We start from the raw sequence: 71194 nt of genomic DNA, 5'->3' as shown, positions 1-71194 counted from the left end.
GAAGCAGCATTTTAATGTATTTGTCAGCTGGTAACAACAACATGTTGGTAACCAAGGGATCAGTTCACCATGTTACTCTTTTCTAAAACTAAAACTTGTTTACATTTGGTCTTTTTCAAATGTCAAAGAAACCTTCACATTTATAACCAAGTAAAATTTGTGCTAATTTTGAACAATGTTGTGTGCAATGTTCACGTTTTATAGATCTAACATTAGACATGATCTCATTTCATCCAGATTGTTTTGAATAAACTTTTGAATGGAGCTTCTAGTTTTTGCCTCCTTGCACAGTGAGTCATATCAAAAAGTCCCACTATGTGAAATTTATACAAGGATGCTGACACTTATTTTTTTCAATGATCAGTTTCGTCCTTGGCGTAAAACAAGTTTCACTAATGTAATCTGATTTTGCATGTTTGCAGTCTAAAGTCATTTATACTAGAAAAAAAAGGCTCACTTCAAAGTCTTTTAGGTTCTTAGCTTGCAATAATAAATTAATAAAGTGAAGGAGAACCATAAAATTTCTGTGTATTTTTTTTTTTACCATCAGTGCACAAGTAACAAATTAGTGCAATAAATAAGGATTTTGGATTTCTTAAATCTGATCAATGTATTTATTTACCATATTTATGATTTTACTGCATGGAAAATTTCCTCAAAGATTTTTTTGTGGGCTTTTTGAAAAAATATACGGAATTTGTTTTTCCTCCATTATGCTTTTAAATTACTTCAATATTAACAACTTGTTAATATTGAAATAATATTAGATTGAATTGAATCTTTTGTGATGTAATTCTCTGACTTTGACTGGACCAACTTCTTTCTGCCCCGCAGCTGAAATGCCATCTCCCTACAGCTCTCTGTTGTCTCACTCTATTGGTCACTTTCGGTTATGTAAACAGAGAAATGTGAGCCCTCCCTCCTCATAGGAGGCGTGGTGAAATAGCAAAACTGTGGTAGTGTGGCAAAGGTGACTGAGCTTGTGTGCATGAATTTTTGTTACCAGGCAGACTTTGCAGTCTTTGCTGCTGCTGTCAGCTCTCCTCTTCCCCCTTCCTCACCATTTCTCTCTGCTGACCCTCCCCCACACACAGCAATGTGGGTTGAAGAGTGAAGTCATGTGATCCTTTTACATCCCATCCTCCCTGTACACATGTGAATGATAATCCAAGGGTCTTGGGAGTATACACATATTAACTCTCTCTAATTCTAAGATTGTTTGTGTTCCTCTGTTTTATTCCTTTATATGTGATTTCTTCCACCTTTTCCTGTCTTGCATTTTGTCATTAATCCTCCTTTTAAAACTTCTTAACTGTCACCAGGACACCGGTGTCCTAATGGAGTCATTACGTAACAGGTAGGGGTTTTAGGGGTAAGGGGTTAATCTCTGCATGCGCAGGAAAAACCAAGAGCCAAAGGGTTCAATGTCCCACCCTGTAAGTTTGCTGCTCACCCTGCAGGGTAATTCTTTTATGCATAATATATTTTAGGAATAAATAGGTCTTTATTTCCAGTAATAAAATAGTCCACAGCATAAAAAAAAATAAGGCAAAAAATAAATCATCAAGTGAAAAGGACAAACGCACCCATCACAAAGCAGACAGTTATTGCAATGTTGAGAAAAGTTGAGGTATGTATTGTGTCGCTATATGTCTCACTATTGTTTGACACATTCACACGGCACATACATTTATAAATGTAGTTCCTCGGTAAAGCATGAACAGTTGGGATGATCCGCATAACAAACATTTAATTTGCAGATGTGATTCTTGGAAGTTGAAAATGGGATAAATATGTTGTGATGCTACGTCCGTTACTTATTCACTCATAGGCTATGTTTACATGACACTGCTGTCTGGAAACTATTGGTATTTTCAGATGCTGATTAGGGAAAAGTTCCATGTTTAGATGAAACCACCAAGACATCTTGAATCTGCTGTAGTTGTCATGCCAGGCCACTACATGGTGCTGTGAGATTAGCATGTTGTTAAAATGTGCATACGCTTTTGGCCCTTAAGACTCCCTAATGTTAAGACTCCATGAATACTGTGTGTATTTAGTGAGCTGTGCAGACACCTCACACACTGGCTGGTTGAGACTTCATAGTCTAGCATACCGATATCTTCCTTCATTTCTGACAATCAGAAGTGATACCAGCAATTTTTATGAGCTAGTTGGGTGCAAAGTCTTGCTTCTTTTCCACCAGGCCACCTGTTAGTGTTGCACAGTTGCAGCCTGGGTGATTCTCAGCCTTATCAACTCAGTGTCATATATGTGTCTGCATTTAGTCCACATGGACCCTTTGCAGGGTGAGGTATGTTGGATCTTTAGTCTGCACCTCACCAACTTCAACCTCATTTAGAAAACTGTTACCTGACTCCAGTGAACCAAGGTCTCATGTAAAACACACACATGCATTCCTTATCAGAGGAAGTTAAGTAGCACATCCAGTACGAAGTTGTCTGCCATTGTTTTTGTTGTTATCTACCACTGCAGATAATAACAAACCCTGCAACCTTGCATTCTGTGCATTTGTGCTTTCACACCAGTGAAGTACTTCACATCTCCCCGGGGTGGATCAGTCTGAGGCCTGGCTTCAAAAAGTGCCAGTGTCAAAGAATCTTCTGAGATACTTTCCTGTAGTTGGTCCCATAAGACTTTCGATGTAAAAGTGTTCTGGAGTCGCTCATGCCAACATAAGACAGTCTCTTCCTACAACAAAGTCAAATAGTAGTGTTTTTTTTTTTTTTTTAAAGCTGTCCACTTTTTCTCACGTTGATCAAGGCTTTTTTATGAATAGGGTTTTGACATTTACGTGGTACATAAGTTTGCAGTAAATGTGGTGTTTATGATGTGTTTATTACGGTTTATGATGTGTTATACTGTCTTCTGAAGCCAAAAGCTAATTTTCCAATAGCTGGGCTGACCACAAAAGTGGTGTGCTCCTGTTGCTCAATCTTCCTTTGTGTCTTTTCTCTGTGTTACTCTTTACTGATTCCTTCTTGCTATGTACTTGTTGTTTTGTGTTTGCCTAGTGAGAACAGTTCTAAACTCCAGTGTCTGTATTAGTATTGTTGCTGGCCTTCATGACCACATTGCACTCATTTTCTGATGACTTTAACTTCCAGCTCAAATAAATCTTCTCTAACTGATTTTTTTTAAAACAACAAGTTCCCTGTATGGTAATGACCTCCAGAGTCACCAGATCTCAATCCAACAGAGCACATATTGGATTTACTGAATTGGGAAGTAGAGATTTGCACTGTAGATATTCATCCAACAAACCTGCAGGACCTGTGACATGCTGTCTTATTTCAGTATAGACCAGCAGTCTCAAACTGCCTTTCTTTAGGGTCAGTTGTGCGAATTTGTGATGTGTCTCTTGCCCTACCTGCTTGAAATAAATGGTGAAACTGCCTCACTAGGATGCAGTCAGGCTCTACAGAGCTCTGCTAATGAGTTAAAAATGGAGCCAGGTGTGCTGAAGCAGAGAAACATGTAAAGGTCACTTGAGGACTAGAGTTTGAGACCACTGGTAAAGACCCACATCAGACTCTGACGAATGTTTCCAACACCTCAGCCACAGGATTATGTGTTCCAACTTGGCATTATACTTAAGAAAGTGGCCATTAAATGTTTGTTTCTTGACTGCAGATGTTTTCTCCTCCTCCACTTTAAAGTCTTTTCTTCTGAACCCATCGTACATCTGTAAAACATTTCATATATGATTGGCCTCTTAAAGGTTTCAAGTTAAATTGGCTCCAGGAGACCTTCATGGTTGTTGTTTTGCATTCATCTGCTCCTCCTCTTGTGTCCTTGTCAGTCCTCTCACCCTCCATCCTCCTCTTCATCTGTCCATCTCGTTCTGATTGAACCCGTTACCTCTGTTACCTAAGGCAGACTCTCTGGGGTGGGCGTGGCTTGCTGGCGTCACGTCGGCTTCTGTGTCAGTTGGAAATGCGGGGGGAGGGGAAGAAGAGGAGGCGGACAGAAAAGGCAGCGCCACTGGAGGCGTGGGGGGAGCTGCTACACTCGCCCGGCTGAGGCCCTTTTCAGCGACTCATTGTTTTGTAATTGTCCCATTGACACTACGTCCTCGCCGGAGAGCCGGTTAAACTGCGAAACGAGGCTAGAAGTTTGGACGCTCACAAACTCTGACACACTTGCCCAGTGAGGGAATGTGTTAGCTGTCAAAAGATGGAGCACACACCGACTGGAGTTAGTTTTTAAAGTGGAACGTGTATCTCTCAGCACAGTAGGAGACCACAACAAAAAAGTTTCAGCCACATGACATGGGTGAGTAGCTGGAGTTTCTTTTGAGTGATTGAGTGCATGACAGCTCTTATAGTTGGCTGACAGTTGTTTCCACACAGCAGTCAGCTTTTTACTCACCCCCGACATCTTTAAGTTCATATTTCTGCCATGTATATTTTTATCAGACACAAGGCAGGGGGAGATCTATCATACTGACCTACATGTGGTGCAGTGCAATTCTGGCAGAGCACAGCTCTCTTGTTTCATAAGGCATATTATGAAATAGAAGCAGAAGTTGTCCTTGTTATCCAAATAAAATCCTGGTTTACAAAAAAGTCTAAAAAACTCATTTGACTGGATGCAAATTGTCATTGTTTTCATCATAACCTGTTGTAAACCATCATTTTTTTAAGTAGTTTTTGGATTACAAACAGCTGTGATGAAGCATTTAATCACAGATTGCACATTTTCTGAAAAGATATACAACAGCATTCACTTCCCTCTGTGTGTTATTGTTACAAATCTGATTGAATAAGCCTACAAATTGAATAAAATGGCTTCTAGTCTCTCAGTAGTTCCTAGAAATTAAGGTCAAATTGTTACTTGGCAGTACTGACTTGATATTATTCTTTACACAAAAAAAAGTTAATTCATTTTGTGAGTCATGCCCTCATTGATCCACGAGTTAAGAGGGATTTATTTTGCTGATCAGGTTTCAGTTTATTTAGTCATTAAAGCTACTACCAACTTTTGTGTAAAGAAAATGAAACTCAATTAAAATATGCACATTACAGTTTGTTATCTTCAACACACGTCATGGTCTGCTTTATTATTTGTTGTCCTATTTATGTCTAAAACATAAATTATTTAAGATAAAATTTACTATCGGAAAAACAAGCTTTCATGTGGACCTACTTACATTGACATTAAATGCTACAGAATCCTGTGTGAAACTTGTTGCTAGTCTAACATAAATCTTATCAATGCTAGCTTATTAGCTTGATTTTTGTGCCTCTTTGACGTCATCATCACATATACTCTTTAAGGAGAATCCACATTTTCTTATTCAGGATGATTTTTTAAAAACTTTCCAATCCCCTTATCCTTTAAAGAAAATTCATGTATCATCCCTCAGTTGTACTTTTAAAAGGCAGAATTGTTACTGAAGAAAACATACACAACTGGACAGCATGTTTAATAATGTTGATGAGTGTTTCAAGTGTCTTAAATTAAGGGTTTTCCACTATTTCCCATATTTTTGTTTCTACAGTTTTTTTGGGGGGGTGGGATTTTCCTATGCGTTAGACAACTTGACCTTTAAATGATGTTAGCTTGACTAAATGCTTTGTCACTGTCTTATTACCTTCCATTTTCCAGTGTACGTACGAGCTGCACATACCGTATCGTGAGTTTTGCAAAGTATTTGTTTGTTGGTATTTCCAGAAACCTTGACCCAGATTTTTGCGACCATATTTCTTCTCATTCGTATTACACAACACAGCTGACAAAGAAGTTGACTCTCATAAGTTTGTGTGCGCAACCACTATATCGCTTACTTCAAAGAAATGTAATTGTTACCAGCATGTTTTCATATGCAAAATATTAAAGCTTTGTTTTATGTCTTTAAGAAACCTTAATAACATGTACATTAACAAGATGACTGTAAAGTGACTGCTTCCGCACATGCTCTGCTATCCTACGTATGCTCATAGGGGCGTGTATTTTATTTTTCCTTTCATTTGGGATAGGGGGAAGGTAGAAAGTGACACTCAGACCCTCCCATAGACATACCCCCTGAATGGGGCCCCAGCTCCAACATGCAGGGTTATGTAAGCTTTCATCTGCCATCCCTCCTGCTTTCCTCTGCCTTACATTGGTGTTATTGAGTGGAGAGGAACACACGGAGCGGTCAGCTAGAGCAGTCAGTCACTCACCGAAGCTGCCGATTTAAAAACCAGCTGCATATTAAATTTAGGCTGAGAGGAGGGTGATAAACCTCCTCCTTTAATTTCCAGTTCACAAAACAGAGGTTGATTCCAGTGTGACAGAAAGGCAGAGAAGTCGATCTCTTATCTTTCCGCAGTAACCATGCTGCTTCTGGATGAATCCGAGTCTTTTTCAGGTAGGTGACATTACTTACTTCACGTTTTAGGAGAACTGGGGCTGCAATGAGTGTAAAAACCCGGAGGGAAATCTGTAGAAAGTTTTGGATGCATATAAGTGAAAAGATCTTGCACAAAACACCAGAAACAGGATTTGAGGTTAGATTATGAGAAGCGCAAGAAAAAGGATTCGGAGATGATTCACAGCCAGTGGCTTATTTGAAAGATAATGATCGGTGCTGGTGTGGTGCAGTGCTACTTCTATGCGACATCCTGTTTGCAGAATAACATCATGGACTGAAGGCAGCACAGGGCAAAGAATTTATAGGAAGACCTTCAAAAGTGAAAAGGACTCAAAACAGGGATATTTCTATGAGTTTTGAAGAAAACAGAAACTCCTTCACAGATGGACTGTTAAGTTACTTAACCTTGTTGCGTAACAGCAGATCGTACCGACCAAAGCAAGCATGGTCTGTCTTCTCATGTGTTTGCCAAACCTCTTTACTTTCAACTTGTCTTTAGACCCGTCCGTCCCTCTTGGATGTCATTCCTTGTTTTCTCTCGTTTCTTCACTTTTTGTGGGGGATTTTTTGCCGGTCTCTTCAACTCACGTACGCAGCCCGTTCCTCCTGTTGTCATCCAGGTCCCGCCTTCCCATTGGCTGCTCGTATCATTACCTAAACCCCGGCTTGTGTCTGATTGGTGGAGCCGTGCGGGCTTGAGCCATGCTCGAAGTGTGAACATGTGGAAGCAGGAAAACATATGGTTCAGCAGAGCACTGGGTTATGGGGGTAAACGTGACAGGCATAAAGAAAGGACGGCTCAGCATGAGAGGATGCTGTTCAGCTGAATAAATGTTGAATACCAAAAGAGCTTGTCAGTTCTGAAAATATTGTTTGATTAGTTTAACAAGTTGAGTTTAATTTTTCCTTCTTTGATTAAAAAAAATGCATCACTACAGTTACCTCGAGGTAAATCATAAATTTGTTTTCTTGTTTTGCAATGCATTTCAGAAATGCCTGAACTTTTAATATCAACTTCAACATAAACCGTGTCTTGTTTTTACTAGCAACTTAACAAATATGGAATATTGTTTTCAAGTTGGCTTAAATCAACCTGTTTTCCTTTTCCCAAATGTAAATATTGTTGTTGTAGTCTTTCTGGTTTTAATCTTTTCATTTATACATGTTATTTAGATTTACATTGATCAGAAATGTTTTGAGCATTACAGCATTATTTGTACTGTAGCTGACTGGTTTCTCTATAATAAAATATTTTTTCTAGTCTCCCTGCCCTAATTGTAGAGTAAACATTGTATTCAGAGAACAGATGCTGTAAAACTCGATTTGACGTTTATTATGGATTTGCACAGTTAGTTTAGATAGCATTACAGGGGCTGTGCAGATCCTTACCTTAACTCACATTTCCAAAAGGCTGTCAACATTACAAAACCCAGTCTGCTCAGTGAAAGAGGCTGAAAAGCTCAAAAGGATGAAACGGAGCAATATTTCTGTATTCTGCTCAAGGTTCCTGTTGAAAGTCTTGCTCTCTGTTGTTTTCTCACAGCCTAAAGGCCATGGAGGAGAAAAAAAATGCTTTTCATCCCTTTTTTTAATGTAACGCAACACTTGCCTGCAACACACATCTCAGAAAGAAAGGCTAAGTTTCTGTCAGTACTTTTGTGAGCAGTATATTAGAAACTTGGCTGAAAGTAAGAGTATACGTTTGTCCCTTGGCTAGATTTATAAAACGTTATGTTGACAGATTCCTCTTTGTTTGAATACATTTTATTCAGGATGTTCTTTAAAACATTGCCATAACTTGAAAAGAGGATGTACGTTGATCGTCTATGGAGAAATTACAAATGTCCATATGTCCTTACTTGTTCAGTTTTCATTTGGGAGTTTTTGGGTGAGCTGGAGCATTTGATGATTCATTATTACTGAAATGAGTCATGACGAGCAGCGATAAGGACTAAAGAACACACTCAGTTCTCCTAATCCATTGTGCTGAGTGTGTGTGTGTGTGTGTGTGTGTGTGTGTGTGTGTGCGTGTGCGTGTGTGTGTGTGTGTGTGTGTGTGTGTGTGTGTGTGTTTCCTACCCCTGTGTGAGTACAGTCTGTCCTTTAGTGAGGAGATGCTTAGTGAAGGAAATAGAAAAGTAGACCTCTGTGGTACAAAAACAGGAGAGGGGGTTGACAAACTAGATTGCTTGTTCTGTTCTGACAACCTGAAAGTCCAAAGTTACACACAAGACTTTTTAAAATTGTCTTTATAAGTGAAGGGTGTTTTTGTCACAGTGACCTTTTGTAATATTAAATGTTTTTTCCAACTTGTATCTTAACTGCTGTGCTTTGGGTGGAGTTTTTCCCTGACAATATTCCAGCTCCAGTCTTTGTAAGTAGCTTTAGTTAGTTTAATATCTCAACCATTGCTTGTTATAAAAATTAATAATCTGAGTCATCCTGCTGAGTCATCAGTTATGGGAGCCCTAATGTGCTGAGTCATCCTTTGCTGTTACTCAGCAAACCGTGTTGAATCTGACTGGACGGTTTGTCTTCCTGAGCATGTCCAGAAGGTTCTAGATGCTGACCGCCACTCAGGAAAATTAGGGGGAGAAAAAGCATCTTAGAAAGAGCTTCTGTTGGTAATTCTGTCGGTTTTTCTGTACCTTAATTTGAGTTGATACGCATATAGAAAATCTTTTTCTTAGCATATAATGAACTCAGACAAATGTGGAATTCTTTGATCTAAAATAGCCGTCATGTGCTCTGACACAATTTTCCACAAAATGTTTAAGAGATCTGTTTCTTAGTAGGTGGGATTTCGCAGAAGTATTTTACAGGGGCTGAAGGTAGACGCCGTCTGCCAAAGAACATTACGCAACAGGCTATAGTTTGTCCAGCACACCGACAGCCAGCTCCAGCTTCCAGCATGCGTCCTCTCTGCCTCTATCCTCCTCCTCCTCCTTCTTGGCAGCTTTGACACACTGGCCTACAAACTATCCTGTTCTACCTCACCTCACCCCTCTGCTGCCGTTGCTTATTGCATTATCTCCTTTTTATCTCTCTTTATACTTTGTCATGTTTTCCTCCTATATATGGTCCTTCACGGTTTCTTTGACTCACATGTTTCCAGCCGGAGCGTTTCATAACTCACCTGTCTCACTCTAATAAAGCAGCCCTAATAACTAATTCAGGGCAGTCTCTTATGTAACAGGTATGTGTATGTCTGTGCATTTGGGTGTCAGTTTGGGTGTACGTGTGTCTTATTTGCTTTGCAAAATTTTTACTTTTCATCCAGTCAAGTTGAATCTTCTGCTGAATCTGCATTTTAAATTTTAAAATATGCAAAGAGTAGTTTTTTTCAGTTGAAACCAGATACTGATATTAAATCAGGATAAACGTTTCTTGTTCCAAGAGTACTAAGATTATTTCTTTTAGCCAAATGGAAAAATAATTAGATTTTTTTAAAGACAGATTTTCATTTTCTTCAAATTTAGATGTTTTCACACATTTCTGATGCATTTGGTAGAATTGGCTTTTTAACTATTTGACTTTTGTCTTGCATACCTGCAGAAACACCCATTAAATCAGTAATTTTTATGTCTGAGAGAGTCATCGGGACGGTTTAAAGATAAACATCCTCTGTCTCTTTCTCTATCAACTCAATTTACTATTGATCAGTTTATCTGTTGTTTTGCATTTGCTCTCCCGTCATCCATACATCGTATCGGTCTTCACCGTTACTCTTAAGCCTTTGTGAGGCTTCAGAGCGGTCTCTAAAGTATGAGAACAGCTTTCCAAACAGCCGGATTGAGGCGTAAAAATCCCCGAAATCGTCAGGGTGTGCAGAGAAAACACTCGTAATTGCGTTTGCACGTTTGTTCTTGAAACATGACGCCGTTCGTCTTGTAAGTGCGTCCTGGATGTTTGTGACGTGGTGCATCTTTATGAGCGTGTGTGCGCGCTCAGGACGTGAGGTTTGTGTGAACATGCAGGTTGTGTAACAGCCAGAGGCAGCAGTTATATAAGTGTCCGCTCTTGCCCGACCGGCCTTAGCAGTGGTGGCCTGTCTTTTTAGGAAGCAGCTCTCTTCTTAGTGAGACTGAGGCCTTATGCCTGCCGGTGTGACAGCGACAGTAATTGGGGTTTTAATAAATCAGGCTGTAGTGCACGGAGGCGTGTCAGGACACCTCAGGCTGGAAGTTTTGTACACTGCATACCTTTCATCATATGCCTACCTACTGACCTGATTTAACTCAATCGGTTTTTAATATCTGCGCTCTTTCATCCATGTGCTGCTGGTTGGTGTCAAATCAGATAAAGCTTCCTGTTATCTGGGATTTCTTTCCACCACGGCGCACTTTGTCGAGGAAATGAGATGAGTTGTTGCTGCATCTCTTTGGAGGAAGCAAACCTTTTCCAAGTTTGGGCGAAAGCTGAGGTGGCTTACCAGAGTAAAAAACTTGACAACAAATGTTACCTTTTTTTATTGCGTTTTCTTTTAGACGTCTTGCCATCGTTTGTTTTTAACAGGATAAAATTTGCCATCACTTGTACACTCAACATTAGTTAATGAGAATTATGAACTCACTGGCAGATTAAGGATTTTTTTTTTCCCAAATCAAAAGTCACACGGTGCCACATTAAAAAAATCTTATTTCACTTCAAGGTAATATGAAGTTTTTTATCACCTGTGCAAATTGAGAGCAACCTGCTGAGTTGCTTCATGGAGTTTTAAGTTTATTTGAATTTGCTACATTTAGTTTTGTCTCTGAAACACAAGCTTCTTTCTTGTATATTTTAGTTGCTCTTCTCAATAGTTAGTTTCTTTTCTTTTTCCCTTTATGATGCTCCACAAGATCCCAGTAAAAATGAACACATGGGGCCAATATGCCTAACAACAACATACGTCTTTGGACTCCAGATGGGATTGTCCTTAATGACCTCCTGTTGATTTCCTGTTAGATGTATGAAAATGCAGAGTAAAACGTGAACTTGTATGGATCCTCACTGGGTTGTGCAATTAGAACTGATTTTCATAATATTTATTTGAGATCAAGCTGAGACCTAGATGGGGTTCCCAGCTGCTTTTGCCTATACGGGTTGCATTTAGCCGACACAAGTGGGTGCCATAAAAGACGCCCCTCTGTGACACTAGTTCTGAGTTTAGCCAGAGCAAACTTTTTAATTTGCCCACATACACGTTGTCTGCGACGTGTAAAATCCTGCGATTAAACCCACCTGAGTTGGGTCACTTGATCAACTCTGGTTTACGAGTCCAAATCCCTTTGACCCCGATGAGTATTACCCTATAAGCACACAATGCAAGGCGATGAGGAGGATGAAGCTAGCTTCTCACTGGCTTCATCAAATTCAGCGTCCTCCAAGTCTATGTAAAAATGTATAATAGAAACTTGTGTACATATTAGGAATTTAGTTATTTTTTACTGATAATCTCATGCCTACTTAAGATTGCATTCTTGCAAAAAGATATACAGTACTCGGTGTGCTACAGATAGACCTCTGATATACTTTCAGCTTCAAATGAAGCAGATGTGGTGTTGGGACTGTTCATCTCAGCTCCTGTCTGTCTTAACAGAAGGACCTCATGCAGAGGTTGAAGCTGGGTCAGATTTTGGGCCTTCATTGAATCAGTTGTCAGAAGAGAAAAAAAGGATGTGAATGAGATTTTTGAAAGCTGAATGTGATAGTTCAATGCAAACTTCTGCTTAAACCTAGATTTCCTCTTATGTATATTCCTCTTAATAAATATAAATCTTCCAGTGTGAATGTTGTACTGTATTAAAATCAGCTGAATTCAGTCACTATAAAAAAAGTAGAGAGTTAAATAATTTTAATTTCTTCCCATATTTTGGTCATCTCAAAACGACTTTGTGCACATTTTTTTCAAAAAGTTTTTGGAGATGGACGTTATTTATTTTAATGTAACCTTACAAACTGGTTAAAGTAGTCTATAAAGGTATCAGATGTGCAGTTTTCTCTTTCTGATTTATTATTACATTTTGCCTCTTATTCTTTGTCAAACAAGCTGCCCTCCCTCTGCTGCATTTCATCATCCTGAAGTTTCACAATTCCCACCCATGTTTTCCAAAACATGGAAAACATGGGTGCTACCACTGTGTCTTTACATGACACAGTGGTAGCAGAAGTGTTAGAGATTTTTTGGTATTATCATTTTGTTGTTACTTTAGTTCATATTCAGTCTAATGTTAGAGCAGATTAAAATGTTCTCTTCTTTAGTGTGTGTATTAACTGACCTGGGGGGTCACAGCTGCCTGTTCATCTTCAGGTGAAACAGTTTGACCRAGATTTGAACCGGGCTCAGGCCGTAAATCAGATATCGCATCTGGAACTGGGTTGCTAGTTGTTTAGGTAAATTGTTTTACGACCTTTGCTGTGTTTAGGTAAAATGTTTTACGACCTTTGCTGTGTTTAGGTAAAATGTTTTACGACCTTTGCTGTGTTTAGGTAAAATGTTTTACGACCTTTGCTGTGTTTAGGTAAATTGTTTTACGACATTTGCTGTGTTTAGGTAAAATGTTTTACGACCTTTGCTGTGTTTAGGTAAAATGTTTTACGACCTTTGCTGTGTTTAGGTAAAATGTTTTACGACCTTTGCTGTGTTTAGGTAAATTGTTTTACGACCTTTGCTGTGTTTAGGTAAAATGTTTTACGACCTTTGCTGTTTTTTCTCTGCTGTCTATCTTGCCTATCCTCCCTCTTTGAAGTTTGAAAATAAAAGACAAGCTTTACCCAAAGATTTTCAGAACGCTCTATGAACAGCTCGGAGGAGCAATTGATAGAGTTTGTTCTCCTTTGCAAAGTTTGTCATAAAATTCATATACGTTGTCTGTGGTTCTTTTATGTAGGTTCTAGGAAAATACCTATCAAGAAGGGCACAGAATGTACTGTATGTGTTTATCTTCTTAAGTCTATCAAGCTGAGAGTCAGAGTCTCTATAATGTCTCAACCCTTACTTTGATTACAGAATTAGACAAACTATTTCAGTACTTTATTCATTTCATTGACGTCTCCATCCCTCTCATTTCTGCATGTTTCCCAGAATCTTCCATCGGCGCTGAATAACTAGTTTGTTCTCAGTGTGTGTGACGTGAAGGATTCTCCACAGTTGTAGTAGGAAATATCTGCCGTCATCTGTAATCTGCTTACGTGGACGACAGCCGGAGAGCATCGGGGCGCGACACAGACAGAATGCCCATTTCAACTCCTCTCCGTTTTCTTTTTTTCCCCCTTCTTTGTTATTTAATGACATTTGATGTTGGTGAATAAAAAAAGAGATTGCAGAGGGAGGAAAGTGTAGACGACACACACACACAGGATTTGCCAGTGAAGCGAGACAGATGAGATGTCTAAAACTGAGAAAAAAAGTGGGACCTTAGGTAAATGATTTGCACTCTTTGTCTCACCACTGTTGAGTCTGCAGAAAGTTAAATTAGGTCAAGTGCTCAGGGTCTCAGTCTAGACGTCAGTACTCAGCTGCCTGACTTCATGTTTTATAGATGCAAACTCAGAAATGTTCAAGCAACTTACGCTAGAATGTCCTGAACCTTCACGAAGATAACAGCTTCCAGAAAAACAGCTGGGAGACGGGAGATTATCTTTTTTGTCCTGTCTGCATTTAATGAGCCAGCTCCAGAAAAGGTTATGATGTCACTTCATGGATTTTTACAGCTCATTTGAGCTTAAGAACAAGACATGTCGTCTTCTACTTATTGGAAATTCAGTCTGAATGAGCCATGAATGACAAAAAATGTACATTTGAACAAAGTTTCAGGAGGCGCCATTTATTTAATTTCCCCTTTAGGGTTAATAAAATATTTTTGAATTAAAATTTAATTTACAGGGTAACCAAGACTTTTTCACTGGTTAAGCATTAAATTATGTGTTCATTAGTGTAGCAAGAGACATTTGATTCTCAATGTCTCAATGCAGCAGTTTAAATCTAAATGTTTGTCCCATCTGAAAGTAAGAAGTATGCGAGGCAACCGGGTGTTTTTTTTGTTGCCATTTTTCTTTTTTGAACAAGCCAAACTCTAAAGCACTGTTATATAAACTCTCAACATATACCACAGATGGAGTTGCATAACTTTGTGGTTGCAGAAGATGTTTACAGCTGCAGCTGCCCTCAGAGACGCTATAGCATACTCATGACAAACAAGGGTTTGTCGAATTGTTTTTCTCCATTCATTGCTTCCCCCGGTGCCGTTTGTTCGTGGAGCACAAAGTTTTTCTTCCCACACTCGACTAAACAAATTAATGGTTTGGAAAAGCTGCTGTGGGTTCTGAGTTACTGAGTGACACTTCAGACTTCTGATGAGACAGCCAGTTATCAGGATGCTTGCTCACGTGTTGTTTTTTTTTGCAGCTCACCTTGAACTCCTTTTGAGGTTGAAGCTGCTTTCTTTGTTTGTTAGTTTCATCCTCCGATTTCTACCTTACTTGTTGCACGTTGATCATTTGATTCAGTCACCTAGCAACTGTCAGCAATTACGCTTGAATTTTCTCAAAGTAAGCCCTCCTAATGAGCAGGGTAGGTCTCGCATGTTGAAATTACATAAAGATTGGAACCAGTGGGCAGTTTTCTCTTGCTCCTTCATTACAGCTACTTCTGAGCTCTTCAGTTTGTCCCCAGTGCTGGAAAAGACAAAGGGTTCGTAACTTTATCGTTTTGAGTTCGCAGAGATCATAATAAGAGGATTACTGTTACTGTAACAAAGACTCAGTGTGTCACAAATGTTGAAAGCATTGCCAAAATGCCTAAGTTCATTAAATTCTCTGGTCATACAATGAAGGAACTGACCGCTGTACTAAGCTTAAAACTGACCGTCAGAAAGTTAAGTACTAGAGCCCACATAAACATATCTACATCAAAAAGATTGGGATTTTTACTCAACTTAGAGATTATGTCCAGCTCTTCTGTTATACAATATACAGTATTTATTTTTTACAAGAATTGTAGAAAATATGGAATTTGTTACTGACTGAGCATGGCCCATTAACCAATATAAAGGTAAAGTTATATTACTTTAAAAGGAGACACTGCTGAAGTAGGTAACTTTTTTAAACAATTTGTTTTACATGTTTCATTGTCACCATGTCAGTCATGCGTGTGTATGTGCTGCTAAATGTGCTAACTGTGGAGAAACAACTTAACAGGACAGGAAAATTGTTTGGTTGTTTCTGACCGGGAGTTGTGTATTTCTGCAGATGGCGGCAGGACCACCAGGTGGAAGCAGGGGAGCGTTTTTTGGGGGGGGGGTTTACAGATTATCTGTCTCATATTATACAGTCAGAACACTGTGACAGTTTTAACAGATATGTAAAAAACATATTGGTTCATAAAAGTTACTAACTGCAACTTTAAAATTCAAAGAAAGTGACAGGAGTTTTCTTCAGCCGAGAATCTCCCCCACCTGTTGATGTGCACTGCTGGTCAGCAAGCTTAGCCTCAATGGACAGCTAATATCAGCTTGTTGAAATGTATTATTCTACAAAAGTGCAGTGATAAAAAGATGTATTATAGCAATGAGCATGTGAAAATCTGCTAAATTTAGCAGTAGTTTATTCCATTTTCTTGTTTCCTTTGTCATAGCAAAAAAATCTAAATAATGAAAACTGTTCATGTTAAGATTGGTGTAAATAATATTCAGTGAGACAATAAAAGATTTATGTCATTTTACCTATGATCAACATTTTATATTATTTTGCTAAAATGCTTTAAGAGCTTAAACAGAAGCAGCTGGATGACATCGAACATTTTGTGTAGAGTTATCATACTGTTCTCGCAATTCATAAACTTGTTAGATTTATAGTTGACATGTTCTTCTTCTAGCAAGTTCTTCATATGACTAACTCATGGTTTCTTTCAATACTATAACGTCTAAAGAAAAAAGATTTTGGTTTTAAAGTGAAAGGAGGTTTCAGAAGTTTACCCAAAATGTTCAGTAAGCAGCAGGATGCTCTGGTGTAACAGTGGTGATGCTTTGAAGGCTGGCCTGTGTGGGCTGCGGGTTGCAGTAGGAGCTGATTAACCGAAAGTTAATAAATGACAAGCTGAGTTATCTGGATGTTTTTTTCTTTTTTTCCCCACAATGTCATGTGGGTTTGTGTCTTTACATGATCAATTACGTTCATCTAAATACTGATTTTGATCGCGGATTCCTTGAGTCTCAGTGAGGGAGCATTGATTAACCTTTTTAGTTACATAACTTATTTAGTGCCTTTATGTGGGTGGGTTGTATAACCTACCAGGTCCTACTGAGCCAAGATTAATAAATGCACTTCCATTAAAGTTAAATATGATGTCTTTTTTTTTTAATTACCTTAGTTCAAACATTTAACGGCCACTCTAATTATTTCACTTGATAAGTTTGATTGTTTTAGATGAGATAAAGATGTGTGTCAGTCATAAAATGTTTGGAGTCCGCTTGCAGCTGCTGCCAACCTGTTAATTGCCTACACATGAGCATCCCACTCTTCTATTATTGGTAACTTCAAACAGAAATCTGTTGAGCAAACATGTCTCTGCTGCACTTATTCTTTCAGTTTTATCGCCACTCTTTTAGTTTGATTGGCTCACAATGTACAATTTTAAATGCTAATAAAAACCCACAGCTAATGGGATTTTTAAATGAAACCTCCAATTTATTGTGGCAAGCAAGCATTTTGCTCTTTGGGTCAAGTAAACATGTTAAACTTTAACTGGACGGTATCTTGTGAAGCAGGTATGACTGCAGTAGGTGTGTCTAAGAGCTTTTTAGAGCACATTTCGTAACCAACTTGACAAAATGTCTGCTTTCTTACGTTGGTGAATGAATCTTTGACTTGTCGTCCTCTTGACCCTCAGTAGGAAAGTGTCCCGTTTCCCAGAATCTGCATCTGTGTTTCGTTTGCTTGTGTGTGGGTGTGTGCGTGTGTGTCTGTCTGTTTGCTGTCCAGCCCGCTTTGATGTCTCTCTCCCCTTTTCCTCTTTCCTTTGGTTTTCCTGCCTCTTCGGACTGTTTGTGTGTTTGCGCTGATGTCGAGGCTCTTCACATTTCAGGAACAGTTATGTAACTGTTGTGTAAGGTTGTGCCGGACAAATGGAAAATGGGGTACACGGTGTTTTCAAGTGAATTTCTAAATCTGCGTCTGGCGACGAAGGTTGTTTTCTTTCTCTCGTCCTTCATCTGACGATAAGGTTAATTAGACTCATTTTATGAAACCTCCATTTTAATTACAAGGACCACAGTTTTTATTTATTATTATATATGTTGCTGTGTCTACCCCGTTACAGATTTATTCTGTTTGCTGTTTTTGTCATACTTATACGCCCTAGATCAGAGGGGGCCAAGTCGAGTCCTGGAGGTGTACTACTCTGCAAGTTTTAGATGTAGACCTTCTCCCAAACTGAGTCAAAGGAACAGCTTATTACTAGGTCTCTGAAGAGCTAAATGACATGTTAGTCATCTGGCAAACAGCAATAAGTCCACTTGTTGTCTTAAATACCAGTCTGGAACATAAAACCAAACAAACTCGAAGCCTTCCAGATTTTCACTTCTTTAATTAGTGTTTGCTCTTTGTTTTCCTTTGGGACTTTGTTCACTAGTTTTCTGACCCTCAGTCAATGTTTAGCCCAGTCTATTAAGTGTTAGTGCCACGGCAGAAAAAAACAACTGCCTGGTATGTTTTTCCAATGGTTTGTTGTTTGAAAATAAATTTGCATTAGGTGCCATGGCTAAAACAACCCCGATCTTTTCAATCCATGGAGATACACTGTAATTATTTAGAAACGTCAACGTTATTATAGCATTTGGGGAAAGCCGGAGGGGGTCGCAGTAACACAGCTCCTGCAGTTGTTCAGATATTTCTACTGAGGTTGAACAGTTGGACTGAAAAGATCTGCTGGAAATTGGATACTTATTGCCATACATTTATAGGAACAAAGTCATTTTTCACTTTTGTTTTTTTTTTACTGACTCTTAAGCCAGCAACTTTTTCTCATCGTTGTTTGATCAATTTTTTTAAACATTTAATGTCAACACGTCAATCGCTCAGACCCACGGCAGAGCTGGTGTCATCGGCAGCCTGGTTGAGAAGTTTGTTGCCACGGACTTTAGGAGCGTTTTATGTAAGCTGTTTTTCACTTCACACTGAGCTCATCATCATCACCGGCCTCCGTGCCCCATTATGGCAAGGATGTTTGTGTGAGTGCATGCGAGCTTATGTACATTCTCATGCCAGGTATCACGCTGAGAGCATGTTTTCTGTGCTGGGTTTTTGTGTGTGTGTTTGCATTGAAATGGAGTGTGTGCGCGTTTGAGTGTGTGTGGCATTGTTGCATCCTTGTTGGTCCAGTCTTTCCAGGCAGAATCTTGACTGGACTGAAGGATAAATTTGATTGGTGTGTTTTCATGTCATGGTGAGGGATCCAAAACCTGACAGAACATCATGTTATTTTCTGAACCAAACTGGAGTCTTGCTATGTACAAAATGATTTTTAGGAGGGATGAATCTTGGTTTTATTGCTACTTCATTTATTTTTAGATGGAGAGCAACGGGCTGAGAAATCTGTTCCGTCTCTAAAATGTTCCCCACAGAAACATAAACTCAAGCGATTTTACATGTGTGTTGGATATTTAATCATTGATTAATGTTGTTTTATGAGTGCTCGTCCCCTGAAATATGTCTGTCTGTGCGTCAGTGTTTGTGCCCCGTCTTGTGTTTCATAAGCTGTCCATTTTTTTGATGCAGCTCTTACATAAGCTCCAGATCTGGTTCAGTGTGCTTCTGACTGAACAAGCGAGAGAAAGAAAGCAAGAAAAAGAGAAGGTTAAATAAATAAAGTTACGTTCAAGGAGATTGAGGGAAAATTGATACAAAATTTTTTTTAAAAAGTAGAAAAAGCAACACAGGTTTTCACTTTTCAGAGGGATTTTAGGGCAGAGAGAAGAACTTTACCTGCACTGGTTAGTAAATGACACCTTGAGCCTCATTCTACAAGATTGAACAAGAAAAATATAATGTTTTTCATTAATTATTATTATTAAGCCCTGCAAGGTTAAACTCAAAACTCAGAAAATAAATCCTGACAATTACAAGAAGTTACTCTAATATTTTGCTACCAAAAGATATCAGCATTTTTATTAAAATTGATCAATGGCTGGCTAAAGTTTTACAATTATTGATGCACCTGAATTTTGGTTTATCCAAACATTTGACCTACAGGTTGTATTATAAAAAATATAGCAACTGTTTTTTTTTGTACTACTCTTACTCTGCCCTTATTCTGCCTTATTTTAAGCTTATTGTTGAATCAATTTTACATCGACAGCAATTCTCTTGGCTTGTGAAAACTGTTACAAAGCAATAGCAACGATGGTTGAGGTGAGATCACTAAGACAGGACTCAAAATCTTCCTTACTGGTCACCAGCTGGTTTCCTGATGCATCTCTATACGACGCCATCAAATATTTTGAAATATGATCCTATACTTTGGTTGGGAGTTGTTTCAATCTAACCTCTGTCAGATAACAGTCATCAACTTTACCTCTTTGAAAAAAATAAAAACTCATGTTCGTCTATGATACATTACTGTGCTGTGCTTTATTTTACATGTTTTCATTCAGATTTATACTTCAGTTCTTTGTGAATATTTCAAATCAGAGATAAGAAACATAAAAGGGAATTGGTAACAAATATGCGCCAAGTAGGGGAAGTTATACTTACCGTGTCTAAACGGTGGCGCTTCCTGTTTTAAGTGGGTTGCCTGAGTGTTTAAAGTTGCTTCGCTGTAACAGTGAAACACCAGTCCATGCCACTTCCCCTGAGTCATCAGCTATTATAAAACATTGTTATGCAAGCCTTCCTGCTGTTGAGAGCTGGCAGACGCCATATTTTTTCATTCCAAATACCTCTCTAACCTCTCTGTCCTTATCAAAACGTAGCCTGTCATTGTTTCTGATCCAACATACAAAACCCATCGAGGTTTTGATGAAAACCAAAGAGAAATATACAAAATACATATAAATATATGATAAACACATGGAATTTTGCAAAAGTGTGTCTTAAATTTGGTAAAGGTGTAAAACAACAGCAAAAGGGTGTGATTGGCTGTGAGGGAAAGTTGCATGTAAAATTCATAAAATAATTTCAAGTTGTATTTATTCCTGGTTTGGCTGAGACGTTGCAGTTTGTGTGCGTGCTACTATGAGTTTTTCCATCATTACTTTCAAAGACGGCCTCAATATTTGTTCTCACATCTTGAGTGAATAAAAATACACAGTAAATTGCTGCCGATCCTTTTAAACCCTGAGCTCAGGCTCGGCTAAAACAGTTCATGTAACATGAATACAGACGCTTTCATTTAGAACTGCAGCAATTTTGTTCGTCACGTTGAAGTAACCTTATATTTTTTTTGTTAATATTAATTCTTATGATGAATGATAACAATTGAAGCTAATCTCTCCTTTATTTGTTTTTATTGATCATCATCTGTGTTCCTGTTTTCCTCCTACAGACCAGTCCCACAGCGCCCCCTTCAGCTCGGAGAATGAGGCTCAGGGTGGCGATCCGGCTGTGTGGCAGTGCACCCCTCCCCCATCTACCTCGCCTTCGGCGGAGGCGCCGCACCACCCACCCACCTCGCAGTCCTTGTCCAGACCCCACTCGAGGCCGGCAAGCCAAAGCCACGCCCCTCCCTCCGCCCTGACGGGAACCAAGAAGAGGAGCTCCAAGCCAGCTCACATGAGACGAAACATCAGGTACCGGAGTCGGCGCCTCGGGCCAAGCTTCAAACACGGTCTGAGTCAGAGAGCTAGAAGGACGCCCACCTAGTTACTCTGTAGGGATCCTTGAAGAAACAACACAAAGTGCAACAATTAACCCCTCTATTAAAGCAAACTCAACGCCTTATAGAAGTTTTTTTTTTTTATTGATGCTAGACATTGGGGGCAGACAAAAAAAACCCCAGCTAAAAATACTTTATCTGATTCTATAATGTTTTTATCTTAGTAACACTTAGTTGTAGTTGCATTAAAATTTGTTTACTAGCAGTTCTATTATACTGTGCAGCTTTTTTTCCATTAGAAAACCAACAGCAGCCCAGTTGCCCATAAAATCTGTTAGTGATTTCAGACACTGTATGCTGAGTCTACAGCCTCATTCCTCCCGACTGCCAGTAACCGTGTAAAAGCTGAACCCCAACTATGCTGCTTCACTGCAACACAGCGCATTTAGATAAATATCAAACATATGTCAATAATGACAGATCTGGAGCCTATTTACAGCTTCTAGAGCCCTTTCCAACTGGGACACATAAATATTTACATTAGGAGGATTACGACTCAGGCTTAAGGATTCTTTTAAAAGAGTTCATCTCACAGGTAAAGAAGACATACAGTACACCCCAAAGTATTCAGCTAGCTGGAGGATGTATTAGCTTCAATGTTTCTTGTAGTAGGCTTATTTGCATTAGAAAAATTATTTAAAAAACAATGAGTCCTCATCAAATATTGGTTACAGTCTTGAGTAAAGTTAATGAACCGATCATAGATTTGTGATCGATTTCAAAACCCTTATTTTTTTGTAAATCTTTGATGTGTCAGTGACTTTTTTTCAGTTTCTCTTTAAAAGCAGTAATAATAGTCCAACAGAATAAAGGTTGTTTTAAATCTGAGCTTTCCAAAAGCCCGACTCCAACTCCAAAACAGAGGATTCAAATGGAAATAACTGAGCAACGTTGTTATAAGTTTCCGCCTTTCTGCTGTCTACTGATAAATCAGCTCCATGGACTGTTTGATAAAATAACTCCTGTGGTAGTAATTGTGGGAGATAGTTTGCTTGCAAAACTGCAAAAAAAAGAGAAAAAAGTAGAAAATGGTAAAATAGCAAAATAACTAGCAGCCTCCAAATCTTAGTTTTCTGTTGCAGCCAACATGAAACTATTGAAAACACTCCTTATGAGTTATATCCCCCCAGAAACAAATAAAATCCACTGATTCTGGTCAGCAGCAGAATTTTTTGGTTCATAGTCAACATCCTGTAGCAAAAGCTATTAAGACTATACCAGACAGAGAGCAACGTAAACATTCATTTTTCTACTTGTCTAATTTTCTTAATTCAGCACTTTGGTTATTTATGTTTAGTTTTAGTTGCTACATTTAGGAAACAGCAGCTAAAGTTCTGTGTCATTATGTGTTGAGAGGTCACTGGCAATGGGCGAGTTTGAACTTTAGAGTGAATGAGCTTCCCTGCTGCGCTATGAAGCAAAACAAGTGAGCACAGTGGTTGCACTAAATGCTGAATCCCTCTGTAAACTGAAGGATTTCAAAGTGTGAGTTCAGTGTTTACTGGGGGCTCAAAACAATTTCAGAGGAAGTTCTGTGTAATTTTTATTCAATGTTTTATTAGCTATGAAAAGAAAATCTCAAATATCAATGCTGCAGGTTGATGGGCTCAGACTGAGTAACTGCAGAGAAATTTCACTGATTTTGATTAAATAAAAAAAATTGCTGTGTTTTGAGTCATCTGGATATGCGAGGTATTATTTGTAAAGTTCGGGTTTTATACTCTTACAATCTTTCAGACATCCAGGGATTTTGCTGAAGAGTTAAAATGGAGCAAGTGTTCTACTTTTTTGCAAACTTTTTGTCAAAAGTTACACTTCTGACAAAAAATAACTTTTTGTCAAAATAACTTTTTGTCAGAAGTTACACTTCTGACAAAAAATAACTTTTTGTCAGAAGTTACACTTTTGACAAAAAATAACTTTTTGTCAGAAGTTATTTTTATTTTTATTTTTTATTTTTTTTATCTCTCTCTTTCTCACTGATTATTTCTGTTTTTATTTTAATTATGTAAAGCACTTTGAAATGCCTTGCTGCTGAAATGTGCTATACAAATAAAATTTGATTGATTGATTGATTAAAAAAATTTTAAATTTGCAATTTAGAACTGTTTCGCAATCTTATGTGCAGCTGCCAAAGCTACAGAAGACAAATATTTCACAGAATATAGTTCAGGTTTTATTACATTCAAAACGGAAGTTCAGCTTTGTTGGTTATTACAAATATTCCAAGAAAATCCCTGAAAAATCAAAAAATTGACATTTCATGTAATAGAATTTGATTGTTTGTCAAAATACACAATTACAATTAAGTTAAAAGTATGTTTATCTGGCTACATTTTAGGAAATTGTTGAGGGAACATCAGTTAGATGCAGTGACCAAAGTCGCCCAGCAGGAGGAGCTAGAGCGAAGGCAACGTCTGGAAGAGCAAAGGAAGCAGGATTTTCCTCTACCTCTACTGCCTGAATACACAACCGGTAAGAAGATCTGCACAAAGATGATTAATCCTTCAGTTTCTGAATCTTACATCTCTACTTGAATAATCTGTAATCAACATTCTTTATCATGCATAATAAGAATGATTGCTAATCACACACATACCTGCCTAAACTTTTCTCCTTCATTGTCCATTCATTAACTCCATGTGTGCTTCCATATCTTTTCTATTTCTTCCATCTCATAGTTTCTGACTTACATGTTGCATTCTTCCTGTCCCCGTCCTCAGGCGATGTTACTCAGCATGTGCCCTCATCGTCTGCATCAGTGTCATTCCAGCAAAAAGTAAAGTCCACCAGACAGGATGCGATGTTCTTGGAGTCCAGCAGCACGAGTATCAGTGCAGATAAATGCAAGACTGACACACTCACCTCTGCAGCAACAGCGCAAACACAAAAAACAGGTGAGGTACACAATCCTCAAACAAGGGCTTTATTTTAAAACCAGCCAGCAGGTACTTTAAGTGTTTTGAAGACTATTATAGTTGAAAATAACAGTTTTAATCAGAAACACTAAGAGGATTTCTAATAGTGTTCATTTTAAGACCCATTATCAATGGCGTAAGCACTTCTGTGCTACAGTTGTTGCTGCAAATTGGGCTTTAAAACACAAAGTTGATGACATATAAATGAGCTGTATTTGATCAGGGTTCATAAGTGTGCAGAACCACACACCCCAGATTTTGAAACCAAAATGGAAAAGAATGTCAAAAAATTTTATGCACCTCTAAATCCCAAAATGTAAATATGGTGTACTTTTTTGACTAAATACAAAACTGTAGTTTTGAATGTAACTGAACTATTCAGTTCATTTTAGAGGGATGTTTTCATTTTTCCAATCAATGCGCAAAGTTAAAAAAATTAAAAAAGACAAAGAGCACAGAGGTATGTATATTTCTGGATTTAAACTGAGAAAATAATATTTTTTTTTGTTTAATTTTGCCTTGTAACAATTCAATATTTTTATATTCTGTTTGACTGTAGTTCGAGTAATGATGTGGTGCTGGTTACGTTTGTCACTCAAAAAACCCTCAAACTCTATCATACCATAAAGCTTGGATGTCGTAGAAACCAGATAGCTTCAAACCACTCAAACATGAAAAAAATTACAATATGAATTACAAGCAAAGGTGAGGTTCAGCAAAGCTGTTATTATACTCAGCTGCATTTGTGCCATCCACATTGTAACCATGTTAAATGAATGTGATAAAGCTTCTAGTTCTACTTCTGTTTCAGTCAGGTATCCGCACAGGCATTGTCGTAAGCATGGACGATGTCATCTTCTCAGTTTCTGGTGTTTTAACATGGCAGCTTTACGGCGCCATTGTATTATTATTGTAATTGCATGCAACTTTTTAAGGAAGTCATTTGCCATCCTGCTGCTGTGTGGGATCTTTTCACACCAAGGCCTTTACTGCCTTGAGCAGTTTATGAAGATGCTTTCCAACAAATGGTGTAAACAAATAATGAGAAATGAAAACTTAAACAGGCCAACAATGGCCTTGAATAGATTTTCACCATAGTGTTTTTGAAAATGACTAGAATAAATCTCACTCCCTTATCCAAAGCTTTTGAGCTTTGCTATATGTTATCGCATGTTTCTCATCCTGTAAGCCTGCCGGCATTCAGTGCTACATTAAATATGATGGTTAAGTCAGAGCCTTCCCGAGTGGCTCATCTGGGTAGAGAAGTTACTGAGATTGTATGACTTTCCCATTGTCTCACAAAGCCTCATACAGTATCTACTATTTGCTTCTCAACAGTTGTATAACAAGCATCCGTTTATTACATTACACAGCCTGTTTGAAATTGACTTTTGACCTCCAGGGTTTGGAGGAGCAGCACATCAGAGACTTTATCGCTGGGAATTTCCAGGAGAGACAAAAAAAAGTTTTTACTCGAAAACCACAGGAGAGATGTGTACTAGTATTTCTTTTTAAAGTTTTATCAGATGGGTTGTTTAATGACGAAGATTATTTTTAACATCCACAAAGAGATCTCAGTGTCACATCAACTTGCCTACTTTTCTGTCTTTTTCTTCAGTTCTCTTCTCCTTTTCTTGTTTAGATAGCAGAGACAACATAAACAAAGTCAATTTCCAACAGAAATAGGCGAGATCCTGATAATGATTCATATTTTTCAAAAATATTTCAAGTTGACTGACTGTAAAACTTATTTGGAGCCATTTAAAACTCAGGTGTAACACAGTTAAACAAATGCAGTTAACATGACCGTGAGACTTATGTAAAAGAAGAATCAGTTGAGTAATTCTTCTTTTACCATCCATGTGCTCAGATACACACACCACACACATCCAGCAAGTCAATCAAATAGTCAAAATAAAGACACACACACCCTGGGATAAATAAATGCATATTTTAGACTCCAGATCAAAACAAATTGCAGACACACACCTGCAGTGTAAGGACGGACCTGGAGACGGATGAACAGGTAAACACAGATAAATAATGAGAGGCCGAGGGATGAAAAGTGAGAAAACTGCCGAATGGAGGGAAGAGGGATTAAATGAGAGGGGTAATAAACCCAGCAGATCGTAGGGAGGAAGCAGAACACACACACACACACACACACACACACACACACTCATAATAAACACACACTCGCGCCACACACCACAGTGGCACAGTGACATTTCCAGTTGGGGTTGCATAACCAGTCGCCCCCTCCACTCTAATCCTACTTGTATAACCAGCCATTCACTGCAGTTATATAAGCTCACTATGATTTTTTTTTTTTTAACACACACTCCTCCTCTTCACAGCGTGCCGTCTCAGGCTGCTAGCTTGTATAACTTTGATACTCCTTTCTGTTCTCGCTTATGAGGCAGATTTTGCCCAACAAACACAGACGGACTCGATTTCTCTTATCGCTGAACAACTGATACCCCCAACTAGCAGAGATGAGAGCGGCAAGGCTTATGGGAATTTGATGGGAACTTATTGTAGCAGAAAAACTGCAGCAGATGTTTTTTTGTTTTTGTTTTTTTTTTAACACTGAAAGGCTTTTTTTTCTTCAATTAAAGTATCCTGATGTCTTTGCTTCTCTTTTACATTCATACATTTAATTATTAGTGTCCTGTCATTAGAGATACCAGCATTTAAAGGTGTGAGGGCTTGTTTTGTTGACAAGCTAATCTAACTTTAATATTTTCTACAATGTATATAGAAGTGCTGATTAGACATGAGTCAAATACCTTCTATGAAAATTTTAAAACTCCTCAAATGTTTCTTGCTAGATGCTAGAAAAATTACCAGGATGCCATAAGCATACACAACTTTACCCTCCCCCACTTGTTGCTGAGCAGAGCTGGTTATATATCTGAAAAACATTGATAAACTTAAAAGAGAGATGTTTGTGTAATTGTCTGTATCCTTGTAATACCTTTACACCTCAGTATTTTGTTCTAATGATTCAAGAAGAATTGAAGCCATGAGGCAATAATGATCCCATGTTGCTAAGCATTTAGCTCTGTAGTCATATCAGCGTTGCCATGTAAACCACACATGTACTACTGCTGCCGAATCAACATGACTGTGCAACAATGACCTTATAACACTGTAGTACATAGTGTATATTTATGTTTATGTACAAACATAAATAAATATTTGCATATAAACAAGACAGTGGCGTCATGAAAAAGTAACGTAACCGGTCGTGACTCAGCAGAACACAGTCAGTCCCGTCCTGTTGATTCAGCTCATTTCAAATGTTTGTTTTTTTTCAAAGAGTTGTCTAATATGCGTTTCAACAACACTTAATTTTTCCTTCTGTGTATCAAAAGCAGCACATAGACTCATGTAAAAGGTGCTTCTTAAAACAACATTAATGGCAAAGTAGAAAACAGTGTGAAAGCTAAAACTAAATTTTGGTGTTTTTTTTTCTGCGATACTCGTTTTTTTCTTCTTTCTATTCTTACTTAAAACACAATGTTAACTCATATTGCCTTACCTAGAGTCCTCCCTACAACTAATGACAGACATAGAAACGTTGTTTGCTTCCATTTACTTCAGTAAACTAATTGCATGTTTTGTGTGTATTTTTGTGGGGAACAAAGTAGCCAGCAGGATTTTTGTCATGTCAGATTGCTCCCCTCAACATCAAACCTCAAATCTTTTTACATGCAGTTAAGTTGTAAGACCAGATTGAAATTTGATAGATAATTGTATTGGAAGTTTTGAGACCTTATTGATTTCTCTGTTTATTTATCTTCTATTCAGAAATAATAGATTTGAGGACAGATGACTATGACACTGTTGCTCAAGTCTCCAAAGAGGAAGAGGAGAGTGAGCCTAGTGGTGCACATGCCAACGACACCCAGAACCAACCAGACGCCCAAGGCAGGGTTATCGTCAACCTCAACCATCCAGAGGCAGACGAGGACATTTTCCTGTCGCCACAGCTGGCGCGAGCAGTCAAACCTCACCAGGTATCGGGATACACTCAGAATAAGAACATAGATAAAAGTTCAGCTTTAGATGTGATGCGTAGTTAAAATATCCGTTCACTGGAATCTCCAGAATTTGGATTTCTTCGCTCTTCTTGTCTGCGTCACTTCATCTCGTGGGTTTTTCTCAATCTGTCTTCAGATCGGCGGAATCCGTTTCCTGTACGACAACTTGGTGGAGTCCCTGGAGCTCTTCAGCAACAGCAGCGGATTTGGCTGCATCCTGGCTCACAGCATGGGCTTAGGCAAGACGCTTCAGGTCATCTCCTTCATTGACGTCTTGTTCAGGCACACTCAAACTCACACTGTGCTCGCCATCGTACCGGTAAGCATCTGTGGGCCTCCTCCATTTAATGCCTGGATAATGATAATAAAAAGGTTAGATGTAAATTTACAGATCTTGTTTAATCTGTATAGCGTAAAAAGAAATCGTCCTGAGTACTGAACCCCATAGCATCCCAAAAATGGCTAAAGAGGTGTGAACAAGATTCATCTTCACTGTGATCCAAACAAACCAAAATTTGATACACGTACTTATTCCCTTCCAGGTGAATACACTGCAGAACTGGCTGTCAGAGTTCAACACATGGGTCCCTCCTCCTGAAGCATTACCTCCAGACACCGATCCTACACTGGTCACACCGCGTGCATTTAAAGTTCACATCCTCAATGACGAACACAAGTAAGTGACCGGAACAATTACTGAACTGAAAATGTCTGTACATAATATCACCCAACCATTTGTTTTGGGAGGTTTTTTTTGTTGGGGAAAGCATTTTTATTTGACTAAGAATAGCCTTTCATTTTCTCCTGACACCCAGAAACACAGCGTCCAGGGCCAAGGTGGTGGAGGACTGGTCTCGGGATGGTGGAGTCCTGCTGATGGGTTACGAAATGTACCGTCTCCTGTCTTTGAAGAAGAGCTTTGTGGCTGGGCGGAAGAAGAGGAGCAAAAAAACTGGAGGACCTGATATCATAAACCTGGACGAAGAAGACAGACAACAGCAACTTCTAAAAGGTGAGGAAAGACGTAGAAGGGGGAAAATGAGGAAGTTAGTGGAGAGAAAGTGAAGAAGATTAAAGTAAAATTAGAGTAAAGAAAGATAAGGGAGCTGAAATAGCTCACTGAGGTCGTGTCTTTTCTTAAGGTGTTGAGAAAGCCCTTTCCCGACCTGGTCCAGATGTGGTGATCTGTGATGAAGGACATCGCATTAAGAACTGCCACGCCAGCACGTCTCAGGCCCTAAAGAACATAAGAACCCGGCGGCGCGTAGTCTTGACCGGCTACCCGCTCCAGAACAATCTCATTGAGTACTGGTGCATGGTCGACTTTGTCCGTCCCGACTTCCTAGGTATGTGGTGAGGTGTGTTTACGATTCTGCATGTCTGCTTTCCTTTTTCCATTTTTTTGTTGATTTTCTTTTTTACATATTTCAGGAACAAGACAGGAGTTCAGTAACATGTTTGAGCGCCCCATTCTTAATGGACAGTGTGTGGACAGCACGCCTCAGGACATCCAGCTGATGAGGTACAGGAGCCACGTTCTCCACAGTCTGCTGGAAGGCTTTGTGCAGAGGTAAGAGCATCGCCACTCAAGAAATTAAACTTAGTTTCTCTTAAGAAACTCTTTCTAATACTGACTGGTTTATTTATAATCCAGACGAGGCCACGATGTCTTGAGGGACCAACTTCCCTCTAAGGACGAGCATGTGATCCTGGTGCGTCTGTCTCCCCTGCAGAGGGCACTCTACACCGAGTTCATGAACCGCTTCAGAGAGGCAGGGAACACCGGCTGGCTCAGCCTCAACCCCCTGAAAGCTTTTTGTGTCTGCTGCAAGGTCTGTGTGTGTCCAAAATGTTGCTTGTCCTCTTCAGTATTATACTTTTATTCATTTGGAACTGTGATTTGTTGTCGTTTCTTAGATTTGGAATCATCCAGACGTGCTGTATGAAGCTTTGCAGAAAGAAAACCTGGCAAGTGAGCAGGATTTAGACCTTGACGACATCACGTCCACCTCACAGGGCAGATGTCCGACGGCAACACCGGCTCCAAAGTCAAAGAGTTTGGACAACCCGGATCCAATCTGTGGACTGAGTCTGAACCAGCTGCAGGAAAAAGCCAATCAGGTCATCACGTATGAGTGGGTATGTGCCAGTTTGAGGTTTTCTAACATTAGATCTCAAAAATTGTTTATGCGACAACAGATCTAACGGCATTTCTTTTACTCCTTCACATGGCTAGGCGAAAGAACTGATGTGTGACTACAAGCCTGGCATCCTGGAGAACTCGGCAAAGATGGTGCTGCTGTTCCACCTGATAGAGGAAAGTGTCAGGAAGGGAGACAAAATCCTCGTGTTCAGGTGAAAGATCGAAATAAAGCAAATCTGTTTTCTTTAGGATTGAAACTCTTGGTTGTGGGATTCCCAAACCTCTCATTGTTTTCTACCTTGTCATGGCCCTTCTGTATGTGACCTTACGTTTTCTCCTGCTCCTCTTTCAGTCAAAGTCTGTCCACACTTACCGTGATCGAGGATTTCTTGGCCAAGAGATCAGTGCCTCCTTCACCATATCCAACCGACAAAGACCGACCCAACCAGAACTGGGTCCGCAATCTCAACTACTACAGTAAGTCATCACTGATTATGGTTTCAACAAGTTTCAAAGACTTACTAGATACTGACCATCCAAAACACACCTACGGAAGAACAGATTTCTTTCAATCTCCATTTTATCTGGTACAAACTAGTCATGACTCAATATTTAGTTCTAAATCTTCTGTAGAAATTACAATTAGTTTGAATATTGCACCAACATGTTTGCTAGGGACCAAGGTTTCAGTGTAACCTTGATACACTGAAATCTGTCTAATATGTAGGAGAGTCTTTTCTTCTGACTGTAGTGATTCTATGCATCAGTTTTCATTCAATTGCATTGACATGCAATGAGTGCTGCCACCTGCAGGCGATTTTAAGTAGCAGACAGACTTCACTTCCCCTGGTTACTCAAGTACTTAAAAGTCACAGAAATTGTTGCTAGTCTGTAATTTATCAGTGTGCAGAATGATCCTCCTAACATGACCTTAGTTTTTTTGTTTTTTTTATCAAGCAAAAGACTAGTTAAACGATAATTCTCTGTCAAACAAAAACACGTGCAGTTTCTTACTTTTGCTTGTATATATTTTTTTTTTTATTTAAGTTTAACTGTGGATTTGCTGTGGGATATTTTCCAGGACTGGATGGAAGCACGACAGCTTCAGAGAGAGAGAGACTGATAAATCAGTTCAATGACCCGACCAATACATCAGCCTGGGTTTTCTTACTTTCAACCAGGTAAGCCCCTACCACCTCCAACACACAGACACCATAACCATTATTAATATCAAGATCCAACATCAGAAATAATGTAAGATCACTATCTGGACCTCAGGGCTGGTTGTCTGGGTGTGAACCTGATTGGAGCGAACCGAGTGGTGGTGTTTGACGCCTCCTGGAACCCCTGCCATGACGCTCAGGCTGTGTGTCGCGTGTACCGCTACGGACAGCGGAAACAGTGTCACATCTACCGTCTGGTGTGCGACTTCACTCTGGAGAAAAAGATTTATGATCGTCAAATCTCCAAGCAGGGAATGTCTGGTGAGTTCGGGACTTCTGTGTTATGAGTCTACAGAAATGGAGCACTATCTGGAATCGTTGAGTTCTCCAGGAAGAATATTTACAAAATGTGCCTCACAAGCTGTTCTGGCTCCCTGCTCAGGTATTAAGCCTGTCAAATATAGCTTTAAATCTCTCTCTGTTTAGTTTCCACAGCATATCCAAAACACATTTAGACAGTAAAACAGAAATGTGGTCGGGGGAAGCTGGAACCGAAACCATAAATTTTCTAATTGCAGACGCTTTCAGCTACTTAATAAATGTTTATTCATGAACAAAAACCATAAAACTAAACAAATTGTCTTTGGCAAGAAGCCAACCTTTGATGTTTTCTGAGTTTTAGAAGATAAAAAACATGCATTTTGGATTACTAAAATTTTTTTTAAATATCCTTTTGTATCATTAATTGCATGATTTCTCTTAAATCTTTTTGCAGTTCTTTTGTCTCATTCTTTTTTCACAATTTCAGCTACGTATGCTTTTATAAAATTAAAATGTTGCTCTCCCTTCTTCCACCAGACCGTGTTGTGGACGACCTGAACCCTGTGCTGAATTTCACCAGGAGGGAAGTCGAGTCCCTTCTTCACTTTGTGGAGGAGGAACCGGAACCATCCCAGGTCCGGCTGCTGACCGGAGAAATCAGGGAGAGCGTTCTGCAGAGAGCTCTGCATCTCTACTCCCACCTCATCACCAAGGTAGGTGGATATCATGCATATTTAAAAATTAACTAAAGCCAAATTAGCCAAATTATGAAAAAAAAAACTGCAGGAGAACCTTTAAAGGTTGCAAAGGCGTCAGTTAAAACTGAGGCAAAGGTTCACTTTACAACATGACAGCAACTATAAACATACGACAAGAGCTACAGTGAAGTAGTTGTTGGTATACAGTAATTAAATGTGTAGAAGGTCTAGATTCTAGATAATAGATTCTTGCAGTTGAAATGATTAATCTGATTGTGATTAATCAATTCTTCTTTGTTTGTAAATATGTTTAACTCAGGTTTCCTCAAGTGCCATCATTTTAGCTTAACCCGGTTTAAGTTCTGCAAACAAAATGTCATACTAAGCTTCTTTCGCTACGCTGGATGTTACGTCAAGCAAGCTGACCTTTTCACATGTTGATGTTTGAAGTATTTTTTTAGCTGCAAATGATCCAGCGTACACTAAACATATTCAATGTTATTGTATTTTAGGCAATGACATAAAAAGGAATTTAGTTGTCTCTTAGCCTTTTTCATGTATTTCTAATATTGTATAAAAAGGCCTAAATGGTAAAATGAAAATGTGCAGAATGTGCAAATTTTAAATTTTTTTTATCTGATCGACTGAACAATCAATTACAAACATAACTTGCAGTCTTAAAGGATATGAATACTTTTGCAGGGCACTATTTAAAAAAAAACTAACAAAGTTGATTCAGATTGGAACTCTAATCACCGATAATCTTCCTCTTGTTCAGCAACCCTTCCCCCATGAGTCCCTCCTGATAGACCGCAGGGAGCTAAAACTGAGCAGCGCTGAGAAGAAAGCCGCCAAGAAGGGCTATGAGGAGGAGAAGAGGGCGTCTGTGCCGTACACACGCCCGTCCTACGCTCACTATTACCCTGCCAGTGATCAGAGCCTCACCAACATCCCTGCTTTCAGCCAGAGGAACTGGTCAGTGAGTTGCTGTTTGACAAAATATCCAGAAAAAAATCCTTTAAATGCTGTAAAGTTTTCTACAACATGTTCTCTAATCAGGTTTGAACACTTCTAAAATGTGCATTAATAATAAAGTAACTAAAAAACAAACAACCTCTGTTCAGGCGCCCTCCCACTCGTACAGAGGACAAACCAGTGGCAAGCGTCCGGCCAGTTCAGTCTGCATCAGCTCCCATGATGCCTCGCCATGTGGCTGCGGGTTCAGGCCCAGACCGCGGCTCCTCTTCGTCCAGCCTCGGAGGCTTCCCTGTCAACTGCCTGCAAAAAGCCGGGGTGTTTGTGCAAAAGATCGTCACTACCACTGGTAGGCAAGCAGCGCCAACGCTTCTGTCTCCATCCATTTTTTTTTGTCGTCGTTTGTACATAAGCCTCTGAAGTTTCACAAGTTGCTTCTGATGTCTTTCAGACATAGTGATTCCAGGTACCAACAACTCAACAGACGTTCAGGCGAGGATCAACGCCGGAGAAAGTATCCATGTTATCAGGGGCACAAAAGGTGCAATTCCAAACTCTTAAACTAAATTTAACTTCTGATTTTCTACTTTAAATTAAATGGTGCAAGCCATTTTTTGTCATCTTCAATCACTATCTGAAACTTAATAAACATCAACAATGCTGTGTTTTTCTTAAAAATGTAGTTACCTTTGATTCTTTAGGTAAAGTTTCATGTCAGTAAGTGTGTATACTAAAAACAATGTTTACTTTTTCTTGTATTTAGGGACATATATCAGGACATCTGATGGCCGAATCTTTGCCATTAGAGCAGCTAACAAGGCTAAGACCATGGATGAGAGTGTCGCAGATCCTCCCAAAGGTTATTACTTATTCATTCATTAACATTGCATCACAACTTGAATTTTATTTATTTTTTTGTGCAAAGTAGTGAGTAATTGAGAAGCTAAAGAAAAATTATGGATGGCTTTCTATACAATTTTAAGAATTACAATTTGAAATGCCTTGTTACTTTTATTGCCACATTTTGGCACAGTTATAATGCAAGACTTTCAGGTGAAGTGGCATTCACTGTATCCCTATGCTTCTTAGCAAAATGACTGAAGCTCAGTTAAACTGCATAGAGAGACTCTCCAAAAATGTCAAAATCTTACCAAAATTTGGACTTCAGTCTAAACTGACACATGATTAATCTAAACCGCAACATTTCAGCTTCGATAACGCAAATGGGGTGTTTTAGGTTGTCTTTTAGCAAAAACATTGTATAGAAAATACTGTATAGATATGTAATAAGTTAGATTATTATTTTAAAACCAACGATCGTCTTTCTTCTTTCAGACTCAAAGGCTCCAACTCAGGAAGTTTCCTCCGGTGGCAGCAATGGTTGCATATCTCCTGACAGGAAACCGAAGGCACCCTCCAAGGCTGTGCCCCGCCCTCTTTCCCCCGACAGCCCAGAGATCATCAGCGAGCTGCAGCGCTACGCGGCCGGCTCGGGGTCCGACGCCGCAGACAGAGAAGCTGAGAGCGGCACCAAGGCCCCACCTTCTAACAAGCTGCCGCAGAAAAATTGTGGCAGCACTTACTCTGGGGAAGCCTCGAGCCACCATGATGCCTCAGTCGCTAATGTAACCCAGCCAAACGTGGACACCTGCGTTCCCCAGGATTTGAGAATAGGCAGCAAGCGTAAAGCCCCCAGCCCATCGATGGAGGAACGAGCCGGCAAGCAGCCGTACGCAGGAAAACACTCATCTTTGCCCGGGTTCCCATTCTCTGGGGGCTACGGCCTTCCCCCGATGGGTCTCAACGCGGCCATGTTGGGCGGTTCAGTGGGGCATCCCCTATTCATGGGGTCGAGCTCACACTACTTCCAGCCACCCAACAGCCAGCTGGGCAACCCCGCTTACATGTACCGAGACATGTTCGGCTTGAGCGGAGCCAGCGCCGCCCCCTCTTCCTCATCTCAGTCTTCGTCGACCACAGTGACGACTTCTGCCTCGTCATCTCCTTCTGCGTCAGTCAGCGCCGCCGGTTCTCTTCCGGGAGCCCTCCCGCCGTACATGTTGGGCCCCAGCTTGGCCGGGATGCTCCCGCCAGGCTTCCCTCTGTCATACAGTCCGTCTCTGGCTGGCCTGTACTCTGGGTCGATGCTGCCAGGTCCAGCTGCCACCCCAGGTCCAGCCGGAGCCAGTTTCCTGTCTCAGTACCCCCAAACTGCCGCCTCCGGGTCCTCCTCGTCCTCCTCCCCCTCCTCGTTTTCCCCTTCAGCGCGCTCAGAAAGCCACCGCACCCCGGTTCTGGTGAACAGCGGGGAGGTCAGTGGCGGCAGCAGCTCCGATGATGATGATGATGATGATGATGCAATTGAGATGATGGGACAGTAAGACAACTTTCAGTTTGACATGTTCGTCAGACTGCAATGTCCTCTGAGGGAGGATGGACAAAGAATTAAGGACAGTTAAGGTCTAAAATCTTCATTTTGGTCACCTGTATTGCCTTGGAGGAACAACCTGAGGGGTGACTGAACAGACTGGAGACCGAGTGACAAATGTTGATGCTGAATATCAGAATGTGAAGCATTTAAAAAGATCCAGAGGGTATGAGGAGGGAGGGATTTTAAATTCTATGGACTTTGAGCTTCCAGATTTGTTTGTCCAATCCTGGTATTAAAAAGCTCATCACTGGACTGAGAACTGCTGAGTGTGAGCCTATAGTGACGACAAACGGCCATTAGTTGAACTGTTAGAGATTCTACAGTAGTTCTGCAGCTTTGCAAAATGTGAAGACTCTTTGCTTACAGCTAATCAAAAAGGCAGCCAGAAGCTGGAGTTTCTCTTTATGTGATAGTTGAGGTTTTCTTTAAGTGAGGTTTTGTTAAAAAGTTCAAACTTTTTTTGGTGTATTTAAAGTAAATGCAGATCAGTTGGACCCAAAGCCTGAAACTAACAGCTAGTCTGTTAAGAGCCTTAGAACAACTCCACTCTAACACAGCAGTCCATGTGAAGGCTCCGTTATGAGTGCAAACTATCATTACACAGATGCTAATGATTACATAAACAGGAAATTGAGGCTGGAGACTGTGCGCCACCAGTGATCTTCCCGTGTGAAACGCACACTGAGAGTGGAACATGTATAGTGTCTCCAGTCATATTTTGATATTAAAATTAAGATTTTCAAGAAGAAAAAATTTAACTGGAGTTTAAGTGGACATTATACATTTTTGCACTGCCTTACCATGTTTATTAGGCAGTTACTCTGTCCAGAAACGTGGGCTTTCTCCTCCTCTGTTGCCACTCCGCCTCCTGTGCCCACGCCCTGTGTAAATAATTAGCGCATCATCACCAAGTTTATTTCCTAGACCATGAAGGCTTGGCAATTGGAGTTTCTTTTAAGATGGTGGAAGCCTGCTTTGGTCTGAGCTTCTTTCAGACTAGCCATTAGCTTTAGCCTTTAGCCCAAGCTAATCAGGATTTTGACTAAATGGAGACACCAGAGTTAACCGAGCTAGTAGGAGTCCAACCGCTTAAAACATCATATCAGAGCCTCACTTTGAAAATCCTGACCTATCCCATTAAAGAAAAATGTCCTTCCAGCTGAGGCAGCTTGTAGTAAACGTGTTCAGTAAGTGAAACTTTTTGTCATTTGTTGAATACTGCTACTGAATATTTCCTTGAACATCAAAAGAAAATATCAAACCAAACTCAGAAAAAAAAAAAGAGAAAAGGATTGTTGCGCTAAATACTTCACTGCCAGGACAGGATGTCTTGTATTTTTGTTTTTTCTTTTTAAAAGGTGAAATGATGTGTCATCTTAAGGCCTGATGAGGTTGGAAAACATTTTACTGAAACTTAAAAAAACTCCAATGAAAGAAGAATGTACGAATAATCAAATGCCTTCATATCGGGCCTTTTTCTGTCTGAAAAGATTCCTTCTATTTAGGCGTGGGGTGTGGGATGATTTTCTTTTCTTTGCTTTTTATTAATGTGTACTGTATTTTTATGTAATCTACTTTTACAAAAAAGAAAAAAGAAAAACAAACAGGCGATTGCCTAAAAGCAGGCAGGTGGAAAAAAAAAAAAAAAGCTAATGAGGTGTCATCCTTGTAGCGGAGAAACAACCAACAGAAGATGCCTTTATTTGCCTCCCATCTTTCTGAATGTTAGCTGTGAGAAAGAAGAGGTAAGGGGAGACTGAATCTCACCCACAGTCTTACTGTAGCCTAGTTGAAAAATGATGCAAAACACTCACTAAAGCCTAAATATATATACTGATACGACCCTAGGGGGCGCTGAGCTTCACAGCCTCCACCACTCCCTCAAAGCTTTGGTTACGCTGGTGTTACTGTGTTTGTGTCGGCGCCTCGTCTTTCTAAAGGTTACAAAAGGAATCCTTTTCAAGAAGTGAAAAATGCAAACTTCCGACGTCGATACACGCGTTCACTCTGCTGCTTTGTTTTGTTTTTTCTCACTCATCGTTTGTCTCCGTCTTGTTCTGTGAGCAGAGTTGAAATGTAAAACTAAACTTCATTTTGGAGATATTGTGTGGCTTTTCAAAAAAATAAAAAAACAACAGCACAAACTCACCAGAAACCTCGAAAACAAAGAGGGTCGCATCTTAGAGCAGGTATCGATTGCAGAGCAGAAGTTCACAAACAGCATGGGCCGGTTATCGGTAATGAGGTGATTCGAGATATTTATAAACTTAGGGTTTCCAAACTTTAAAAAATGTTTTGAATTAATCATCTTACGGTGTAAAGCAGAAACGATTTTATTTATTTAACTTTTGTTGTTTTGTTTGTTTTATAATTCACGAATGGACAGGCAGTCAAAGCAAACGGAGATTTTCATTGACAATTTAAAGTCTTCATGAAATAGAAGATGTTACTTTTAGTAATCGCATATTATTTGTTTCATCTCAATTTTATTGCACTTAAAACTGTGCTATTCTTACTCAAGGTGTCCAACTATGAGAATCTCCTACCAGCCCATGCCTAGTCTATAGCAGCTATGGTTGAGAAATGCATATCCGCAGCATACACTGTGCTCCTCTGTAAAACAGACATTAATCTGTGTACGTAGGTTAAAACAAACCTGACTTGTTTCTTTTCCCCATAACTCATCTTCAGCTTCAAAACCTATCCGCTTTGATCAACTGTATGTTTGTATGTTTCCCAGAACAGCAGCGGCTCCAGCTTTAAAAGCTACCAGCTCCTCACATGAACACGAAACTCCAAACATCATCAGAGCAAGACTCAAGCATTTCTTGTTAGCTTTTTTTTTTATTCTTTAATTGATCCGTTCTTTATTCTGAAATGTTTACTCATGCTTGTTTGTTTGTTTTTTTCTTGGCTCTTCTCATTCGACAAGTTCTGAAATATTACCAAATTTAATTTATTTATGACTTTGAATATTTATTCATATGTATTTTTATTTTTGTACAGCGTTTTCTTTTTCTTTTTTTTTGGTTTCCATCTTCTTGAGAATGTTTGTAAGATTTTTATGGTCCTTGTTAGTGTTGTTTTCCCGTTAGATGCCTCAGACTTGTTGGAGGTTTTTGTTCGCTTATGATGAACCGAAAAATGACCCAACAAAACAATTACTGGACCAAATGATTACTGTGTTTGCTGAGCAAGATCAAGATCCAGGATCTGAGAACAAACTGGCTACATCTGAAATACTGTGTGGAATAAATGTGGGAAAAAAAGGGGAAAAAAATGGCTACATATAGGACAAAACTCTAAACACTACATTTAGTATTTGGACACACGCAAGTATTCAAGTGGATTTTAAGAGACATTTGTCTGAATTTAAACTTATGTCCTGAATCTAAAAAATAAAAAAAACAGAAAATCAGCAGGGGAAAGAAAGCAGCTTCACCAGATGCTTTTCATTCCCTATTCCATATTTCACCACATCTTAAGTTGTTTTGTTGTCCCATGATGCCAACGAGTTTCCTCTGTGATTAACTTTCTGGCTCGGCTTTTGCTGTGAAGACTGACCTGCTTAATAGTTTTACAGCTTTTTACTTGAATTTACATATTTATTAATACGAAGCGGTTTGAGCGAGCAAGCTGAGCCGACTGTCTGAATTCCAGTTTAGCCGAGGAGAAGGTATATCAAAAAAAAAAAAAAGAAAAAAATGAAAAATTGTCTCCTGACTTTAAGGATGTTCTCTGTTCCAAGCCTGTTGAGCAGATGATCAGTGCTTCATGAGAATGGATCACCGTTTTACATGTTTTTGTTTGTTTCATTTGACTTTGTAAATAAAAGAAACATGCTCTAAATATTTTTTTTTCCTTCCATTTCTTTATCTTATTTATAGATGCAAGCTACAAATGACTGACCACATGACGATGTGTGTGGATTTCACAGAATTTGGCACCGTTTGATTTAGATTGTCTGTCTTTTCACCCAGGATGCCATAATGTCATGGGGTGGCATGAGCGTTCAAGTATTTATTTATTTATTTTTTTTATGCTTTTTCAGAAAATGTTTGATTAAGATATGTGTGGAACAGTGGAAGAATTATTTTTACGTTAGCAGATTCTTCAAAAATACAGTTTTGGCTTCTGAAACAAATGAAGAAACACCCTGGCGGTGGCAAATTGTTACATTTCTTGTCGACAGTTTATGTGGGAACCTCCACTGCTCACACACAAACTGACTGACCGCGTGCAAAGCTGGCAATAGTTGTCCATTCCTTTTTATGAAAATAAATTTGCATGTTTATTGTCAGTAACTGTAGACATGTTGTTGTTAGAAAGGAACATCCAATATTTAGCCCTGTAGCAAATGGATGAAACTGAAACTTTAAGGACTAAATTCAAGAGAAAGCTGTAAATATTTTCTATCCTTCCTTCAAAAACATTAAAAGATGGGGGGAAAAAACTACCTAAAGAAGCTTCCAACACACTATTTAACAAAAATAAAACATTTAAAATTTACTTTTTAAAAAAATTCTCTGCATTTGAAAGTTTTTTTCTTTATTTTCCCTTCATTTCCACTCTTGTACTCGTTTGTGCTTCCATTTGGTTTGTTATGCATCCTGCCCAACAGTAGCACACTGGTAAAATTGTTGAATGAGAGAACAGAGTGAAAATCTTCTCTCTCTTTTTATCCTACCTTAACCTTATTTGATTCTTTTAATAGAATTTATGTTACATTTTCTTGGCAGACACTGAAAAATCCCTTTTTATTTATTTTTTCTTTGCAGGTTACTTTAGTTTAAAATATCTTAAGTGTCATTGAATGTCCACCAAAACCGGACTACTCCAATGAGAGGTATTGCAGGTTTTTAATGGATTCATTGAAAACCCAATAGTCGTTGCGTTGTGGTGATTAATAGCAAAGGCAACTCAATTCACTAGATGTCATGCATGATTCTCAGGCAGAAGAAACAGCTGCAAAATCACCACATACCTGCTAGACTAGACCGAAATTGTGCCTTAAAACTAGTCATGTGCTTAAATATGTTACATTATCCACCATATCAATAAATAAAATTTGAGTTTGATGCAAATGTGTGTGTGTTTCTATTTCGCTATTGGTTGTTGTGTGCACATCGTATATGACTCTCAGTTCTTTATATCTGTCCGTTTTTGCATGTGAGGCTTTCTATTGCTTTTTTATAACTCAGAGAAAATTGATGTTCAGACCTTTTTCAAATTCCTCTGTCCCAGTGGAGACAAAATGATTGCATCTTTGTTAATGTGATGTAAATTCTGGTTGTTTAGAATAAAATGAATGCACCTGCAACCTTTTCGGTCTTCATCTGAGTGCAAGTGCAGATGGAAGTGTACGAATGAATAACCTATTAGGATATAGTACCCGAAACAAATTAAAACAAAATTTGAAAGGATTTTTCTCAATATTTCTGCATAAAAAGAACTAGTTTAATAATTATTTTAAAGTTAACATAATGAAATCAATCACATAGTTAGGATTCCCTCCTGATATATGATTTTTGTAGAGTAAAGCTGCTTTCATTGTACCAAATGGTGGTTCTACAAAATCTCGGTTTGGTGAGGCCGAATACAAATATATATGTCATATTTTTCAGATATTTATTTGCTTAAGAAGAAAAAAATGAATCAATTTCATCGTCGCTTCACAAACATGTGCTACTCTGTGTATTTCAGTCATAAAATCCCTACAGAAAACTGCCTTTAATATGAAAACGTTAAAGAGGAACGATGTTTAGCGCTGTAGTTAACAACTCAATTACCCATCATGCTCTGCTCCAAAGCAGTTACGTGACGTTTCCACATCCATTGCTGATGACGGTGGTAAATGGTTGGGAAGATAAGTGTCTGCTAAAACAACATTATTTCGCCAGGCAGATTTTCTATCCAAAGGCAACAGAATGAAGAAATGAAGGTTAAGTGATCCAGCAGCCGGTAAAGTTTACCAGACGCTTCTGGGGTCCTTCAACGCGTCTAGCTTTGTTTCCTGGGCCTGTTGCTAACGTCGGGAAATCCTCGGGCTGACTCGGCAGGCGAACACCGGGACAAGAGAGCAGCAGACCGAAGACTGGAGCTCCGGGCTGCTGCTTCACTACGACCAGGTTTCTCTGACACTAACTGGGGCTTCTCATCTCCAGAGAAACTGTATTGTCTTCATACTTTGTGACGGACGTGAATAATCGTACCTGAAGGGTTAGTTTGACAGTTTGCCAGCATTTAGCACTCCGGTGTTTACCAGCTAACTCAACCAGAAGCGTCTCCTTAAAAGTGGACTGCTGGTTGTATTTGTTTCAGTTTGAAATGTACATATTTGACTCCAAGCACGTTCCAGAAACCTGTTAGACATTTGTTGGCTCGTTGTGCTACTACCTACAAAGTGAAGGTGACTAGCTTGGTGGCTAATTCAAAAAGCTGCCTAGCTGAGGTTATCACATACTATGGGGCTTATCTACAAAGTTTGTTAGCTTGTTAAGCTGTAAAATTATGACGTTCTATCAACGTTACCGTCTTTAGCTACACAGACTATGTTGTAGCTTGCTTTACTTAAAGGTAAAAAGCCTGACGAGAAGTATTTGAGAGCCAAAGGCAGCTTTATCCACATTCCAGCCAGCTACTGGATGAAGCCTTACAGAAAAGCCTGGATATTTATGTCGCCAGGACTCGCCGGTTTCTCCAGTTCTACTTGTCATTATTTCTCCTCCAGCTACATCTAACAGCTGGCGCACCAGAACGAACTGACCCGCCTGTAAGCTCTCTCTTTGGGCTTATTTGCTCAAGGAACATCCTCCTCCAAGCAGGCTTAAAATGAATCGTTACCTCCCTGTGGCACGCCAGCACTTCCTGGCCGCGCTCGCGAGCACCAGCGTGGTGGTGAAAACCATCAGCGCCGTGGTGGTCCTCCTCTACCTGCTGGCCTGGGCGGTTGACACTTCCTACGCGCTAGGCGTGACCCCTGGCTACCTGTTTCCTCCCAACTTCTGGGTGTGGACGCTGGTGACCCATGGGCTGGTGGAGCAGCATGTGTGGGGCGTGGCGGCCAGCGTGGGGACAGTCATGGCCTGTGGGCGCCTCTTGGAGCCCCTGTGGGGTGCCCTGGAGCTCCTGATCTTCTTCGCCGTGGTCAACGTGTCAGCGGGACTCCTGGCAGGGCTCTCCTACCTCCTCACGTACGTGGCCACGTTTGACCTGGACTTCCTGTTTGCTGTGCGCATCTACGGAGCTGTGGGCTTCTTGGGAGGTGTCCTAGTGGCTCTGAAGCAGACCATGGGGGACACCACTGTACTCAGAGTTCCACAGGTGAGACTGAAGGTTCCTCATAAAATCAGTGTGTTTACAGTGATGTGTGTTTAATGGGGGTGTATTATCAGTGTAATGTTGCACACGTTGAACAGAACGGTGTTCTCTGGTCCTTCTGTTTGTAGAGAGTTTTGAAACATGTTTTTTTTTTAATTTGGACAAAATCAAGTGTCAAGTGCAAACAAGTGTCACTTCATTCTGGAAATATTTTGCTTTTAATTTGGATGAACACATAATCTTAAGAATGAATATGTTCTGCACTTTGTGCTCAGGTGTTAAGCAAGTTATATTTTCAATTATTCCTTTGTGTGTTGAATTGATATGCATAAAGCTGACAATTTCAAAATAACAGTGAAAACACGGGAACCAGTCAGGGTTTTTCTGACTTTGGGTTTCAGATTTTGTTTTCATAGGACTTTAGCACATGAGACAAAAAATATACTTCAAATTCTTCAAAACACCAGAATTAAAAGATCATACCTATTTATTCAAAGCATCTCTAGATTTATCTTTATTCTTTTTAGTCAAAAAAGGTTCAGGCATGTTATCTTTTCATCATGTTTTTGTCATTTAGTCTATGTATTCATGCTACATATATAGCAGATTATTGCTGAATATCAGGGCGTTTTGTTGACAATGCCTCCCTTAAGGGCTCATTTTCTCGTAATGCTCTGTTGTATCGCGACGGATATTACCGTTTGCGTTAAAGCAAATTCAGACAATTACCTTCCTCAGTCAGATTAGTGTTTGATAAAGGGATGTTTTATTTTGTGCATAATAAACATAGCTGTGGTTTTTCAAGTCAGTGGTTAATATGTTGACCTCTGTGTGACCTCACTTCTCTAACATGGAGGTCTGTAGGGGTCACTTTTAAAAGGTTTATTTCTCAACACATTGGTGAAATAATTAACCAATTAATTAATAAATTAACATTTATTATGCAACAGCATGGTGTGAGTGTTAGCATGAACGTTAACATTTCCAAAAGCTAATTGGTTTATTTTTACTTGTATGATTCACATGTTGCTTTAAAGACCATTAGTTTGACTTTTGAAGCTCAGTCTATTAAAGAAACGATCTGCCATTTCAGCTGGGACAGAGAGAAGTATTTGACTTTAACATGGAAGATGCTGCCCAACAAACCAAGCCGTACTACTAACAAAACAGCATATGGTTTAGTTTTTAAAAAATCACCATAATCTTGTTATTGTGAAAACTGAATTTCTTTCATCTCTTGTCGATTTAGAAAATAACTTTTCCTAGTTTATTCATTTGCTTATTTTAAATTAAACATTTTTTGCCAGTCATGTTCCTGATTCTTTTCACCCAAAATGTTCCCTGCTTGGTTTCAGGTGAGACTCAAAGCTGCCCCGGCGTTGGTCCTCCTCCTCCTGGCCTTGCTGCGACTGTCCGGGCTGCTTGACAGCTGCGCCCCGCTGGCTGCGTACAGCTACGGCGCGCTGTCCGGCTGGGTCTACCTGCGCTTCTACCAGAGACACAGCCGGGGCCGCGGGGACATGTCCGACCACTTTGCCTTTGCCAGTTTCTTTCCTGAGGCGGTCCAGCCGGCGGTGGGGCTGCTCGCCGGTCTCGTGCACGCCGCCCTGGTGAAGATAAAGGTGTGCAGGAAGATGGTGAAGAGATACGACGTGGGGGCGCCATCCTCCATTACGATCAGCTTGCCAGGGACGGACCCCCAGGATGCCGAGAGGCGGAGGTGAGGTTCTGGTGAATAGATTGTTGGTCACAGATCAGTTGGTTTTAAGTTATTATTCTAAGCAATCTAGTATGAAGTTTAGGGGCTTTTTTTTTTTAGCAATAAGAAGGATCAAGTTAAACTATAAATCATGGTCATGGGATGAAACGGTTTTCCTTCCTCTCGGCTGCTCTGAAATAAAAGGCTCCTTTTTGTCTTGTCTGTTTGCGCGGTTTGTTATGCAGCTGTGCTGTTTATCCCAGTTGCAGCCTTCCATGAATTCTTTCACACACTCACAAACACCTTCTGTCAAGTTGTTAAACATTATTTTTCCACGAGCCCAATTATCATAGAGGCACTTCTGCAAGCTGCTGTTCAGATTCAGTAAATGTTCGATGCAATCCCAAACATGCACATAGTTTTACAGTTTTATTACATTTATCCTTACAATCATAGTGTTTATAGTGTAAAAAAAATTATGCTAGCCAATAGCCATAGCTGTGCAAAGGCAGATTTTTCTTCTGCACTTAGTTCCATTAGTTTTGTTTGGCGTTTTCTAGATGAATAAACGTAAATTATTCTTATCCCTCAGAAATTTCTCAATCTTGATTAGCTGCATTAGAAGTTGAGGCCTTATGTCTTTTGATTAGACTGGGTCTTAAGATAGAAATGTAGATTTATTCTGCAAATTAGAGGTGTGCCGATCGATCGGCCACCGATCATAATCGGCCGATTTCCGTGAAAAAGTGTATGATCGGTGATCGCCGATCCCGGTCTCTTGTTGCCGATCACACAAACTGATCACCTGCATCTCATTTCGCAGCCTGCCTGTGCAGCTGGTCTCCTCTTTCCTTCACACYGCGCAARCGTGCAGCAACAAATCCTAAGCAATGTGGAACTATAACGCACTGAGTGAATGGGGAAGTTTGCGTGTTGCGGCGGAAAATTGAAGCATGTGGGGTGAAGCACGTCAAAAATGCATCAACACAACGAATCTAATACGACATAAAAACAATGTCATACTTGACGGAGTTTGGCTACATCGAGGCTCACTGCAGTTAAAAAGACATATGGAGGATCAGATGGCAGGTAAAGCAGCGCACAGCTACAAACACTCACCCGGCATGACAGTCAGAAAGTTAAACAAATAACCTGCAAAATTATTTAAGTCTTCGAGCTGCGATGTAAGAAGCTTTTTCCGTTTTCGCTGTTGAACCGCTGCTACGCGCTACAGGTAGTAATATTTCAGACGGAGTTTCGCTTCCGCTCCACCTGGTAGAGACTCTAACACCGAACCTCTGCTTAAAGCTCTGCAGCTTTAAGCAGAGCCTTCAAAACATTAAATAATAATGTAATTATTAAATTACAATTATTTAATATTAAATTATAATTATTATATTACTGCTATCATTGTCAATACTAAAATATAATACTATTTTTTATATTACATTGATTATTTCTTATTGTTAATGATTAATTATTGTAATCATCTTAGTATAGTACTTAGCTGCATTATATTACTAAATATCAAATTATATAATTGTATATTGATTAACAAAGTAATGTTAATATTCATATTATTGCTATTAACAATAGCAATAATATTAAAGTATAATAACTAATATTACTATTATCAATAATAATAATTAGTATCAATATAATAAATAATTGATAATTATATTGATCAACATACTAAAATAATTTCATTATTATTGCTATTATTATTACTAAGAATAATGATAATTATTATTATAAACAAATTAAAAATAATTCCATCATCCATCTATTATCCAATGTGCACAAAATCGTATTGTACTGTGGGAGGAAGCTGGAGCACCCGGAGAGAACCCACTCATGCACATGGGGAACATGGAAACCCCATGCATAAAGAACCCAGGCCAGGATTCAAACCCAAGACTTTACTGCTGCAAGGCAACAGTGCTACCAACTCTGCAGCCCTGATTTTTTAATTTTGATATTTTATTCATGAAATGTATTTTTTATTGACACCTAAGGAGAATTTAGAGACCAGTTGACCTAACAGTCATGAATTCAGACTGTGGTCAGGAAGCCGGAGCACCAGAGAACAAAGGAGGTGATTGTTGATTTCAGGAGGAACAGGATCAAATCAAACCCCATTTCCATCATGGGAGAAGAAGTGGAGGTGGTTGAAGAATATAAACACTTCAGTGTTCATCTAGACAACAGTCTGGACCGAGACGCAACAGTGAAGAGTCAGTGGACAGCTCCACACCTCTCTTCACCCGAGTGTCCAAGACATACGGCCGCAGATCCAACGAAACAATGACAAAGTCGATCATCGAACTGCGGCCTAGGGCGTCCTGGTGCCAAATGCACATATGGACACCCTTAGGCCCGGACATGGTGATCGTTATGGATAATCCGTGACGAGCACAGAAGTCCAACAACAGAACACCACTCGAGTTCAGATCGGGGGGGGGCGTTCCTCCCAACGGAGGAACGGCCCCCCATTCCTCCCAACCACACCCCTCCAAGTCTCACCGTCATTATCCATGTGAGCGTTGAAACACCCCAGCAGAACAAGGGAGTCCCCAGGAGGGGCACTCTCCAGTACCCCCTCCAAGGACTCGAAGGGTGGGTAATCACTGGGGTAAACCCCAACGTACAGGCACCGAGATGGGGGGCAACAAGTGTGCCCACTCAAATCAGATATCCAATACTAAAATCCAGGGGGAAAAAAAAACATGCTGACTAAGATCTCTGTGCTAAAAATCAGGAGGAGTGCAACAGATGTAACATGCTGTCATTCAAGATAAAGAACAACAAGACTTTCTAGTGTGACGTTTGGTCTGATGTTTAGCCCTTTGATCGTGAGTTCTCTTTGCGGCAAATTCCGGTATAATGAGATGTCGAACATTGTAGGGATGCAGTGCACTAGTTAAAGTCTCTTCATCTCTACAGCAAATCCAAAGCTCCATTCAAACAATCAAGTGAAGACATTTTACTTTGTTTTTCTCCGGGCTGTCAGACATGAAATACCAGAACAGACTAACGTTTGATAAATGCAAGAATTTGCTGAAGTGGTTGTAGAAGAAATTAAGAGTTACGATAGAAAAGCTGAATCACTATTTGGGTGTGAAGCAACATTGCCTTGCAAATGTTTCTTTTTTTTATGCGTAGGATTGAGAAAAAATTTAATAATTAAAGGGGGTGTCATGCAAAATTTCTGCTTTTTGAGCTTATGAGAATATTCTCATATGTAATTTTCTGTCAGGCAAAAGCTTGTTTATCATGGGTAAGTTCACATTTATTGCCAGTTAATCGGACGGTGTTCGTCTTTGCCACTTTTGCCAACCTATAAGATGCCGTGTTCATTCTGTGCAAAAAAGTCTGTAGAGAGCCAGATGCAGTGTGAGAGGCACAAGAGCCATAAGCAGTTTTTGCTATGCTTGATTGTAATGCAGCATCACTGCCCATACATTCCCTAGATTTGTAGTTTCTTTTCTCTTAAATTATTAGAGTTGGCAATGGCATCAACAAGTCTTAAATTTGACTTGCTGAAACCTGCAGATGCCCTGTAAATGTGTGTTTCCTCTCAGCTTTACCTTACAAAATCGGTTTGATTGGTTTTAGCAATCATCGTTTCCTGTTGTCTCTTTGATGCAGACAACTGGCCCTGAAAGCTCTGAATGAACGCCTAAAGCGAGTGGAGGACCAGTCCGCTTGGCCCAGCATGGACGACGAGGAAGAAGACGACGACGACGAGGTCCGAACCGACAGCCAGCCACTCCTCCCCAGTGGGCGCGACACCTTGTCCTCAGCACAGAGAACATCCGGAGGACCCTCAGGCGCTTCCCTGTCCTCCACCACCCCATCGTCGGCGTCACAGAGTGGCGGGGCAGCGTCCACAGGTGGAGTGCAACACCCCGAGTCCAGCATCATCACCTTCGAGGATGCAAGCTCTAGATCATAGCAAGTGGAGCCTCTGGTGTATGCAGATGCACACTCTCGTTGGTGTCACTGAGCAGTATGCTAGTGCTTCACGCGTCCCCGGCTGGTTATACACTCAGTAACGATGATTAGATGTCGATATTTCACTCTCCGCAACATCTGTGATGAGCGAACACATGAAATTGTGCTAATTGTGCTCTCACAAACTGTCTAAAGACTGTAAAGTGCTTTCAGTTCAGACGTGTTGGTCACAGAAGCTCGGCGCCTTTGTGCAAACCTAGTTTCTACTCTCCTTCCACTGAAAAAAGAAAATCTATGTGTTAGGGGCTACATCCTGACTTGCAGAACTCTGATCACTGCTACATGCGTTTCACCTTCTTTCTGAAATAACAAAATCATTGTGCAGATCTCTTTTTCTAAGTCTTTTCAGAACAGACGTATTTGTCGTTTTGCCTGCCTGCTACAAGAAAACGGTTGATGACAAAGACGCACAATGAAGTTTTTGATCCTCTGCGTGCAGACGAAGCTGCTTGTTCTATTTGGATCACCAGCTTTGTAACGCAGAGTATGAACAGCGTCTCGGTGGTACCAACCTGCTGAACGGCGACACCAAGCTCAAAGACTTGAAGTGCCAGATGATTCTCCAGAAACATTTTGTTTCCCACAGAGAGAGAAATGGAGAACATTAGCTGTTTTTATTTTTCACTGCTTTGCTCAAACAGTAAGGAAAAAAAAACAAAAAACTTTTTCTTCTTCTGGTTCTGTTGGTCTCTAAAGGAAATTAAAAGTTTGTTTTCTTTGATCTAACAAGATGTGTTGGGCCTGTCGCACTGCTGAACATTGTTCAACTTTTACACATCCTGGGGTCTGTAGCTATTTCAGTGGGCCATGTCTTCACATTTACTAATAAAACAACAGCTAATAATGCACAAGTGCAGAAAATAGTTTTTGGTATTAAGACAATAGTTTTATTACCTATTAATTTTAGTTTTTTTTTTTTTTTTTTTTTTTTTAAGTTTTACACATTAAACCCCGTGAACATGTAGCTCCACTCCTACTGCCGCGTTGATTTATATTCCATGCGTCAGAAAATCCCCTTGCTGGAACATTCTTTATTTCTAAGCTCAAATGTGTAAGGCAGTTAATGATTTTCCAACATGATGAACAACTAAATAGTTTCATCAATATCAACATGAAGTCCATGCAGATCTAAAGGTCAGCAATTTGTTCAATTTCTTGGCAGTCGTTGCTGGAGATGTCACATTTTATTGTGGGGGGGAGGAAATCAATTCCTTGGAGGTCTGATGTTCCCAGTGTCCTTTTTGATTAACGTCATTAACGGACAGTTAAGTAGTGGAAATGATTACTAGGATGTCAAATTGGTAATATATATTTAAGTTTACTCACTTGAGTTGAGCCGAGAAGATGAATAAGTTTTAAAGCTGCACCATCTCTTCTATTTCCTAATTAATATCCTAATGTTCTTGTAATTGGTGGGGGGGGGGGGGTCTTTCCCCAATTTGGGTCTGTCCTATTAAACAAAAAAGTACTGAATGTTAAAGATAATTATGATCTTGGCATCTATTACATGTTTAACTTTTCACGCAGTTTTCCCTCATTGAAGTGGGGATTTTGTCATTGATGACTCACTAGTTGCAAAAAAAAAAAAAAAGTAGGAAATATTATTGCCTAAATTAAATTCACACAGGCAAGAGCCTCCCAATGTATTGAAGCAGATGTTTGAGTGTGTTAGTTTGGCAGTTGTGTTGTTCCAGTATTTGTCCCTGAACAAATTTACCACAATTTTGCTTTCAAACACACGCACGCACAAAAATGGTCAGATTCTCACTTAAAGTGCATTAGCAGAAGGGCAATATACTGGTTCAAAAAACCTTTGAATGGCTGCAATCAAAAAGAAAAGTGTCAAAGTAGCCCGATGTTGAGAAAACCTTCTAATGTGGCTGAAATAAGATAATCCTGCAAAGAAGAGTCAACCAAAATTTAGGGAGCAATTACTTTTTCCCACATAGCGCCACGTTGGGTTGAATAGGCATCCCCCCCCCCCCAAATTAATAAAATTCTCTTAAAAACTGTTTATGTTGACGCTGGGTATCTAAAATTAAAATGCTTTTTAAGATCAAAACTCGCAAATGTGACAGGAAAGAAAAAGCAGAAGAAATCAATTCTGGGAGAAGTACTTTTACAGCTTGTACAAACCAGAAATGAACAGGAACCTGCTGGTAGAGAGTCTAGAAAAACTAACTTTACCTGGAACGCCCTGAATCTATCAGGGTAAGGGTATGCATTTGATCATCTGTCAAAATGATTGTTAGTACCCAATATTTATGTTAAAAATACTAATTTTTTTACATACCAGCATATACTGATTTTATACCTTTTACATTCAAAAAAGCCCAGTGTCATAGTGTCAAATTTATTTGCCAGCTCACTTCTGCTTGTGTGTTGTAATGGAAAAACAGCGGAAGAGTGAAACACATCGTCACTGTTTATGAAATAACTGGGGTTTTTAGACTGAGTCTAGTTAGCTTGGTTTCACTCAATCCTTGTTCCGTTTCAGATTGTATTGAGAAGACAAAAATACACAATAGGAGAAATATTTCCTCAGTTATTTGACTGGTTATTCCTGTTTTGTTGCAAATAGAAAATTGATTAACATAAAAAAAAAAAAATAATACCGAACATTGGATTGCTTAACATAATACTATATACGAGTTACAGTGGATAAAGTGCCTATTGCTCTCAATTATAAAGACTCGTCTGGATGTGTAAATTATAACATGTCAAAGCTTCCAGGCACCATTCAAAGAATGTTTTATTTTTTTATTTTTCAGCCAAAACTCTTGCAGATGATATTAGCCTCCATGACTCCCTTGTGGAAACTGTCTCCCCCCCCTAAAATTGTCAAAGTGTTTTTCTTTCATCATTTTAATTTCCTAAATGGTTTGAAGAAGTGTCATTTTCCTTTTCAGTCTCTGTGTACGCTTCACCAGAAATCTACTCTTAAAAAAAAAAAAAAAAAAAAAAAACAGCCTCCTTTTCTCTCTCTATGCTGTGCAAAGATACTTGTGTTTCAGTTTTTGAATACATTATCTCACAATTAAATAAAAATATGATTGTAAGAAGTTTCAGTTCCAGTTGTGTCCCGTTTGCTTTCCTGGATCTGGAGGAACAAGCCCAACGAAGCAGACACTTACAGCAAGGCAGTGAACTGAGAGAGAAAAATAGCCAAAATTCTGAGGCGGTGCACTAACCTGAGAAGAATATTGAGGCTTTTATTTTGAAATTTTCAGTAAGCTTCATTTTAAAGGGCCACACTAATCCCATGTGTAACTGGTAGAGTTAAACGAGACGTATAATGTCCAAAACATTGGCATCACTGTAGTTCTGACATTCTGTTCAGCTCAACATTCTTAAACAAAATTTTTATTGCGACTTTTTTCAATGTTCGTGGCTTTATTTGGTAGTATTCCAACAGTAAGGGGGAAAGACATGCGGCAAAGGGACTGAGGATGGACGTCCACCTCAGGACAGTTCCAACGCTTTTAAGGCCTCTTAAATTACTTCCAAAATTTTCTATTTTTTATTGTGATGACAACACTTACCAAAACCAGAAGCATTTTGGTTCTGATGGAGGTCTGCTGAACAGTCTTCACGAAGGGAAGTTATTTTAACAGTAGTGAAATAAATACATACATACATACATACATACATACATACATACATACATACATACACACACACACACACACACACACACACACACACACACACACACACACACACACACACACACACACACACACACACACACATTAAGTGACCATAGAAACACCAATGCATCCAAAATAAACACTGGGATTATTGGATATTTTTTTTATTGTGGGGGAAATTGGAGTGCCCAGAGAAAACCCATATAAGAACAAAGAGAACAAAAATCACACTCAGCATTCACTCTATTGGCAACATCTGAATATTAAAAAGAACAATTTTCTAAAATTGATAAGATTTTGAAGTGATTTTACTAGAAAATTAAATGAATACACACAGAAATGCTAAAACACACACTCACTCACTCATTGCTGTTGAAACACCAATGAACCCAACATGGACGCTGGGTCTATTGAACATATTTCTGTTTTTGAGAAAAACCCAAAGCACCCGGAGAGAAACGGTCATTCTCTCCCTGGTTTTGCACCTGTTTGCTGGAACACGTTCTTCTGAATCAGAAGCCCAGTGATTTACATTTACATTTGCAAATCTCCATTTGCAAATGTAAATGGAGATTTACATTTGCAGCAGAATCGTCTCCTGCATGATCTCCACTGCAGAGTTCCTCAACCACAGATGATGGAGACGGCTCATTTTCCATCCAGGGCAGTCTCCTCTTGGCTGACTGGATTCTGCACAGGTGGGGTGGACTTCACACGTCTCTGTTTAAAGGGTTTCCATATGGCTTCAACCAGGCCTTTGAAAAAAACGTGCAACAAAGGGCAGTTACTCTGCAAAATATTTCAAGACTGACACCACAATTATTCTGTCCAGTACTGCGTTTTCTGTAAGAAACTTCCCACAACTTGACTGGATCCCCTAAATGATTTAAAAATAGCCTAAAACGTCTTCTGACTATGGACTGAGATCATTACTGGGTCACAATTAATTTCTTCCCCCTGAACTTCAGCTCAAACTTTCTCTAAGAGGCGAATGAATTGTACGAACGTCCCAAAGAGAGAAGTGAAAGCCTGAAGTTTTATTGGCCTGGACAATCAAAAAGTGCATCAACAAAGACAATGAATCTTTCTTGCCTTGTAAATGTGAAGCCAGTTTCCGTTTTTCCACCAAGGAAGCTGACAATCTAACTGTCCAACAGTTTTCCCCTCAGATGGATCAGATGAATACTCTGAAACTTCCTCTATAGGAGATAAGGGAGATGAAAATTCATTAAACTTTGGATGCAGTTTAAATTCCTGTGCCCTGGATGTGATTGATGCGATATAAAGACCAGAGAGGTAAAACAGGTTTTTATTGAAATTAAGTTAAACACAGACATCTACAAATACAGATCACCGCAAACTCTTTTTTGCGCATTAATACATTGTATGGCAGTCTTATCAAAAGCTGCGTAGCCACAATGTGTCCATCAAATTGCGCAGGTCTCTGTGCAGCTGAAATGATGGGATATACTCAATATACACGAGATCTCTCCTTTGTCTGTCGTCATCCAGAAGAAATTAAGTGAAGAAATGACGAAATTGCACGCAGCCACGCGTTGAAGCGCAAAAACTGATCGGTTTTCATGTTTAAATTGATCGTAAATTTAATTTGTTTGAGTTGTTTAACTATTAAAGTTTGTACCCAAAATTTCAAACTAAATATTAAATAGGCACAAGAAATACAATTTTAAAAAATGATGTAGGTTGAAATATAAAGACCTCATCTTCACCCAAAAACATATATTATTTGGAAAGACAAATATTATCCTCATGAGGCTATACAAATGTCAACATAGACGTATTATATTAGTATTAAAAAGTAGGTATGTTATCAAGGTTTATTAGTGATATTTACAAAGCCTTTGCTGAATCACTTCCTACAGCCTTTAAACTGTATTTCAGTGATTATTGAGAATAGGGACAAAACAGGTGGACCTGTTTTGTCCATAGGAATAAAATATACACAAAATATAATTTTTTCAAATATCTAACTCACAACAATGTATATTTTCCTTGTGTTTGCAGAATATTTTTTTATTTTAAACATTGTAGTAGGTGGCTGGTGTCTTAAAATCCCTTGTCCCGGAGCAGAACTCAATACATTATAATAGTTTAAAACAATTAAAGAAATACTAAAATTATATATTATGACAAGTATACGTAGTCATATAAATAATTAAATAAGTATCAATAAATTGAATTAAAAATAATTTTTATATATTTTCCAACTCCATTGAAATTTGTCCCTAGTTTTTGTCAACACCGTCAGACATAAAAAGAATGTAAAAAAATAATACTAATCAGGCATTATTGGGGGCACCAGAACTTCTGAGGACCCCATGACCTCTTCCTTTCTCTTCCTTTGCCAAGAGGGCTAGTTAGCTCTTGTTAGGTTAGGTTATTCTTTAGTTTTTTCTTCTTTTATTCCCAAGTTGTTTGTCACAACCATGATGTGTCAACACCATAACTGACAATTTACAAAACTTTGATGAAATTTTGTGAATTAAATGCTTAATTTTAGTATAATGTACAGATTTTATGGACCTGATGAGCTACAATATGGCCTCCTTCAGAGTAACATCATATAAATTGAAGTAGTTTGGTATTTTGTCAACTCCGTCAGATGTCAACTCCAACAAGAGTTTTTGTGACTCTTTCAGTGAAATTGTTGACAAATCTCACTTAAATGTGCAGTTATTTGAATATATTTTACATAAATTGCATTACTTCACACGTATCAAGTATTTTTTTTTTTACTCACTAGTTTGTCACCACCTTCAGTTCTGCGTCAACTCCATCATGCACTGTCCAACTCCGTCAGATGGACTTTTTGTTGTGTTTTAAAGAATATTTTTTTTGTTTCTTGAGGAGCATTTGTAAAAAATGAGCAAAACATCACCAATAGGGTCATTAAAAAAATATCTTATATTTATTTTGTCAGATGGTGATGACAAAGTTCTGGGTCAGGTCGATTAAAAAATGTTATTTTATTTTTTTAAATGTTGCAACTGGGAGCCTGCACTTTAGCATCATTACATTTCCAAAACATTATTTGTCATATTTGCATACATAAGGTTGAGAAATAATTTTTTAAAAATTGGGGAAAATTAAAACCCATTTTGTCCCTATTCTCAAGAATCACTGATTTGCCAAATCCTTGGCAGCCATCTCTCTTTCACATCACAACTGACTTTAAGACAGTTGTGATGGTTTATATATCAGATTATACATTAGATTCTAGTTACACCTAAACCTCCACAGGTCACAAAACCACAGCAACTGCTTCAAACAACACTAAAAATCCAAAGACAGAAGGATTTACAACAGCAGAATCCTTCTCAGCTCATTGACTCTGCAGAGAATCAAACCAAACCAGCACACCAAGAGACCCAGCGTTGGCCTTCAACAGCGTTAGCATCAGCAGCGTAGCAAAACCCTCAACAGCTCCTACCTGCAGATGTCTTCTGTTCCGCCATTGAACAGTTGCTTGACCTAACCAACCTTTGATGGATCGGACGGATCCGCCATGCACCTTGTAGGGAGTCCTCAGGTTGATAGAAGCGATTTCTCAGCTTGATAGTCCATAATAGATCAACTGCTAGCTCCTGATGCCATTATCTTTTTTTTTTTTTTTTTAATGTATGCCATTATATCTCCTCAGAAAGTCCATGGTTGTGTGCTGCTCTATTTAGACACACAAAAAAATGGCTTCACTAACGTTATCGGTGAAAAAAGACAACTTAGAATAAGGTTTCCGAAAAATAACTTGCCGAATAACCAACGCAGCAATTTCAAACATGGCGCTCCCTCGGCCTCCTCGTAAGTCAAGTACAAGATGCCAAACTAGGCCTCGTGTCAGATGAACACTGACACGATTTCAATCGGATCCACAAAAGGTTCAGTCATAAGGCTGGGCGTTTACTTTGATTCCGCGTCTTGGGAGATCAGAAAATATCATTTTTAATCGAGGTCCCAAAGTTCATGAATATCAGACCGACAGCTTCATGTCTCGGTGCGGACAGATGCCAGCGGCGTCTTTATTTTTTTCTTTTTTTTTAACGCTCACGTAGAAGTTGCGTCATATTTTATATCCAACATGGCGCATGCGCGTCACGCTAAGTAATAACAAAAATGGCGCAATTCGCCACTGTGGCCAGATTTGACATTTTCCAGTCCAAACACGGTATAACTAAACCTGTAAAACCTGCCCAACTGCAAAAAAACAGTATGAATCTAAACCTCTAATAAAACTCATGTTAATAGCACCTTGTGTTTTATTCAGAATCTTTCCCTAAGATATTTTTAGAATAATTTAGAGAAACAGCTAAATTTTACTTTTATTTTTTATAATATAGGACTGAAGATTTATTATTATTATTATTGTTTTAGTTTTCAAACAACAATGTATATTTTTCTAAGAACTAATACAGTTTTAGAAAAATTTAGAGAAAAACTAAAACTATATGAGGAACAAACTTAATTTTTATATTTTCAAAGCTTAATACCAAACTGCTGCTCCAGTATGTCCTGACTCTTATGGGGAATGAGTGTCAAATGACAATGAATAACTTATGTAATAATTAATTAAGTGTGCCATTAATTTATTAAAACTCTTTACTGTCCATAGATCTGTGTCTTTTGATCCGTCTTAAAATAATATAAGTTTATTCATAAATTGCTTATTTAAAAATGTACAATAAAGTTTTGTAAAATAAATTTTTCTTGATCTTTGATTATTTTTTGCAAATATAAGTCAACAGATCTTAATTAAATGTTCAGCTTGGATTTCATTTAAATGCATATCATGAACTTCTTGTCGTTTTGATGTTTATGAACTAAATAAACTTTATTACTGGTCAGAATCCAGAGCTGTGCAGATCATTACTTCAACTGTGATCTCTACAGAAACATAGATGCTCAGCCTTCAGTGAAACCACCAGTCAGATCCTCTTTTCTGTTGAAAAAAAATCATCTATTTCAACCATATTTATTATCTTTCAAGTCCTTTACTTGAACAATTTACTTAAAGAAAGTTGTAAAATTGCAAAATAAAAACAGAATTTTCCTCCACTTTTCAATTTTCTATAATGTGTTTTGAAAACAAATTCAACTTAGAATACCAGCAAAGCTGGTAATTAATTTGCTTTATTTTGGGGCTTTTGTTAGGGCAGGTCATTTTTTATCCGTAGGACAAGAGGAGTAAACAGAATGTTAGGATTGTACAAAGGTTAACGGTGATGGAAGAAAAAATATTTTAAAGAGACATCCTATTGACGGTAGAACAATAGGTGCCTCCATACATTGCGTGGGAGGCTGTGACTGACTGCTCTCTCTATGCATATGCAGCAGGCCCCAATAACCCAGTAAGTTAAATATTTAGAAAAAACAATCATATTGAATTTCAACTTGTAACTTCAACAAATTCGTAGTAACATTCTTCAAATCAATCAATCAATCAATCAATCAATCAATCAAATTTTATTTGTATAGCACATTTCAGCAGCAAGGCATTTCAAAGTGCTTTACATAATTAAAATAAAAACAGAAATAATCAGTGAGAAAGAGAGAGATTAAAAAAAATAAAAAAACAAAATAAAAATAAAAATAAAAACAAAAAAACAAAAAACATTACATCATTAAAACGTCGAAAAGAAAGAAGAAGAAATTAAAAACATTAAAGACATAAAAACATGGAAGACATCAAAACCCGCACTCTAACCCTAATTTAGCCATAAGCAACTCTAAACAGGTGGGTTTTAAGTTGAGAAAAGAAAGAAGAAAAAAAAAAAAATTAAAAACATTAAAGACATAAAAACATGGAAGACATCAAAACCCGCACTCTAACCCTAATTTAGCCATAAGCAACTCTAAACAGGTGAGTTTTAAGTTGAGATTTAAAAGCACCCAGTGTTTCAGCTGTTTTAAATATATTAATAAAAACTAAAAGGATTGATTTTATGTGTACAGTATTTCCCCATTGCTTTGAGTACTTTTATTACATTAAATTACCGCTAGGTGGGGCAAGAAGCTTTTTTTCCGACTCTGAGGTTGTTGGCTGAAACGGCTCTCCATATTAATCTGCTTGGCTTTGCGTAAACAACATTATTTTTGTTTTAAAATAATATGATGCCAGTAAAAAGAACAAACAAACAAAAAACAAAAAACACATGTTTGAGTTTGATGCTAAAACGAGTGAATTCACAGTTGAGTGTTTTTATTAACACTAGGCTCTTGTTGCTTAAAATTTAAGGAAACTTTGGGTTTTGAGTATTTTTGGAGTCAAGTAAAGGTATAATAAATACTCATTACGGATTGCAGTCTTTGTAAACAGTTACTGTCATAAAGTTGTACTATTTGTGGTACTAAGAGTGTGTGACTCAGTGAGCTACAAGTTAATTAGAAATGTATGAAATTCCACGCCTGCTTGAAAACAGACCGTGTTGATGGCCAAATTCACCAACATTACACATTTAGCTCCCTGGTAGTAGTGCTCCTTTCCAGACGTGCTCGCGCAGGCGTGGCTCTTGGGCTCGTGCCTGCCACCCCTCCCCCAGCTACAAACCCCATAACGGTGGCGGCGCGCTCCCGTGAACTAATTCATTGTATCAAGCTGAGACAGGAGGAAGCAGCGAACGACTGGGCAGACTGGAGAGCCGCTTAGCTTAGAGAAATACTGAAAAACCCGACCGCTTGACACATAAACTGAAGGTAAACTACTTTCTTGATTACATAATGTTTTAGATAAGACACTTGCTTCGTGTTGCTTAGTTTAAAAGTTTAGAACACTAATTTGTAAAGTTGTCCTTGGTTTTGGGAGGCCGAGCCGCGAGGCTAAATGCTAGCGCGGTTAGCTTACCGTAGCTAAGTACTCTGCCCCCCACTGTCCGATCTCGGTTTCTGTGCTTCTTCCGCAGTCGCCACATTACTTGGTTTAAAAAAAAACAAAAAAAAAAAACAGGCGTGTTAATTCAGAAATACGAAGACGGAAATGTATTACACATTTCACATTCGGTCAATGGAGGTTTTAATGGGGACTGCGAAAACTATGTCAGACTTAAACTGAGCCTCAAAAACTGGCCTAGATTTGCGAGCCGTAACCAAACAATGAGGTCTTTTTTTCCTTCCCTCGGCTAACCAGGCGGCTTCCCATCCCTCAATCGTTTTGTCTTTTTTAAAAAATAAAATTAGTTCCCCTAAATATGTACGGAATATTAAGCAACACTTAAACAGCTAAGTTAGTTTAAAGACTACATTCGCGTTAAACGTAGTTTTCTTTTTTTTTGGGTAGATTTTGTGCCATATTGGTGAGTAGACAGCATCTTTATTCAGCTAAATATATTCGGCGTTTAAATATGTATTGTTTTTGTAATTAATTTAACCTTCACTAATGAGCATATAAAATATATTGATATGTAAGTTGGATGTGTGTCGGGGCCACCCACCCATTCTTCCACTGCGGACACACTAGCCATCTGTTGCCTCTGTGATGACGCCATCTTTCTGGTGACCCACCCAGTGGCTTGCAGTTTACGGGAAAAAAAAAAAGAAAAAAGTTTTTTTTTTTTACACTGGTAGCTCTCGATGGTTATGCGCAGCTTTTCTTTTTTATTTTCCGTGACTTCCTCGTTGGGGTTTGCCGCCCTTCACGTCAGATGGTTAAATGTCTCATCGCTCCAGGCTTTGAGGTAATGACATCCTTCACGGTTTTTTTTTCTTTTTTCAGATTAATTTTCTCGTGTTTTGTGATTAAAAACAGCTACGGTCTTTTTTCCCTTCCCCATATTCTTGTCTGCCAGTGGTGTCTTACATATGGAATGCATTTAATCTATGCATTTACTATTAATTATTTATGGAAGCATAAAATTGCTTTATAGAGGCATGGGTTGTATTATCCTACATAAACCAAAAGTTGAATCGTTAATTAAAAAACCTAATTTTGCTTAAATAACTCATTAAAATGTATTGTATTTGGGGTTCTTGCCAGTGAGTGGCTTGTATAGCAAATGAATATTGCTGTGACTCTTTCGCTGTGCCTAAGACATGGGTGGGTGTGAGCAGGATTTCACTGCAGGGTTGTCATGCTGTCGAGCTCAAATCTGTTTAGTAAATTCATCTTTTCAGCTTCACCAAAGGAAGTAAACCACTGTCCGCTGTTAATAGACGGCCGCTTAACACCTTTAGTTTGGGGAAAAGATCCTTCAGTAAATGAAGGATAACACAAACAAGCTTAGATTATGTGTTCATGCTTTGTTGGGTATTGAGTGCAATTTGTCTGCACTATATATTGGATAGCTTAAGCCCAGTTTCTGAAGCTTTGCTTTCTTAAATATTATTACATTTTTTTCAATGCTCACACACTTTCCAGATGGTGCCTTCGTTAACTGTTTATTTTGATGTTAACTACATCCGCTGTTGGTTACACATATCAGTTATGACCCCAATAAAGCAGCTTCATTTTGTTTAAACTGTGAGATGTTGACAGATGATTTATAACATCACTATCCTTATAAAAATCAATTAGAATTATTTTGATTTGTTAATATAATCAATTTGACAGGTTAAAGGACCACTAATTATCTGATTGTCTTGCTGCTGTTGTGGTGTTTGCGTTGATGATGGTTCAACACTGGTGTGACGCACCACATTGCAAACAGAAGTAATTGTCTCTGCAGTGATTACTTGGTTGAATGGATGTTTTTGTAATTTTCCAAGTTACCTGAGAACAGGATCAACCTGTCAGAATCGCACAAATATAAAATGTTTGGTTTTCCTAGCTTTAAACTCTCACGACCACTGGAAAAGAAGAATTTAATTAAAGTCTTAAATTGAAGACTTGTGTGATATGTGTGGCTATCCACTTAACATGTTATGACATTTGCAGATGTTCTTTCTAGCTAGTTGTTGCTGCCTTGCTTTAAAGCCTGGAGTAAAGTACACATACTATGCACTGACTTCATCTCACCTAATAGTGCAAGATAACGTCTCGTTAACGGGCATTGTCTCAGATCTTTGTCCTTTTTTTCCCATCAACCTAAGAATAGCGATCTATTTAAAGCACAAGTAGGCTGGACCAGTGATTGTCATTCCGCAGGTTAACTCTCAGTCCTGTTAGTCAGCTTGGTAATGAGATGTTGGGAACAAGTTTGGTTTTGTTTTCCATAACTTTCTAAAACATGAGAAGAATGTTTTGCTGAGTGATTTTTCCATTTTAAGAACCAAACAAATCAAGCAGAATTATTATACGATAAGATGTTTTAATTACACATTCCAGTTTCATCTACACATAGTCCATTTCCTAAACGCTCATCAGGTGGTAAAAGCAAAGAACCTGCCAGGTTTCTGTCTGAGGCTGAAATATTTCTCAGCCTTAAATAGCAGCTAATTTTCTACTCTGACTGTGTGGGATATTTCCTGCCTATAGATGCAACTTCATTCTGTGTAAAGGACAAGATGATGAATCATCATGTAAAACGGTAGCTAGCTACTTTGGTAATGCACCAAGATCCATATCACACAAGGCGGTAATGCCTGTGGGAAAGCGTTTCACTTCACACCTCTGCAACACCTCAGGGTAGCTGTATTTTGATATGGTGCTTTTTGAAGCCTCTAGAGTCAGTTTGGTGCTTTGATTAGTTCACAAATATATTGATTGCCTCATTGTCCATTCGTTTTTGTGGCTTTATTTAGATAAACTCCTAAACATTGTACTCTACTCGGTCCTTCTCTTGTGAAATCTTATCAGAAGAGATTTCTCATAGGATCCATCTAATCACCAACTCGGTGTGTTTGAATAGGAATCAAAGCCTTTGGTTGTGACAAGGTAAGATATATCCCTGATGAATCCTGTCAAAACTCTCTCCTCACAGTAGGACTTTCTGATTAATCTGATTTTATCAGTTTAATCAGAAACTGATCAAACTGGTGGGGTTTCCCCCACCAATGCAGTCAGTGATGTCAGCCTGCCCATGGCCTACTATTTCATTTTACAGTTTGAATTTGGTTGGACTTTGAATTCAGGTCAACTACCATGATGATTAAAATAAAGCAAGGTTTCAAAAATATTTCCTATCATTTGTAATTTCATTTTAAGAAAAAAAAGCAAGAGGGAAAAAATTTAAATCAGATTTAATATGAAAAAAATCTGAGATTTTGAGCCAAATTGCCCAACCTTAGCTCACAGTGTTCATCTCAAAACTGTTGACACCTCATTCATATGCCATTTTTACTTTCATTTCTTACACTCCTAGTCCTGTACCCTTCCTGATGGGTCACATGAACGTAGTCCTTTAAAAAAATAGGATTGGTTATCTGTGATGAGGAAGAAGCTTTAACGATAATGGTTGGTGCCTTTTTGTGGTCCGTGTTTTGCACAATAGTTTTTATTGCTGCTGGTGGGTTTTAGTTTCTTTAGCCTTTATATTTTTAATTGTTTATGCCCATCAAATTTACACACCAACTAACAAATCTCATCCTTCCACTGAGAATCAGATGCTGCTTAAACGATTTGTGCTACATCTCTTCCTCATAATTAAGTGCTGCAGGTTTAAAGACTTGGTGGGAGACTCATAAAGAGCATTTGTTGAAAGCAGGTCACTTGTATTTGTTTCCCCACTGGCTGTCTTATTCAAACACTGACCATAGACCGGCCTGCAGGCTGCAGCCGTCCCCATTTCGTCTTCTTTTATCCTCCGTCATAAAGGGAACGGTCTGATGTTGTTTGACATCGCCGTCCTACTTAAGACTATTCATGAAGCATTACGGCACCTCACAGGGCTTTGGTGCATCTGAGATGAAACCTGATGGGAACAGGCTGTGAATGAAGTGTTAGCATCATAATCAACCTGGATGTTGTCACCAAATTTTTTGAATGACTCATGAGCTTGTTTTTTTTTTTTTCTTTGTCAGAGGCTAACAAAGGAGAGCCATTTGCGTAGCGAGCTTGACAGATCCAACTAGCGTCTACTGTAAGCTGATGAGTCAGAGAACACAAGACTTTTTAGGAAGTTAGTTCTTTTTATCCAGCAAACAACGAAGGCACTGATTTGGCACCATTGTAGCAGTATGTTTTCTATTAAATTAATCTCTGATGATTGAGGTGTATTTAATTTCCTCGCTGTGAATAAAGTAACTGTCCACACCCTTTTGTTGGTCAGAGATGAGTCTCGTTTGTTTACCTGTAAGAATCTGTGACATTATTTGCCTGTACTCCCTTTAACTCAGTTGGCCACCTACACGCTAGTGTTGGTCTGAATTACTGGAGCCTTGGCTAAATGTGACTTCCTGGCAGCTCACATGTTCCTGCTCTGCGCTGTGATTGTTTGATGGCGTGTGAGAACAGGAAGCTCCTGGTATTTAAAGATCTGGAACTATGTTTAGCATTTAAAGCGTGATTCCAACCTGTCCATTGGGGCAAACTGACAATCACAAAGTTTATGTTGACTGTTTTTTGGTCATTTATAGAGTGGTTAAAAGTCAACTAAATATGTACAGTCAATACTTTAATGTGATATTGAATTATATCCTCTCAGCCCAGGTTTGCTGTACCTGTGGTTGTGAAAGCTGCTCTTAGTCTGTGTGGTTAAATGTGTCAATCATGGTGTTGCATCTGCACTAATTACACGTTGATCCCAGAGGGCAAAAATGCTACTTGTTTTATTTTATTTTCCTTCAGATGATGTTTTGCCTAACCACACCTCTTTTCATTGCTCTTCTCCAGGGATGGCAGCCATCCGTAAGAAGCTGGTGATAGTCGGCGATGGAGCTTGTGGGAAGACTTGTCTTCTTATCGTCTTCAGCAAGGACCAGTTCCCTGAGGTCTACGTTCCCACCGTGTTTGAGAACTATGTTGCTGACATTGAAGTGGACGGCAAACAGGTTGAACAATCTCCCTTTTTAATGTCCTTTCATGGGGTGGAAGCTTATTTACATAGTGGTTTTTGTATGATTACAGTAGGTTTTCCATTTCTCTGTGAATCTATCTAGATATAGATATTTTATATATTTTTTATGAAACGTCCTGACACAACGTCTCACTGGCCACAAATTTGGAAGTTCTGACCTAGTTCTTGGTTAATGGGATTCTGGGAAGCCGAGACTGAGTCTTTAGTGGCCGGTTAATTTTTAACCCTGTGTGCTGTAAAGGACAACACAAGCTACTTCATGTTGGTCAGATTTGTAGAACGGTCTTCATCCTGTCTGCCTCTTCTAATTGCATTCTGTTTGGTCGGTTTGGGCTTTTGTAATTTAATCAAATTCCAATGGAAATGAAGTTTTTCTGTTAAAATGAAAGTTAAAACTCCTTCCCTCTTCCTTTTTTTTCCTGTCCTTGTTCCCTTTTCTTAAAACATGTAGCCGTGTTCTCATGTTAATGTTTGTTTGCGTCAGGTTGAGCTGGCTCTCTGGGACACGGCCGGTCAGGAGGACTACGACAGGCTGAGACCCCTCTCCTACCCAGACACTGACGTCATCCTCATGTGTTTCTCCATAGACAGCCCCGACAGCTTGGGTGAGTACAAAACCACACAGGTGTCCAAGCATGACATAAAAACCCCCGAAAAACATAATGCTTCTGTTTTTTGCAGTACACTTTCCTGTTTTGCCTATTTTCTTTAAAGGTGTTTGCAGATTGAAAGTATTCAACTTTAGTTTTAGAGCTTCTTGAAAAGGAACATTTGACATTTTTAAAGTAGTCACACATTTTCCAATTGTCTCTTTTCCAGATCTTCTAATCACATTAAAGTTACTATGATCCAATCATTTTTATAAGGTCAAATTAGATCATTAAGAATAAGAGGCATATATATATAAAAATATAGTTTTTTGTTGTTGATCGTAATTCTACAATTCATCCTCCTACATTAAACACTATGTAATCCAGGTATTTCTCTTTTCTCTTTAAAATGACAGAAAACATTCCTGAAAAATGGACCCCGGAGGTCAAGCACTTCTGCCCCAACGTCCCTATAATCCTTGTAGGAAACAAGAAAGATCTACGTAATGATGAGCACACGCGTCGAGAGCTGGCCAAGATGAAGCAGGTGCCTCTTTTTATGGATTATTTAGGTCATTTTCTGAATATTTCAGCATTATTTTGGGGTACCACAAGGCTCTCTGTTGGTATTTCAACTATTTATGTATTGATATTTACAAAACATCTGAATTGGCCTGGTGGTAAGAATTCACAGGTGTCGAGATCTAAACAGCATATGAAATTAAGTTTGGGGGTGTCACAATTGATGACAAAAATAGCTAAAAAGTCTTATACTGCAAATAAACTCAGTAAAGATAAGCAAATGGTAAATCACAAACATTTTTATTAATTGTACTTTGTTGACATATTTAAGTACATTCTACGTTACTGTCCTATTAATATGAACTGTACCATAATTTGGACCGTCAAATTATGCTACAGTTTGAAGATGGAACTAAAACTGTCTAAAAATTATTCAGCTTAAAAATCAAGTTGTTATTTTTACAAGAATCAAGTTTTCATTAGGTAAATCCTTCTCATTAAAATGTCAGTGATGGTGGTTTTGCTGTCTTTATTCGGGAGCTGCGGTGTGTAGACTTGCTGGTTTTTCTATAGTGGTGAATAATTGTGTCTAAAGGGGAGGCTGGATCAAATAAATGTCAACTATCATGAACGTGTGAAGCTGAACCCGACTCTTGATTCGTCTCCTCATCCCACAGGAACCAGTAAAGTCGGAGGAAGGCCGGGACATGGCTGGACGCATCGCAGCCTTTGGTTATATGGAATGTTCTGCGAAGACCAAGGATGGCGTACGGGAGGTGTTCGAGATGGCCACCAGGGCGGCACTGCAGGCCCGCCGCGGAAAGAAGAGCAATAGATGTGCACTGCTGTAAAACGGCAGACATATTTGGACTGTTTTCGCCCTGGGCTGTTCTACCCGGGGATAGGGCTCAGTGGGGAAGGAGGGATCACTAGAATGAGAGGGAGGGGAGGGAAGGGGAAGAAAAGACTGCAGTACATGACTACCGCTGTAAACTGGCTGTTTGTTGGACTCTATTTACCCTGGGACTCGGGTTTAGGAAGGAAGGAGCACAGTAAATGACTGTCGCTGTAAACCTTCAGGCTCTTCACCTGTGTGCGTTTCATTGGGGCGGGAGATTTACACCAGCTACCAGCCGACAGCTGGTTAGATTTGCTCTTTTTCGGCAAGCCACTGACACTGATTGAGATGATCGAGGAATCCCAGTCCGCTGTTAAAATCAGACTGGTAGACCTTCGTTTTAAGGAAGACTGAAGTTTAGTTGTTTTTGCCACATGGGGAGGGGGGAGCTATTCCTCCCCGAATGCTTTAGGCTGCCATTGGACCACAAAGGCTGCCATGATGAAGCAGACACCAAACCAGAGCAGCATCTCTTAGTTTTTGCTTGATGGATTACTTGAACTTCTGCAAAAGTAGGCAAACACCAGTGGACTCTTATTAACTGTATCCTCCCACAAATAGCCTTCCAGTGTTCACCGTGAGCTAGGAAATGGTCTCCAAGATCGGACATGAACAGAGGCAACATGCTCACATGCTCACACCTCTTTGCCTCTTGCTGTGTCTAATCCCGCGCTTACAGACTCCCAGAGACAAACATGCTGAGATTTAGTCTTGCTGAGATAATCCACAGGTCGCCTGATATCGAGCGTTGATTGTAGATCAAATTTGATAATCTCATTGATAGCGAGTCATCACCAGATCTGGTTGACAAGCTGTCGGCTTCTTCTGTTAGCAGCGTCCAAAAGATTAGTTATGGCCACGCAAGGCAACCAAAGGCCTGCCTGCTCTGCTCTGCTCCTGGTGCATCCACTTTGATTGGCGATCATTTGCATGCTCTTTTTCCATTTAAATCAAGTCGGCCTGAATCAGTGGAAGTGGCAGAGGAAAGGACGTCCCATTGGACGGCAGAGGTAGCCTGAGCAGCTCCAATCCCTTCCTGTTCCACTTAGCTGACCGCTGGTGCTCACCTTGCCCTGACGTTTAGACCAGGACAAAGAACAAGGAGAGGGAGGGGAGGGAGGGAGGGGGGTAATACTGTTTACATGCACAAAAACTGATCCTCTTGTTTGAGATGAACAGTGAAATCCTTGTTTAGGCATGTAAAGAAAGAGATTGAACACACAGTAGGGACAGTTTTTTTTTTTTGTTATTATTATGTTTTTAGAGGATGGACCGTTATTTACATATTCGAGTTCTGCTAGTAAACTACTTCCATCTGCTTCATCGGTGAAGCAGACAGACAAAAACACATTTATCTGGAAGATTTTCCACGGGAACGTCTCACTCATCAGGTTGGTCGGCCAGATGGATTTTTGTGCAGGTAATCTTAAGTTGCTGTGCAGTGAAAGGATTAACCTCCTGTTCATTTTGGAATATTTTTTAAGGCTTTTTCTTAAAAGATGTATGGCCAGTTTTTATTTGGGTTAATTAAACAGCTTATTTTGTAATGTTTAACTGGCAGATTCAGGGTCTCTTGGCAGCATTATACCCTCCTGTTCTTCTTCCTGGCCTACTGGGTGGAGCCTGTTCCAGAAACCAGTCTTGTGTTGTATTTGTATTTTATTTCCAGCTTTTTAAAAAAAAGAGTCATAAACACGTCTATCAGTATTTAAAAAAAAAAAAGGAGGTGGAAGTCTTTGGGAATTATTTGTGTTGTTGCTTTAGCTCTTTTTTTTTTTTTTTTTTCTTTCTTGGCGCTTTACCAGAAGTTTTCTGATGATTTACATTTGGTTGTAAGAAACCGTCAATCATCCCTGCCAAATGCTGTTGTTAGGCAGTCAGGAGAAAGGCTGGCCTCTCGGCTGCCTGTCTAGAGCATCGTCAGGGCCACGAGTGCTGGCTTTTTTTTTTTTTCTCCTCTCCTGTTTGTTTTGCACACAAACCTGGCTGAAAATACAGAGGAGTGCGGGGGCATAAATCTGCTCGACTCATAATGTAGATTTTTTTTTTTTTTAAAGATTTTACTCTTGATTTTTAAATCCTGATTTGTTTTTTTCTTGGATGCTGAAGCAGTGACGTAAGCAAAAGAAACAGGAAAACCACGCTGTATGCAAAGTCTGTAAATATGAAATGTGGGGATTTGTTCATACTAGACTATACACACGCACATGACTGGAAACTATTTGTAAACTAGCTTTGGTTTGTGTAATAAATTACTTTCTATAACACCCACCTTATGCTCATTGTGGTTTTAAGGGTCTTTTTATGTAAATAAAACGTGTGACAGGAATATGATTCATTCTTGAGCTTCCTGGTTAGCTAATGGTCTATTTTAAGTTTATTACACCGTGAAACTTTTTTTTGCCCAATTGAAGGCAATAATTTCCTTTGTTCTATGGTATATTTCTAAATCAGAAACTCATTGCAATACATGTTAAATCATCCATTCAAACCAAAAATCAGAACTTTTAACCTCAGTCTAATTTTCCAATTGGTCACTGCAAGAATAGATTAGTGATTTAAAAAAATTAAATATTTTTTGGCTACAATAATTTAGCAATTTAGGAAAATACCTCAACTCTCTATTAAAGTGATTTTCAGTGATGTTGAAAAAAACCTCAGAATGACAGTGAATGTATGAAAATGAAGTGGTGCCTAGCAAAAACATCAAATTTGCCTTTGAATTTAATGTTATACACAAAAAGAAATCAAGCTGCTCATTCAAAGAAAAACTTGTGAAGGCTTTCTGAAAACTTGAAGAAATACTGGACCAGCAGAAGAAGAGCTTTTCTACCAGATTTTTATTTTGTGATATTGCAGTAATGATGTGTTTCCACATTTCACCAAGTGTCAAAATAACAATGATGTATACTGAACTTCCAACACTGGCATTAATACTATATATATATATATATATATATATATATATATATTGTTCTCAGTGTTTTATGTTGAAATAATGATTCCAATGTCTGATTTATTTCATATTAGTCTGACATTAGTCAGCCTTAAGAAGGTGGATTTTCAGAATAAGATGTCCGGTCTCTGACTTGCAGCAAACGGCAGACATGAAGAGGATTCGTGGTCTGAGCGGAACAGAGCTTCCACGCTCTGATGCTCAGAAACGCGGCTTCCTGTGCAGCAGCTTCCCACAGCGAGGCCTGTGCTGCTGTGAGCGTGGGAGGCTGCGGTGGGGAGGCTTCGGCCTGTGTGGGATGATCCTGGATGCCGAGTTAACGTTCGAGGAGCTGCAAGTTTTCTCCAACGTTGTGCGCAGCATTTTTGTTCAGCAGCATAACTTTCAAATCAACAGATATACAGCTTTACATTAGTTCTCTGTTGTTTCTGAAAAAGACTAGTTAAAGCTGTCTTTTTTTTTTTTTAATAAGCCAACATGAACTTGTAGGAAGGATCTCTGCATAGTGTCATTTCCTTGCAGACTCACTTAAATTAAAAACCTATTTGCCAGCCTGGCAGTGAGATAATGAGCTGGAGAAACTAAAATCTATTTGGTCTCCATGTCGTCACCGGGAGCAAGAGCAAACAATAACAGGAAGAAAGGTGACGGTCAGTCTGATTGGTCTTTATGGGAGTAATAATGCCCCCTTCAGAACTTATTAGAAAGGGGCTTGTTTAATTATAAAAGGTGTCCTTTGTGCTTCAAATTTCCTCTATTTTATGAGAATAACACCATTTACAGAAGAATTGTGTGGTACAAATACAGCTATGTGGGAAAAAAAAACCCCATTAAGTGTCACTGCCTTCCAAAGAAATCAGGATTTTACATGTATGGACAATAAAATAATTTAATTCCAGGTAAATTAGTTTTACTTACAATGCAAAATATATCAACAAAAATATATTCTGTGGAAAATGAAACTCCTTCCTTACTTAATGTTTCACCTTACCCTTAGTGGTTGAAATAACTTTCGCCGTTCTTTTCTGGTTTTTGCAGACATTCGTTTTGAATTTTCTGGAACGGACAGACCTGAGCTTGTTGGCGGCAGCTGTGAATGTCTTTCCACTTGCAGGCGATTTTCTAATGGGTTCTAAATCCCTTTGAAACCTCTTAGAAGCAACCACAATCTTCTTTCTGGAGGTCTCAGACAGCTCTTTTGGTCGCACATCCTCACTTCAGCTTTCAGGAAGACACCAAGCTAAATCTCTGAGGTTTAAAGAGGGGAAGCCCCCTGTAAAATGTCGAAAACCCGTAATCTAACCAAGAGCACCTGATGTGGTGGGAACAAGGGTTTTAATTACTTCCACGACACAAATAGTGTTTTTTTTAATGGCATTTTGCATAAAATTTTGTATGATCTTTTCTTAAGCGGTGTGATGGAGACCAGGGGGTTCCATCCCATGTTGATTATTGATATTATGTTATTTTCAGTTCAAATGTATTTTGTATCAGTTCTTTATTTCAGTTACTTTGACATTTGGTGAACATTCTTTTTGGGTAGGGAGACTGGCCATCTTTCCTGTTCAGAGAATGTGGGGGGGGGATGTCAGTTTGTTTTGATTTAGATTAGTCAATTTGAGTTAATTGAGTACTTGCCTTTCTGGGTGTGTCTCAGCAAGGTGGAGCAGAGAGGGAGACAAATGCTCCTGGAACATACCAGCTTCCATTAAGAGGGGTA

The 71194-nt window shown here is 39.1% G+C and overlaps 3 protein-coding genes across 7 annotated transcripts in view; all 3 read left to right on the top strand.

Annotated features, from left to right (window-relative positions):
- LOC103467138 (helicase ARIP4-like) overlaps positions 1–39774 on the top strand; it is a 58585-nt gene extending 18811 nt beyond the window's left edge. For 2 of the 5 annotated variants that reach the window (XM_008413228.2, XM_008413229.2), the window contains 21 exons: positions 20901–21144; positions 23572–23705; positions 23912–24127; positions 27962–28170; positions 28331–28513; positions 28737–28870; positions 29010–29206; positions 29337–29540; positions 29626–29764; positions 29849–30026; positions 30112–30333; positions 30431–30549; positions 30690–30814; positions 31419–31518; positions 31616–31821; positions 32359–32534; positions 33298–33494; positions 33644–33843; positions 33946–34035; positions 34258–34353; positions 34830–39774. In XM_008413228.2, the coding sequence (XP_008411450.1) occupies positions 20901–21144; positions 23572–23705; positions 23912–24127; positions 27962–28170; positions 28331–28513; positions 28737–28870; positions 29010–29206; positions 29337–29540; positions 29626–29764; positions 29849–30026; positions 30112–30333; positions 30431–30549; positions 30690–30814; positions 31419–31518; positions 31616–31821; positions 32359–32534; positions 33298–33494; positions 33644–33843; positions 33946–34035; positions 34258–34353; positions 34830–35875 (4415 nt within the window). In that variant the 3' untranslated portion in view covers positions 35876–39774. Of the gene's footprint in view, positions 1–4100; positions 4297–6120; positions 6377–20900; positions 21145–23571; positions 23706–23911; positions 24128–27961; positions 28171–28330; positions 28514–28736; positions 28871–29009; positions 29207–29336; positions 29541–29625; positions 29765–29848; positions 30027–30111; positions 30334–30430; positions 30550–30689; positions 30815–31418; positions 31519–31615; positions 31822–32358; positions 32535–33297; positions 33495–33643; positions 33844–33945; positions 34036–34257; positions 34354–34829 lie in introns of those variants that run through there. The other 3 variants (XM_008413233.2, XM_008413232.2, XM_008413231.2) reach the window with 3 other exon arrangements.
- A 1959-nt stretch (positions 39775–41733) lies between these two features.
- tmem115 (transmembrane protein 115) lies at positions 41734–49598 on the top strand. Its single transcript, XM_008413227.1, has 3 exons — positions 41734–43248; positions 44601–44965; positions 48593–49598. The coding sequence occupies exons 1-3, from the start codon at positions 42757–42759 to the stop codon at positions 48897–48899; spliced, it is 1164 nt and encodes a 387-aa protein (XP_008411449.1). The 5' UTR covers positions 41734–42756; the 3' UTR covers positions 48900–49598.
- Positions 49599–59200: 9602 nt separating this feature from the next.
- Positions 59201–68794, top strand: rhoab (ras homolog gene family, member Ab). Its single transcript, XM_008413226.2, has 5 exons — positions 59201–59316; positions 64325–64482; positions 64993–65113; positions 65515–65645; positions 66298–68794. Exons 2-5 carry the CDS (start codon positions 64327–64329, stop codon positions 66469–66471), a joined length of 582 nt encoding a protein of 193 aa, XP_008411448.1. The 5' UTR covers positions 59201–59316; positions 64325–64326; the 3' UTR covers positions 66472–68794.
- The last annotated feature ends 2400 nt before the right edge of the window (positions 68795–71194 follow it).

Source organism: Poecilia reticulata, linkage group LG7 (assembly GCF_000633615.1).
Source record: "Poecilia reticulata strain Guanapo linkage group LG7, Guppy_female_1.0+MT, whole genome shotgun sequence".
Taxonomy (NCBI): Eukaryota; Metazoa; Chordata; class Actinopteri; order Cyprinodontiformes; family Poeciliidae; genus Poecilia; species Poecilia reticulata.
This window is presented reverse-complemented; position numbering and strand designations above follow the sequence as displayed.

Bases quoted from the DNA above. Each gene is read 5' to 3' on its own strand.
- tmem115 (XM_008413227.1), top strand. From the start codon at position 42,757: ATGAATCGTTACCTCCCTGTGGCACGCCAGCACTTCCTGGCCGCGCTC. The intron at 43,249-44,600 runs GTGAGACTGAAG...GCTTGGTTTCAG, and splicing joins CTGTACTCAGAGTTCCACAG to GTGAGACTCAAAGCTGCCCC. The intron at 44,966-48,592 runs GTGAGGTTCTGG...TCTTTGATGCAG, and splicing joins CAGGATGCCGAGAGGCGGAG to ACAACTGGCCCTGAAAGCTC.
- rhoab (XM_008413226.2), top strand. From the start codon at position 64,327: ATGGCAGCCATCCGTAAGAAGCTGGTGATAGTCGGCGATGGAGCTTGT. The intron at 65,114-65,514 runs GTGAGTACAAAA...TTAAAATGACAG, and splicing joins AGACAGCCCCGACAGCTTGG to AAAACATTCCTGAAAAATGG. The intron at 65,646-66,297 runs GTGCCTCTTTTT...CTCATCCCACAG, and splicing joins AGCTGGCCAAGATGAAGCAG to GAACCAGTAAAGTCGGAGGA.